Source organism: Phoxinus phoxinus (assembly GCF_949152265.1).
Source record: "Phoxinus phoxinus genome assembly, chromosome: 24".
Classification (NCBI taxonomy): domain Eukaryota; kingdom Metazoa; phylum Chordata; class Actinopteri; order Cypriniformes; family Leuciscidae; genus Phoxinus; species Phoxinus phoxinus.
In genome coordinates this window covers 24,293,599-24,365,687 of record NC_136899.1, presented here as the reverse complement: position 1 = coordinate 24,365,687, position 72,089 = coordinate 24,293,599, and the positions used below count along the sequence as shown (strand labels likewise).

General features: G+C 38.3%; 2 protein-coding genes across 3 annotated transcripts; both read right to left on the bottom strand.

The window, feature by feature from the left end:
• Positions 1 to 20,868: 20,868 nt before the first annotated feature.
• On the bottom strand, positions 20,869 to 39,572 carry dipk1c (divergent protein kinase domain 1C). 2 transcript variants are annotated; one of them, XR_013796261.1, is made up of 5 exons: positions 38,975 to 39,566; positions 28,401 to 29,135; positions 25,121 to 25,285; positions 21,736 to 23,213; positions 20,874 to 21,496 (listed from the first exon to the last, which is right to left on the bottom strand). XR_013796261.1 is itself a non-coding variant. In XM_079601081.1 (4 exons), the coding sequence occupies exons 1-4, from the start codon at positions 39,170 to 39,172 to the stop codon at positions 22,968 to 22,970; spliced, it is 1,344 nt and encodes a 447-aa protein (XP_079457207.1). In that variant the 5' UTR covers positions 39,173 to 39,572; the 3' UTR covers positions 20,869 to 22,967. The 2 variants fall into 2 exon arrangements, 1 of the variants encoding a protein (XP_079457207.1); XM_079601081.1 differs by having other exon boundaries at positions 20,869 to 23,213; positions 38,975 to 39,572.
• Positions 39,573 to 44,768: 5,196 nt separating this feature from the next.
• Positions 44,769 to 49,953, bottom strand: LOC306992752 (uncharacterized protein). Its single transcript, XM_079601908.1, has 13 exons — positions 49,827 to 49,953; positions 49,135 to 49,328; positions 48,872 to 49,012; positions 48,213 to 48,351; positions 47,871 to 48,063; positions 47,654 to 47,795; positions 47,163 to 47,306; positions 46,748 to 46,803; positions 46,453 to 46,634; positions 45,960 to 46,360; positions 45,639 to 45,735; positions 45,362 to 45,551; positions 44,769 to 45,276 (listed from the first exon to the last, which is right to left on the bottom strand). The coding sequence occupies exons 1-13, from the start codon at positions 49,944 to 49,946 to the stop codon at positions 45,131 to 45,133; spliced, it is 2,145 nt and encodes a 714-aa protein (XP_079458034.1). The 5' UTR covers positions 49,947 to 49,953; the 3' UTR covers positions 44,769 to 45,130.
• Between the last annotated feature and the right edge of the window lie 22,136 nt (positions 49,954 to 72,089).

Sequence of the window (72,089 nt, the reverse complement as noted above, 5' to 3'; positions counted from 1 at the left end):
TTGCTGCCAAGCAGAGAACGATCTCCGTGCTTAATGTGCCCTAATGTATGAAATGCCAGAGGGAGTCTCAGAGCTGAGCAGGTGGCAGCTGGTCGTCTTCACCCAGCTCGAAAACATCTACTCTTAACCCTTCACAGCTCCTGTGTAACATGAGGCACTGCAGCGTTGTGCTTCAGTGTGTATGCTCGGAAAATAATAACATGGCTTGAAAAGGAGGTTTATGAAAATGTTGGTCACATAGGTGTACAGCCTCTGGCACATTCCCATCTAAATAGTTTCACATGGTGCTCTGTGAATTTGAAATAATATGTACGTGTATGATACACAGGGTTTAAACACCTCAGGGAATTTGATAATTATAACAGTATAACTTTAAACTTAAGACAAATGATACTCAAAATATGCATATTTATTTAAATATAAAAAGTTATCCAAGTGCAAAAAAGTTTGCATATTTTAAAAAATCATTTAAGAAGAAAATTATACCAAAAATGTTAGATATAACAAATTAAATATTTTATTTTAAATGCACTCTAAAAAAAATGCTGTGTTGGTTTAACCCAATTTTGGATCTAATATGGACAAACCCAGCCATTGGGTTAAAATTATTTGATTACATTTTTAACCCAATGTTTGAGTTTGTCCATTTTTGACCCAGAATTGGGTTAAAACAACCCAGCATTCTTTAGAGTGTAATTAAATAAATAAGTTATATAAATAAGTTTTTAATTTCTTAAAATTTCCTGATAATAATATGATGTTCATGTCTTTCTTTCTTCAGTCGAAAATAAATAAATGTAAATAATTTTTGAGAAAAACATTCCAGGATTTATCTCCATATAGTGGACTTCTGCACAACGAGTTTGAAGGTTTTCAACCGATGTGCCAAGAATTACGTAGGGCATTTTAATTCTGAAGTGAACTAATCCTTTAAAATCTTGATCCATTATTCATGTACTCCTGGAAAAGTCATGAAACCCTGTACACAACAAGCTTGCGCATGCATCAGTACACACCACACAGCATGAGTATTGAGGAGTTAGCGGTCTTCAAGTCTCACCGAAGCATAAAGAGTAACTCCAGGCCTCCATGAAGGAATCGAGTGCATTGAGAAAGGTCCACAAAGCTCATTTCAAAACTGGCCATCTGGCATCACGGTTGCTTACAAAACTGAAAACACCTTTGCTTGAAAGAGCAATATGAAGCTTAAAGGCTCGGGGAGGCTTAGTTGCATTGTTTTAGTTTAGCTGCGGTGTTTCCACATTGTATTAGGAAGATATTGAGCAGAAGAGATTTGTTTTTATGTTTTACGTTGCATCTTAGCATGTTCAAATCTGTAACAAGTTCAATTGCTTTCACTGTTTGTTTGGTCTGTAAATCTGCCTCACAGATGGAATAACTAGAGTAAATGTAATGCATGTTAGCTCGGTAATTCCTAGATTAATGGTTTTCATTTTTGTTCTGATTTCAAGGATTAATGTTCGTGAAAGTCAGTCATAAGCTAATTACAGAGTTTGTGGTTTGAGGGTTCTTGCGTTTTCCCTCGAGGCATCTGCAGAATATCCCGGTGTCTGGTTTCCATTTGCACACAAGAATGCTGACAGCCCTTGCCTGAATTTTTGGAGGTTTTGGAGAAAAAAAAATCAGTGGAAGAAACTCTCATGCTTTCCATTATGTTCACTTTGCTCCTTCATATGAAATATCACAATGTCACTCTTTCAGTGTGGCTCTCACAGAGGAACTGGTTTATAGAGGTCAGTGTGTAAAAACGGTCCATTGTGTTTCTGAACTCGCTGAACTGTGCCACCGATGTAAGAATGGGTTCTGTTGAAGAAGACTGCCTCAAGAAAAAGAAATGTTTTCCGCAGGATTTCATGCCCATTAGTTTACAGCCACTGGGATTTATGGATGTGTGTTAACATTTTACTCCAGGATGTGCGAGACAAATTGAAAGAAATACTTTCAAATGTGTCAATTTTCAGATGTCAAAGTATTTCTGTGACGATTTGTAAGCCATTTGTAGGTTGACTTCCTGAAGAGTGTAAAAACTTCAACCTATCGACTTGAGTGGTGTTAGTTTGGGGCAGGACCTGTTTTGGCCGAGCAATGATTATTTGTCTGGTGTAGTCCCAACACGTGTGATGCAGAATGAAATGTATAGTCTTTTAAAAGATAGAAAAGTACACATTGAACAAAGACCACACCGAACCATGAACAGAAACAACTAAGGGCTTAAATACACAATCAGAGATGATTAACAGAATGAGAAACAGGTGCGCAACTCAATTAGAAACTATGACAACTATAGAAATGAGAAATCAGGAGACAGGAACAGGGAACACAGGAAAACTGAGCAGAAGTGTGAATACATTTGCTGTTTTGATATGCTATTTGGCTTGTAGAGGAGAAGTGTGTTAAAGGAGAACTCCGGTCAATTTTAACATTGAGCTCAATTTTTAGTAAATTTGGAGTGCTGTCAATACAGAGAACAACGACAAAAATCATCCTCTTTTTAAAATTCGCACCCTATTGACTTGAATGGGGTCTAATTTTAAACCTGCTTTTATTTCTCTTATCATCCTTGATGTGTCATTACAAGTGCCCAGCCATGTTGAGTGATTCCTTCAGAGTGAACACGAGTGAATCTGACTGCAGTAGATGTGAAAGATATTAATAAAAATGATGTTATATCAGCCAGCGCACAGACCTGTATTTAGTTCCTGTTTTCGGTCGAAGTCCAAAGTAGTCGATTGTCGAGTTCACGCGCGTGATCATAGGTTACTAAACCTATGCGCGTGAACTCGACAATCGACTACTTTGGACTTCGACCATTCAAGTCAATAGGGTGTGAATTTTAAAAGGAGGATAATACAGTGTAGGCAACACCGATTTTGTCGTTGTTCTCTGTATTGACAGCACTCCAAATTTACTAAAAATTGAGCTCAATGTTAAAATTAACCGGAGTTCTCCTTTAATGGCAGGAAATAAGAAGGGTGAAAAAAAAGTTCAGGTATTTTTGGAAATATTATATTTATGAGATGAACACCACCACAAAGTCGTAAATAACAGTGGAAAGCTCTGGGTTTTCTCTAATCCCCGATCTTTATGAGTTGGGGATGTGTCGGTGAGAAACATGGCAGAATACCACAATACCTGTAGGTACTGTATTTAACAGTGACATTGTCAGGCTTTTTTATTTACAACAAAATAAGCTAATTGCCAGCACAAAATATAATAAATGGACTGCATTGAAATATAATATAATATCATTGAAATATAACAATATAGTATATAACGATAACGTTTACAGTTGTTTAATACGCACAATCCTTGTTCTTTGTTTTCTATAAGTAGAAGGAAAAAACGTCCCTGTATTTTTGTGTAGTTAAAGGGTTAGTTCGCCCACAAATTAAATTTCTGTCATTAATTACTCGCTCTCATGTCGTTCCAAACTCGTTACAACTTCGTTCATCTTCGGAACACAAATGAAGATATTTTTTATAAAAGATCCAAGACGTTTTATAAAAGATCCAAGACGTCCTTACCAGCCATAGGCAGCAACGTCATTGCAACTGTAAAGGCCCAGAAAGGTAACGACTTTATTCAACAATTTCACTTGTTCTTCGTTTTCTATAAAAGTAAAAAACTTCCCTGTTTTATTCAACAATTTCACTGTTTACTACTGTACGTGATCAGCGTAGGAGACTCACACTGAAGATAATTCATTCTTTAATAATACACAAAGTATTCTCGCCGCTTCATAACATTAAGGTTGATCCACCGTAGTCACATGGACTATTCTAACTATGTCGTTTACTATCTTTCTGGGCCTTGAAAGTGGTAATAACGTTGCTATGAACCTACGTTGCTGGTTCGGAAAGCTCTCGGATTTCATCAAAAATATCTTAATTAGTGTCCCGAAGATGAACGAAGGTCTTACGGGTTTTGAACGACATGAGGGTGAGTAATTTCATTTCATTTTTGAGTGAACTAACCGCCATCTTGCTCCAACGAAAGTGACTTGAACGCACCTGACGTCGTAATAAAAAAAACACACTGCCAAAACACTTTAGATTCATGCGGAAACTTTTGCATGACCATGCAATCACTTTTCTCCAGGAAAATCTAAAAATAAATAAAAACAATAATTCCTTTGGTTACAGTTACTGTAATTGTTCATGTGTCTTTAATGCAACTGAATTTTATTATTAATAATGTCATGATTATGTTCTGTTTCGGTTTCATGGTTCTCTTCTACTTGATCTTAGAGATCCCCTCAAACTGTCGAGTATTAGATTGCGCATTATAGAGTACATATTGTTTCATAGTATCTTAACAGGGATGAAGCAGATTTTTTTATTTATTTAATGATGCAAACACAGTTGACTACTGCTGTAAAGCCACTCTAAAAAGAAAATAGTGTAATTTTTTATCTGAGGTCAGTTCAGTGTTAATTCAGTTCTATTCAATTACTGTAAAGATCATCAAAAATGAGTTCAATTAATCTACACTGTAAGCCCGTATAGGTTGATTGAACTTAAAAAATGTATGGAAACTCGTTACCCTAAAAAAGTCTTATTGAAAAAAACAATACATTTTAAGTTTAATGTACTTAAAATTTCAACAGCGTTTAATTAAAAACTTTTTAACAGTTTTAATGCAGCGCTATTGAAAGCTTAGTTTCCATAATTTTTTTTAAGTTCAATCAACCTGTATGCTAACAGTTAAAGCAGATATATTACTGAATATTAAGGCTACGTCTACATTAATCCAGAGACATTTGAAAACGGCGTTTTCGTTTATAAACGCTTCAGTCGTTTTCGGACGTTTCAGTGTGGATGAGAAACTTTTGGAAAACGCTAAATTCCCCTTTACTGCGCATGCGTAAAACCCCACAAAAGATAATAATGAAATTATCGCGCAATTCTTCTAACAGGATCATTTTATTTGCAAAATATCTCAGCATTCACTGATGCGTCCAGGTCACCGTATGTTTGGTCTGAAACACGACTGCTCTCCTGTATTGCCGCAGGACAGCAAATGTGATATGAAGAGTGTGCAAAGTAACATTTTAGCAACAGTGTAAAAGTGAATAGCACATAACAGGCACAATACCGGTAAACATGAATATCTATTGGTACAACATGGATCACATGAATAAACTTACATCATCGTTTTCTAATACCTCCGGCTTCACAGTCCACACTACAACGCGAAAACGGTGTTTTCAAATTTATCCGCTTTGGAGAGCGCTTTCCAAAAGCTACGTTTTCGTTGACTTAAAACGCCGTCTCAGTGTGGACAGAAGGCCAAACCGGAGAGAAAAATATACGTTTTCAAACGAAAACGTATTAGTGTGGACAAGGCCCAAGTGTCCCCAACTAAAGCAAGCCAAAAGGCGATATAGTGGCAAGAAACCCAAACTCCATCAGTGACAGAAATGGAGAAAAGAAACCTTGGATGAAACTTTACTCAGTCAGGGACCAGTCCTCGTCTCGCCAAACCAACCAACAAAGAATCAAAAGCCTTCGGTCCATCATAACACAGTTTCTCAATACAGATTTCTCCTTGAGGCGCATTTACTGCCTCTCAACACACTGAAGAGCCAAACACTTCACATCCAGAAATAAAACATGGCACACTGGGGAGGAGAGAGAAAGTTTGTGTGAAACGTATAGTCAGTATCATGGGGTGTGGATAGACTTCTCTTGAAGCAAACCAGACAGAGACTGTTTCTAGTGAAGTATGCTCATGTGGTGTGTTGTAGAATATCAGCTGTATAACCGAACATGTGGCTTCTGGTTTCTTCTTCTACTGTACATACAGGAGACAATGTTGCAGCATTTACAGGTGAACCTCGAAAAATTATAATATGGTGCAAAAGTTCATTTATTTCAGTAATTCAACTTAAAAGGTGAAACTAATATATTATATAGACTCATTACATGCAAAGTGAGATATTTCAAGCCTTTATTTGTTATAATTTCGATGATTATGGTTTACAGCTAACAAATAAAGGCTTGAAATATCTCACTTTGCATGTAATGAGTCTATATAATATATTAGTTTCACCTTTTAAGTTGAATTACTGAAATAAATTAACTTTTGCACAATTTTCTATATCATTATCTTTACATAACCTTAATGAAAAGACAAATCTGTTGAAATCCCTTTATAATATTCATTTGTTCTCATCAATACAGTCCATCCCCGTTCAGACTTTAATGTTGCAAGTCTGCATTCAGCTTCAGTAGATTTACTTCTTTCTCACTATATGTCCGTCCAGAATCAAAATGAACTGAAAAGATCCTCACTGCTCTTTTTTCCTTTGTTTTTCTAGCCAGACGTAGAGCTTTTCTCACAGGATATCTGCCATCTCTTCACTAAGCCAAGTAAACATTGCCCAGCATCATAGTTTATTTATGTCTTTTCTGTGTTTGTTGTTTTGTTTGCTGGACGTGCTTGTCATATTTTTTGTTTCCGAGCAACATCTCTGCCTCTTGTGGTTTCGGAAGTGAAAGATTATATTTATGCGAGTGATCAAGGACGATCTTTGTGTAGAGCAAAATTAATCTATTTCCTCCAAGAAAATAAATGGCTACACCTACTCCATTTGACCCGAGCGCTCCCTGTGTAGAGCTTACAAGATGAGGAGAATTCGAGATCGCAGCTGCTGGACTGCGGTCATAAGGACTGGGATGATTTCTATGCTTGTCCTTCAGACCTGCAGTACAAAGAGAAAAAAAGTATTCATCCATATTTAACACACAGACCAGAGGAAACTGGCAGCTCTTTTATATTTCTTAAAGAGATAGTTCCCTCCAAACTGAAAATTAATTCATGTTCCACAGAAGAAAGAAAATCATAGGGTACGACAGGACTTACTCCGCACCTTAAGAAAAATAAGCTTTTCACTTCTCCCATAGTGTATTATTGCAGAAAAATATGTATTGAAATGTATTGAACATTGGTGGAGCAACAGATTTTTTGTTAAAATAAATAATAAAAGTGGTTTGTTTCGTTTAAAAATCTTATACATGTATGAGGTGACAATTATTTATACTAATACTTTAGGTAAAATAATATGTTTTGAATAATGTCTAAGTTAATGCTTGATCAGAACATTCCCTTAGCAAAGTTTGTAGTATAATCTGTTTATTTTGATAATAACATTTATTTTTGTTCAATAAATATACTGTCATTAATAAAAAAAAGACTATTTAAAAAAGTATTTAAAATATATGTACTGTAGTAACAATAAACATTTGATATGATATGATTATTATCATATTTTAATGATGGTTTCATTATAAATATGGTGATTATCTCTTAAGATGGAGAACTTAATATATGATATTTACCAACCATGTCATGTCAACAAATGGAAAAGTCAGCGGTTTATGTTAATTATTGTATATTTTGCCCCAAATACCATACTTTTACATATTCAATATTTTTACATATTGAAAATCTGTTGCTTTAATTATGCTGAACAAAACTGAAAATCATTAAGACGACCTTTGTTTTAAAATATATTCAATAATTTTAGCGATTCTCATTTGCTACTTGATTAAATTAGCACAGAATCAACTTTGCACTGCTTTAGCCCCTTTGTACAGGTTTGAAACCACATGAGGGTTTTGAAGCCTGACAGTATTTTGTTCAAAATCTCCTCATATGAGTTTAAAACAATATGATGATGAGTAAATTATGACATTTTCAGCTCCATGGGAAATATTCTTTTAATTCCCATAACTTTGCTGCAACAACCATCGCCACAAGCATTTTAGAAACTCCCCGTGACATTGATGGAAACAGTTAACTGAAGTTCCCAATACAGTTATTACTCTGATCAAAACACAAAGCATGCTTTGTTCTGGTTTGACCTAGAATACAGAGACATTTAATTACATAAAAATCCTTGTAATCCACTGGCTGAATCTGAAAGAAACGTCTGTGCCAGTTGCAAGTTCCAAAGCTTAGTGATTTAGTTTATTATTACAAGGACAATGCATATTAACATGACAAGTCAAAATATGCCAGAGTTAGCCAAAAGGCTAGTTTTCATCTGCAGTCCTAGGCCAGATGTATAATAGGCAACCTAAAAATACAATGTCAATACAACAATTTAAGCAAAACATAGATTATACAGAAATACAACAAACCCTACAATTTCTAAAATCAGCAGAGAGAAGAAGAGAAAAAAAAGAAAGAGAGAAAAATCATTCAATGTTGACATATTTGCATACTAAAAAGCCAAATTTTAAAAGAAGAACGAAATCCATAACTATTTACTTCTCTAACTGACGTTGGGATGTCATTCCATTCTTTTGAGGCTTTAATGGAGAAAGCAGACTGACTAAAAGCAGTTTTCCTGAAATGAATCACACAGTCCCTTCTAAATGTACCTCTAGTGAGACGACTGTTCTCTGATCTTAGACTCAGAAACTCACTAAGAGGTGGTGGAGCCAGGCCATTGAGAATTTTATATGCTAAACAGCCATTTTTAAACTTAACAAAGTTTTCCCAACTCAAAAAATTATATTTTGATAAAATCTTACAATGATGAAAATGACGTGGTTTCTTATCAAAAATTTTTAGCGTTTGTTTATATATAGTCTGTATTGGGAGCAAGGCGGAGTGGTTGGCCTGAGACCAAGTAGTTAGACAATAATTCAAATGCGAAAATATCATAGAGTGCATAAACATTTTGGCCGCTTGGGTAGACATTGAATTCCTGATATAACGAAAATTAGATAAATTAAATTTTATTTTCTTAACAGTATTTGAAATATGAGAATTAAACTTATGTTGAGATATGTTCAAAGGGAAAGGCTTGAGTCGTGGAGATCTGGAGATCTGGAGATAGAGAGCAGGTGCAGGCAGGTATGACAGGTGAAATAATCCCTCATCTGAGCATTTTAGGGCAAGGCTCGACCTGCACCGGATTTTACAAGAGCTTCATGGATTCAAAGGTTTGGATTCAAGCTCCCGAATGAGAGCAGAGCTCATTCTAAAATATAATAAATGTATGAAACACTAAAACAACCATTATTCCAGCCTGTTCTCACGTAAATGCGTCTCTATAGCACGCAGTGTGTTTATTTATACGCGAAAATTGTTTTTTAAAGTCTGCATGAACCGGAAGTTGCAAACGACTTTTCTCAAGTGTTGTGACGCATTTCCGAGTGAAAGGCAATATTGAACAGAGGGCCGGGTTTTACTTCAGCGCTCCTCTTCTCCATCTCTCGCCCATAGCAGAGTAACGGTTTGAGTGATTAAGCGATTAGGCAACCCAAGCCGGCAAACCTACGTCATCAGAAAAATATCCATTCCAGACCCGGAACTACAGTAACTTTTCAGACTTTGATTAAAGAAACACTCCGACTTTTTGGGACTTTAGCCTATTCAACTTATCCCCCGGAGTTAGATAAATCCATACATACCTTTTTCATCTCCGTGCGTGCTATAAGTCTGTTTGACGCACCCACCGCTAGCCTAGCTTAGCACAAAGACTGGATGTAAATGGTTGCAGCTAGCATACTAATCCAAATAAGTGACAAAATAACGCAAACATTTTCCTATTTACATGTTGTGATTTGTATAGTCACAGAGTGTACAAAAAACAAAGTCACATGAGACACAGACATATTTTAACCGTATAAATACTGGGAACTATATTCTCTGAAGGCGAAGCACTGCTACTTGGGCGGAGTGATAACCGCAGCACCTGAGACGCGCCGTGGTGAGGAGCAGAGAGTTCGTTCAGAGCGCGTCTCAGGTGCTGCGGTTATCACTCCGCCCTATATTCAGGGGATATAGTTCCCAGTATTTATACGGTTAAAATATGTCTGTCTCATGTGACTTTGTTTTTTGTACACTCTGTGACTATACAAATCACAACATGTAAATAGGAAAATGTTTGCGTTATTTTGTCACTTATTTGGATTAGTATGCTAGCTGCAACCATTTACATCCAGTCTTTGTGCTAAGCTAGGCTAGCGGTGGGTGCGTCAAACAGACTTATAGCACGCACGGAGATGAAAAAGGTATGTATGGACTTATCTAACTCTGGGGGATAAGGTGAATAGGCTAAAGTCCCAAAAAGTCGGAGTGTTCCTTTAAAGATTACCACGGCAAACAATTTTGTTCTGTGTATTTTTAACTTGCACGGATTAATTGTTCACCACAAGACTAGTAATATCCGCTAACAAAGTAAATAGGGTCAATTTTGATTTCATGCCGACTTAAAGTGCATATGATACGCAGATTTCACGTGCATTTGATACGCACTTCATTGCGTGTAATACACACGCACCCCACACACCACTAATCCTACCCAAATCAAATGTATAATACACACGCACCCCACACCACTACTACACTTACCCTAACCCATGCGTATCCTATGCTAATTTTCTAAACTAATTTTCGCGTATAAATTGCACATTACCTTTAGATTGATGGATGGATGGATGGAAAACTTGATAGATTGCCGAAATATTTGTGAATTTCCTGAGTCTGTGTGTCTCTCAACAGTATTTTGCAGAGCGTCTCTACTAATAAAGCTGGTTTATTGATAAAGTTGCAGGGTAGTGCTGACAACAAAAAAATATTAATTAAACTCAACTGTTTGTTTCTGTTGAAGAACCAGGATTCACACAGTCGTGGGCTATGTTCAGACTGCCAGCAAAAAAATCAAATTTTTTTGCATATCCAGATCTTATCCAGATGGGGTTTTGAAAGTCTTGAGAGCAGAAGAGCATATTAAATCTTTTTTTCTTTTTTTTTCAACTGATTCAAAACACATTTGGAGGTGGATTGAAATGCGATTCCAATCAGATTTTTACAGATGCGTCTCAGTCTGGACACTGGCTGCTTAAATCATATTTCAAATGGTCTTCTGCGTCACTCTCAATGCAACACACATCAGTAACATCAAAACTATTGACGGACATGGTGTAAGTATTTATTCAGTGTTCAAACGGCATATCCAAAGATTTCGGCTGTGACTACAGCAAAGAACATCACAATATATTCCAGTTTCCTCTGCACCACGACTCGACAGATTGCTTAAAGCCTTGTCACACACATGAGTACGCCTATCGGTACCAAAGCAATCCGTTCAGATAGATTGGTTATGTCTGGACACAAAAAACGTATTTGATCGCTTGCAGTTAATAGATCAGACCGTCTGAAACGATCCTATTTCTGATCCTATAAAAATCTGATTTGCCTGCAGTCTGAACAGCATTGGAAAAGCTGGATGTGATGTAGACTCATTTTAAAAGTGTGATTTCTAGACCTGGAAAAGTAATATATATATTTAAAAAAAACGTTAAAAAACTATTATAGGTTTTGAAAACAAAACCAGGGCTAGGGGACTTTTGAATATTGTTGACAATGGGGGTCTTGGAGTGACATTTTCTTGAGAACCACTGATCTTGATCATCCGGATATTCCATGACGCCTGTGAAGAGACGACCCAATGCCTGTGAAGAGACGACCCAACGCCTGTGAAGAGACGACCCAACGCCTGTGAAGAGACGACCCAACGCCTGTGAAGAGACGACCCAACGCCTGTGAAGAGACGACCCAACGCCTGTGAAGAGACGACCCAACGCCTGTGAAGAGACGACCCAACGCCTGTGAAGAGACGACCCAACGCCTGTGAAGAGACGACCCAACGCCGGCGATATGTTATGCCCTAAATTTATACATGATTAACTAACTGTATTTTTGTATGTACATTTCTGAAATGCATTTTCTGTAAAGCTGTATTGTGAAAAGTGCTATACAAATAAATTTGAATTGAATGAAGAAAGAAAATTGACACTACATACTGCAGAGAAAGAAAAGCAGCATTCTGAATTCGCCTTTGGCTAAGCCACACCCTAGAATGTAGATTGACCAATCACAGCGCAGCCAAGAACGAGCTCCACAGCGGTCCGACACTTATTCACAGCGCTCCATTGACTTTAACACAGGCGTCTCATATATTTGGTCTCGGCAGGCTATTACCGTCGTAGCTTTATCAAAAATATGGTTAAACGTTGTTCCTGGGGCATTTGTAACACAGATACGTGTTTCCCAGAGAGGTTGGAGCGGGGGTCCGTTTTTTTCCCTTTCCAAAACTGAAGTAAAATCCTGACAAGTGTCGTCTTTGGATTAAACTGTGTGGACGTCCTCAGTCAGCGAAACCCCTCAAGATCAACAACACACTTTTGTGTTTTAACCTTACTGTGAAGTTACACTAGTTAGACAGTTTTATGCTGGTTTAGGTTATGATTTTGATTCTCTACCCTAATTGTTGATACGCTAGCACACGTTGCTAATAAATACAACTTTATACTCGCATAGTCCGTTTGCTTTGTAATAACGATTATAAAAGTGTATAGAGACCCAGCTCTGCATGAACAGTGTTGCTCCTGATATTGTTAGTCTCAGCCTCCGTCTCTATTAGGATATGCGGTGGTTCATTTTTTGACTGTGTCCATTATGCTTTTGCCTCTATTTGGATGCCTTGTAATGATGACCTGTATGTTTTGAATAAAGCCTTCGAACACATACTGCAGCCCCTTTTGCCTACTTCTATCCGACACTTTATTTGCTGCTTTATAAAAGTTTGATAAAATGTCAGCAGGAAGAGCCATCACAGCATCATAAGCCATGTTGATACCAAACCAGAGCCCAGATGAAGTTGTCGGAGGTAGCAACAGTAACTAAGGGGGGCGGGGCTTAGCCAAAGCTGAATTAAATCTCCAGTCAACTTTTCTTGATTCCCTCATTTTTTATGGATCATTCTGAACTTAAATTAGACACGTATATTTCTAAAGAACAATGCCATCCAGCTTAGAAGTATTGCAAAGCTGAAATAGAGATCTGAAGAGATGCTTTTATCTAAACCTGGGCATTAGTCAGTCTTCACTGCCTTGCCTACAGCGAGTTCTGTTGGGCTCTGTCTCGACAAACACCAGGGTTACGTTTCTGAACTCATTGACTTCCAACATACCTCAGAGGAGGCAAGCAAATAGATAATATCTATTGACTTTGACATACGGTAACTATTTGCACTGCAGAGCAAATGAAGAGTTCGGACAATTAAAGAGGACACCAACAAAAGTCCAGTGTGGGTCCGATCAATAGCGATGCTCTTGAAAGAACTGCAGTCTTGTAGCACTGCAGGTGCTCTCAAAATGCAGACGCTATTAGAAATCACAGAGGAAAGCTCTGAAAATCAAGAATGGATGCATTCATTGGTAAAGACGCTCCAGCTCACAAACACGGAGCAAACAGGGAATGTCCTGGAAAACCTGCTGAAGTGGAACACAAGAAATGTCCCCCAACATAAAGACGAGGCTGAAAGACTAAAAGCATTGTGCTGTTGCCAGTTCCTTTTGTCCACGGACTTTCTAGGTCATTCTTTTACTTTGGTTCGATTGTACTTTTGTCAAATCAAACAAGGATGAGTCAATATGTGATGCTCAACAAAACTCATCAAGTCCATAAATTAAATCAGTTTAGTCTTGAAGCTTCCCCGATCGGGCCAGTGCTGCATCACGAAAGTTTATCATTTGCTCCTGTTTTTAAAGGGGTGATGAACTGAGAAATAAAATTTTCCTCGAGCTTTTGACATATAAGAGGTCATCATACTATAAGATCCTGAAAGTTTCAGAACTGAAATGCTCTGAAAGTCCGAACCATACAGAAAATGCGTTCACACTAAACAAACCAAACCTTTGTTCAGTTTGATCCGGAACGAGACTACCTCTTTTCGTCGGACCAAATTTCATCTGCTTGGTCCGGACCGCAGTCCAGGGGAGATTTCACTCCTGTAATTTTGATTCGGATCAAACTGAAAAGTCTGAAAATCCGGACCAAACAAGGTAGGTGTGAATGGGCCCTTATTTATAAAGTTTGGGTCAAAACCAACGAAGACAATAACTAGGCCTATTTTGAAAATTTTGTCTGGGCGAGTAAACATTTTACCACTGGCCAGTAGAAAAAATTCCAAATTAAAAAAGAAAATGCTTACTAGACGGAATAAGATGTAAATTACCTAATTATGTAATGCCATGTGACATTACATGTATATTGCTGCATTATGAGTACTGTTTTTAGTATGTGAAGTATGTCATTGCAAATACACACATTAATTTCTCTTAATTTACCCATAATCCTCCCCAAGAGGACAAAAAAAGTATTTGCATGGAATAAAATACAGATAAAAATGGTTGCAAAAAATACACAACTCCATATCTTCATACCAGCATTGGATAAACCCTCCAAAAAGTTGTTTTGTTGGAGGTATTTGAGTTTGGCCTGAAGCAATATAATCCATTATGAGCTTAAAGAGAGCAGGTTTCCGATCACCTCAGGCATCAGCTCACACACAAAAGCCTAACTAGTCTCAGGTGTTGCTTCAGGGCTCAGTCTGTCTTCACATAGTTTGGCCAATACAAGCTATGCACTGTCGTTCTTCAGCATATCTGAATATTTTCCTCTGTTGCTTCAGGCGACTGTCAAATGGATTCTCTCCAGGCCAGAGACTCGGTACATGGTGCAGGTCAGAAAGCAGTAGTGAACGGAAACAGACACAGTTCTTTCATTCATTTACTGTCTTTTCCACTGCCTTTTTCCATGACCTAATATTCCTTTCACTTTCAGACCTGAAGTGAAGCAACTCCCAGTACGAGCTTTGATTCTGACCGTGGAGAAATAATGTGTTTCCTTTAGTATACCGTTTTTAACAACATCTTTAAATGGATAGTTCACCTAAAAAAATGAGAATTCTGTCATAATTAATGTTGTTCCAAACCTGTGAGAATTTCGTTCATCTTCGGAACAAGAATAAAAAAGCCTACACTCTAAAAAATGCTGGGTTGTTTCAACCCAATTTTGGGTAAAATATGGACAAACCCAGCCGTTGGGATAAATTTTTACATTACATTTTTAACCCAATGTTTGGGTTTGTCCATATTTTACCCAAAATTGGGTTGAAACAACCCAGCATTTTTTAGAGTGTACATTCAATATGTTCATAATTCATATGGATTAGTTTTATGATCTCTTTTTGAAGCAGTAGTTGTGTAGCTGTCAACGGAGGGAGAGAAAGCTCTCAGATTTCTTTAAAAAGATCTTCATTTGTGAAAAGATGAACGAAAGTCTTACAGGTTTAAGATTAATTAATTATTTGTTTTACATTTTTGGGCAAACTAACACTACAACGCTGAGATGTAACGGAAGTAACAGGTCTTCATAAAGATTGCAGATCTTTGATGGGAATCCTTCAGGCCAGAACATTTGCTGGATAAAACATGCTTTTCCCGTATACAGTGAGTCCTGTAGTTCCCTGGCTTGATAATGACTTCAAGATACACTTAGTGAGGCTTTTGTTTTCCATGTCAGACCTGGTAAATTGCATTGACCTTTGCGATAAACGTCCTACTAACAACGGCATTTGCTTTGTACAAGAGAATCTCTGTAATTTGAGGAACATCCCACAAAAAACAGCTGCAGTGTATTTTTCTTGGCGTTTTCCCAGGCAGCGCTTGTAGAGCTAATGCTAATTTATCACCAGCCCCGCCGGAGAAGACGGATGTTCGCTGTGTTCACTCTCCGCTCCCTTTGCATCACATTATTCTGTCTTGGCCTAATGTATAATAACTGGGCTGTTGACTGATAAGTTGTCCACATTGAATTACCAGATTTTAAGATGAATGCCAGATTTTTATTTTATTTGTTTTCATTCTTGCAGAAGAATGTGTATTTAATTGTTTGAGGGTTTAATCCAAACATCTTTGTTTTTCTTGAGGAGGAGCTGTTTCTGGCCATAAAGTAGCTCATATCACAGCAAGACACATCCATGTTCTGCCAGCAATGTTTTATAGTGAAGATTTCATGTGCAATGTGGATCATATGCGCAGTTATCAGCATGATATTTTATATATATTGTATATATATATATATATTTATAGAGAGAGAGAGAGAGATCGGGGTTTAAAGGAATACATCCAATAAAAAAATACAGTAAATCAAAATTTCCAAATTAATTTCACGAGGTTGAAACATTTTATAATTATCAACTTGGGAGTAGTCTGTGGATGACAATTACAGGTTAGCTGTTAAAGATTATAGGGCTCTGATTGGTTAGTTTATTCTTACAGAGGCTTGCAGATCATTCCAGGTTTACAGCGCTTTAATATTTTACAAAGCTTTGTCATTTTATTCATGTAATTTGATATTTAGAAGTCAAATAGGCTTTTCCACTTTTTAGTGGCATATGCAATGACTACCATACATTTGTTATATATCGACCATTACTACTATAGAAATATTTTTATACATAGTTTTCATATATAAATAATATTAATTAATATTCAAAACCAATGTTAATTCCACAGACATTATTTATTATTATTATTATTAAAGGGTAACTGTCACCAAAATTTAACCTAGGCTGGAATTGTGTCAGTCAAAAGAAGTCGATCTCCGAATCAAACATTAGTGTTTTAAAAATAGCGATTTTGATGCTACCATAGAAGTGCCGCTAGCACTCCCATTCAAAAGGCATTTTGAGCTAAAACGAAAATACGGTCAATCTTAAAAGTGGCGTTCCCATTCTAATTATGCTTTTACATGAAAGTTTGACACGGGTAGATGAACAGAAAGAGCCTATAGGTTCAATGTTGGCGACAGTTACCCTTTAAGTAAGGGATAATGTATAGCGAGGCGGTTGTTATAGCAAATACAACCCCGACAGGCTGATCAGGACCCCGACACGAAGCGGAGCCTGAAGGGGTTGTATTCGCTATAACAACCGCCTCGCTATACATTATCCCACTTATTACATGGCTACCTACCAAATAAATCAATAATTAGACAAAATATTGATTTAAAAAGGAGTTTATTAATTTGATTGTATTGCTTCCGTTAAAGAACACTGTGTCCATGGCAACGGTGTGTTATACTTAGCAGCGCTCTGTTATCAATAAATAACAGACCACATTCTACATTAAAATTGAACCAAGCCATGTAATAAGCATTGATATTGACACTTGATTTGCAACTTAGTCATTAAATTGTAATTTAGACATGAATGTTTATTAGCTAATCGTTAACCAAAGAAAGGACAGTGCTTTTGATATAATGTCCTCAAGTGTTTAAAGGTTTAGTGTGAATTCCGTTCATGTTGCGTCATTCGTTGATGGATGTAGTAACACAATCTCAGCAATTATTCAAACTTCTGACCCTTTAGTCCTGAAGGCGGTACAGTTACACTCGGCACGTCACGAGGCCTGTGTGTTTGCACAATAGCTCAGAGATGCTTGTCTACAAACAGCTAATTCCTTCCAGACCTCCGTGTCGAAAATGATCCTGATATTTGCTTTTCAGAAATTAAAGGATATCTGTGTTTCATTGTAATTCAGGGAGAACTGTCATTATACATCGTCACTCTTAACATGAAATATGCATCGCTTTACATTCCCTTTGACCTCTGCATCTGGGGCTTGATGACACGTAATGACTCTTGGTAGACCAAAAACCAAGAAAATATGGGACCAATTTTGCAATTTGGCATAAGAGTGCTATTCAGACCGCTATTCAGACCACTTTGATTTGTCGGTTCAGGGTAATTTTTGTGGAAAAATGCTGGGATATCAGATCTATTATTTTATCATGAAAGCAAGTTCAAGGAGCATGTTACTGTACATCTCAGAGAATGATATTTTTTTCGCCCAGTCTCTCGGTGAAGCTTTTGAAGCTTTCTTCATTTTAAGAAGAGCCAAAAATAAGCCGGACAGAACAAAATATAAAACGTTATAATTAAACCCTGAAAAAAAAAAAAAAAAAAGCAGACACCTATTGCATAACAAGGGGGAACATTGCACAAAGAAGATGATTTTAAGATTTATTAAGTCCCATTACAAAGCCGGGAAAAGCCAAGATATTACTCTGATTGTGTTCGGCTGAAAGAAGAAAGTCATATACAGCTAGGATGGCTTGAGTGTGAGTAAATTATGGGGTAATTGTCATTTTTGGGTGAACTATTACTTTAAATAAGTGATCATGATTCTGCACTCACAAATTGGCTTTTGCTCTTCAGAAAACACACCAGTCATTGGACATGGTTGTAAAGAGTTATACATTATAATGCGTTCCAGAGCTCTCAGTATGTCTTCAACATTTCCGAAAGCTTGAAGACCGAATTCTTCAGCACAAGTTAAACCACAGTGAAATGTGGCCAGTTGCAAAGCTTTGACTAATAAAACCTGCAGTTTGTTCCAGTCTTCTAAACACTGGAGCGGCGCTGTAAACAGTAGATAACTATACGCACTGGGCTTCATTATTTCACAGCTACGGTGCAATAATGAAAAATCCCTTGAAAAATGCAGGATTGGCTGCCAATCCCAAGTCAAGGTAAACAACTACATGATCTTAACAAAACCGCTCTTGATTCCGCACAATAGGTTTCAATGATTTTTCTGCTCTGTTTTGGTTTGATCATTGTTTAACACACTTTTTGAAGAAAAAGGGGGGGGGGGGGGGGGGGTACTGTATAATGCCCCTTTCACAAGATGTAAAATAAGTGTCTGATGTCCCCAGAGTGTGTATGTGAAGTTTTAGCTCAAAATACCCCACAGATATTTTTATATAGCATGTTAAAGTTGTCACTTTTTGAGGGTGAGCAAAAACACAACGTTTTTGTGTCTGTCCCTTTAAATGCAAATGAGCTGCTGCTCCCTGTAGAGAGGGCGGAGCTTCAAGAGCTCGTGTCCTTTTACCTCACACACACACACACACACACACACACACACACACATGCACTGAAAATTTCAAAAACTTTTAGCCTTTTATGTTCAAACCGAAGTCAGACAATGATGGAGAGACTCAAGAAGAAGTGACAACATGTAGATAACATTTCTGCATAGTTAGTTAATGAATTTATGAAGCTTATGTGTAGTTATCTTCTAGTCATTGATTAGCATATTCTGTCATGATAATCTATAAATCGTGTTTCCGGGGGCGGGTTTATGTACATTTTAGGGTTGGTGATGTCACTAACCCGGGAGGAATGTCATGTATTCTCTACCAGCCGTTTGTTGTAGTCCTTAAAAAGCGATTTCTTTAAAAGCAAATATCTCCCTTTGCTTTGAACTTTGAGCGTTGTAACTTTGCTCAAACAGCAACATTACACACTAACTAAAGCTAGAAAAGTGAAATCATATTCAACCACCCCTTTGAAGGGATTGTTCACCCAAAAATGAAAATGATATCATTTATTTACTCACCCTCAAGTTGTTCCAAACCTGTAGGAGTTTATTTCTTCTGCTGAACACAAAATCAATATTTTGAAGAATATCAGTAACCAAACAGTTGATGGACCCCATTGACTTCCATAGTAATTTTTTTCCATACTATTGAAGTCAATGAAGGGAAGTCATTTTTGGGTGAACCATCCCTTTAAGGGTTTTGTAGGCGCTTTATATAACATTAGGGGTTCACATCATGGGATCATTTTAGGGATTTAATTTTAATACATTTTTAAATTCATTTAAAATTCATTAAATTTTGGTATGTTTTTTAGCTTACCTGAAGTGCATCCAAGATGTAGGTGTCTTTGTCTCCGCAGTAGTTTCAATTTTGATATTTTTAGGTCAACCCGTTCTTGTCTGTCAGTCATATAATGCAGGTCTATAGGCACTGTCTCTAATAGCATGCAGAGAAAAGTCCAAATTAAACAATTCCCCATCGTAAGTGCACATTGATGGCCTAAGACACCAAACAAGCGGTTTGTGTGATAAAACGAACAGTATTTATATAGTTTTTACCTCTTGTACACAACCACGTCCAGGCGATCTGTTTACACCGGATTTCTTCCCCGGAAACTAATCTAACCGCCATCGATTGGACGTTGCATTTTTAAACTCAGCAGAAACGCGTGTGATTGGCTGTACGGCTCAACGTATGCCTTTGATTGGCCTGAACAATGAAGCGAGTCGTGTGTCAAGATAGAAGGCTTACAAATTGGGAATAAGTGAAAACTCAACACTCCCGGATGAGTTCGCGCGAGCTTAGGCCATCAATGTGCACTTACGATGGGGAATTTTTTAATTTGGACTTTTCTCTGCATGCTATTAGAGACAGTGCCTATATACCTGCATTATATGACTGACAGACAAGAACGGTTTGACCTAAAAATATAAAAATGGAAACTACTGCGGAGACAAAGACACCTACATCTTGGATGCACTTCAGGTAAGCTAAAACATACCAACATTTAATTTCAAAGTGAACTATCCCTTTAAGGCATTTCCCTTATATTAGAACATTTTTGATATAAAAGTGTCCTTTAAAATTTAGTACACTATTCTATATTGAACTGTATGCGCTTCAGCAAGCACACTATTCTGCCATCCTTACTGTTGAAGTCATTGCTGTCGTAAGTTACTTCTGAGCAAATCAAAAACAGACCCTGTCGTTGTCTTGGAGACGCATAATTTGATGACCGCTGCAAGCCAAGCTGGAAAACGTTTGCGGTCCAACCAAGACAGAACAACATAAATCAGTGAGGTTCACCAGCAGGTGATTTGTTCCTAGTCTTTCTCCCCCAACTATGCGACGTCTCATCCTCCCCTTGTGTTTAGTCTTTCTCACCCCCGTCTCCTGGAGGCAGACTGAAACCTGAAGCCCTGTGAAGACCACAACGATGAAGGAAGATCCAAACACATCTACCGAGTGTTCCTCTTCCGTCAACAGGAACCAAATGTTGTTTCGAGCTTTCTGTTCGATTATCTGCAAAGTGTTGATATAATGCAAATATAATGCGGCATTGTGGTTTAGTGTGGGTAAAAAAACAAACAAAATGGAAGGATTGTGCCTGAGCCATGGTTTATTTAAAATGCTTATTAAAAATCACAGACAATTTATCTTCAGGAAATAAAATGGATGCATTAGCTGAGATGATCCAGAGTTTCTAGGCAAAACCTTCTATTGTCAATAGTGTAGAGATGTAAGAGCAACCTATACGGGGAAATCTTATGCGAAATTCCTGATCATGTGACTGCACCGTTATTCTTACGTAACGGTGACCCGGCTGACAGGTAATGTTCTCAAAACTTTGGTTAACGTTCTGGGGAGGTTCATTCAATGTTATGAATAAACGTTTTTTCACTAATATTAATAGAATGTTTGTTCAAAGTTATCTGATTTTTAATTATGTTCTCAAAACGTTAGCACAAAAACATGATAAATGCATCGGTTTAAGGATTGCACAGACTAGTCGACTGTAATGCTCTGCCATGACACTTTAAGCTTGACGTCGACTGGTCGCTGATCGTGGCCTGTAGAGGGCGCAACAGGATAAGAAATCTTTGAAGGCCAATTTTACGCTCCGTTTCCATCGGTTACAATGTCATATTACAGGTGAAACTCGAAGAATTTGAATATAGTGCAAAAGTTAATTTATTTCAATAATTCACCTTAAAAGGTGAAACTAATATATTATATAGACTCATTACATGCAAAGTGAGATATTTCAAGCCTTTATTTGTTATAGTTGTGATGATTATGGCTTACAGTTTATGAAAAAAAAAAATCAAAATTAGATTATTGTGAAACGGTTTTCATAATCTGTAAGCCATAACCATCAAAATTATAACAAATAAAGGCTTGAAATATCTCACTTTGCATGTAATGAGTCTATATAATATATTAGTTTCACCATTTAATTACTAAAATAAATGAACTTTTGCACGATATTCAAATTTTTCGAGTTTCACCCGTAAATGCGCTCCACAAGATATGTTTGATTATATTATAGTATCTGGATGCTCAAAATTGATTGAGTGAATACACATTTTGAACAGCTTATTATACACACAAGTTAATCACCGTTCTGAACTAATGCGCTGCTGCATCGTAACACACACACATACAGACAGTAGCGCACACAGAAACATTCAGTAGCACAGGAATGTATTGTCAACACTGTTCTGTGATTTATCAATAAAAAAAAGCTTAAAAACTGAGAAGTTCTAGCATAGCCTATATTTCTTATTAGAAATGTGGGTTTTATAACTAAAACCAACAGCTTCACTATTAGTAGAGAGACGCTGAGACACACAGAATATTCAGAAACAACGTTTTCATTACTTTATGGGAACATTAGCAAAATGTTCTTACAACATAAATGTGTTAGCTGGGAAGAGGCAAAGCTACACCCTTAAAGGGATAGGTCACCCCAAAAATACAACCGGTCATCCCAAACCTATATGCATTTCTTTCTTCTATGGAAGTTTTTCTATGCAATGAAACTCAATGAAAACATGTTTTTGGATCATGGATCACTATGGATCACCAAACAGTTGAATCATTTCTCAAAATATCTTTTGTGTGTCACAGAAGGTTTGGACAGACACGAGAGTGAGAAAATAAATTTTTGAGTGAACTACAGTATCCATTTTTAAGTAAACAAACATGAATCTGGCTGTTGGAAAACCGCTGAACAGAGCGATCTCGACTGCTGGCCAGACCTCACCGACAGACGCCGCCCAACGGCAGCAGACACGTCATCGGGTTTCGTCAGATCAGTGTGTTACGCCGTTGGTCGGTGCTTGTGTTCACCAAGTAAACATGTTCGACGTTTGTCGGGTCGTGGAGTGTCTGAGAAGTGACACTATGTCACGACCACTTCGTACGATTGAGTAAAAGGGGACTGATTCGTACAACCTCACTCATACCAATTTGTACGATTTGTCTAAACCCTAGTGATGGTTGGGTTTAGGGGCGGAGTCAGGTGTTCATACGAATTTGCCAATAGCTGGTAAAATACGTACGAATTGCCGTGAGATCGAGTTGGAAGTGGCGTGTTGTAATCTGGTGATTGTGCGTGTTGGTCTTATAATAGTCATCTGAGATGTTCTCGAGAATTGCACATGACTGAATTTGCTCTTTCGAGAGTTTATTTAGAAATTAAGTGCCGTGTGGACACGTCCCATCTTGTGTTCCTGGCCGTCCCCCGGGTTCCCCGAGTCCTCCTGAACGAGCTCCACGAGCAGAGCCCGGAGCTGCTGTCTCACGGCCCGCCTGCCCTCGCCGATCTCCGCGCACTCCTGAACGGCTCTCTGCAGCGCCACCTGCAGGGGGAGACCCGCTTTAGCGCCCAGCAGCGTGGGAGAAAACCACGGCCTGAAGATCTTCTCACAGATCACCTGTGGAGAGACAGAAACAGAAGCATGACCTGCTGTGGATGAGGAGAGCAGCCATTAGCGCCATCCTGGTCTCGTTTCATCATCTCCGGAGCAATCATCAGCCATATTCGCTATGCGTGCCTTTTGAAAGGGACCGGAGAGCAAAATGCGATGGTCTCCTTGACCCAACAGCCTGAGCGTTACAAAGCCCTCATTGTTCTGAATGGCAGGCCATACAATGGGAAGGTAGAGGTCACCAAGGGTTGCGTTAAGTGATCGGGAACGGAGAGATGGGCTCTGTCTCAGCCACCTGTGGCCAGCTCGTCTGTTAGCTTGTTCTCCTTAAGGGGAGTTGGCACTGACAGCAGGTGTTGACTACCGACCAACCCAAACGAACAGATGAAAGACGTTGCGTGACTGTGGCAAAGTATCTAATGGAGAATTTAAACCTGCAATGGCGGCGGCATTCGGGAAAATAGTTACACCTGATTCCACTCGATTCATTGTCATCTCCTGTCAAGTATTTTTGTGACTTCCTTTGCTGGTGTAGGTTTGCCTTTTTGGTGAAATTGCATAAAAGAAAAGGAATAAGGAATCGTGCAAACGGGTTTTCCGAAAAAAATTTTTTTTAAATGTTATCACTCTGATCATAGACGATGTCGTAAAAGACTCATATCGGAAAAAAATCAGTGATTTTGTTTTTGAGTCATATATAATCTGTAATATAAATACATACACTCTAAAAAATGCTGGGTTGTTTCAACCCAATTTTGGGTAAAATATGGACAAACCCAGCCGTTGGGTTACATTTTTTAATTACATGCAACGTTTGGGTTTGTCCATATTTGACCCAGTATTGGGTTAAAACAACCCAGCATTTTTTATAGTGTATATATCCTATATTGTTCGTTTTGCAATGTAAATAGTTATGTTCGAAATATTGCACTTTTTATGTCAATTTAACAGTAACACTTTACAATAAGGTTTCATTAGTTAATGCATTAACTAACATGTACTGTACTAACAATGATACATAAATCTGTTACATGATTTACTAATCTTTGTTAATGATAATTAATAAAAAATGCAATTGTTTATTGTTAGTTCATGTCAGCTCAGGTCCTTTAAATAATATTAACAAGTACAACTTTTGATTTGAATAATATAGTAGTAAATGTAGAAATTAACATTAGTGTTTTTCATGTTTAGTTCATGATAACTAATGTAGATAACTAATTTTAACAAATGAAACCTTATTGTATTGTGCTCCCAATTTAACTAATGTTTGTAATAATTGGGACCAAATTTGCAGTGTCATTGAGTTTTGTTTAAAAAATATTTTTTTATGCTTTTTAAAGCAGAAATGACTCTAATAAACGAGTGTTGTCTCTGGTGAGCATTGGTGTTTTACACATACGGATCAGTTTAGGAGCATTTGAAACAATATGTACTATAAAAAGTAATGCGAACAACCTCACAAAAAGCGATGAGAGATGAGAGATTTTTAATGCAGATTTATATCTGATTTTTCAAATGTCATGTGTGTGTGGCGTTTAGCCGTAGCTCGCGACTGCTGAAGATGTTACTCTTCATGCTTATAATCAAAGGTGCTTCCTTAGTTCGGTCAGCGCTGTTAACCCCCATTGTGTTCTGGAGCCGTAATGATGGCGCTATCTGATCCCTTCAGCGTTATCATGAACCATTAACATTCCCAGCATTTTTCTTGGCAATGTTTACAGCTGAAGAATGATTGTCTCCTCCGGGCTATTTTTGTGGTATTCCTGTGTGACAGTTTTCAAAAACGATGTCGTTTTCTTTTCTCTTTCAGAACAAGTCAGCACCCTATCGCATATATAACTGCTAACCACATAACTCCAAAAGATTATTGAATGTGGAAATCTAGAATAATGACTAGAAAGCTCACCCACCTGAAGATTGCTGTTTTGGCGTTTTGACCCACATCTGTTTTTAGTTCTGTCACACTTGGAAATGCAGTCAAAGAAGTTGCAGTCATTGTCACTGGTGCAGTTCTGCTCAAGTATGTCTCTCATTTTGGGCTCGAAAAAAGCCATGTCCACATCTATTGCCACCACCTGACCAGCAAAAAACAACAATAATAGATATAAAGTATAGTATTTATATTTACAGCGGGGCCCAAAAATGGAAAACCAAAATAATCTGGTATTCAAAATCTAATTTAAACCTGGAAATGATTAAATGATTTAAAAAAAGAAACAATATTACAAAAACAAATATTTCATATTCTGCACTTGGACATTAATTAAATAAGTGAATTTTTTGTGACAAATTTGCAACATTAATCATCCAAACCCTTTTGTGCATTACGTCAGATGTTCTTGCATTCATTGGAATGATCAAATATTAAAACTAATAATAAAAAATAGTTTTAAAATAAAATAAAAAATAATCAAGATTACGATTTAAACTGAACTTTAAATTGAAATTGTATTGCAATCATTTGCAATAAAAAAAATCTAAATATAAGTTTTTCTCAGACTATTAAAATGATTTAAATGCTGTTTATTAATTAAAAATAGATTTTTAATTGCAGTTTATTTTACAGTATGTGCGCACTTACAGTGTAAGAAAGTACAGGGTAATAAACGGTAACTACATGGGTTAAGGTTAGATTTAGGGGTAGTTCAGGGTAAGTACCTAGTTATTACCCAGTTATTGCAATAACTATAATAAGTACATGATGTACATGCGGAACAAGACTGTAAAATAAAGTGCTACCAGACTTTTATAGACAGACAGACAGACAGACAGACAGACAGACAGACAGACAGACGTATATAACCTCTGCGGTCAGCTCTTAGACTACTAAGATTCGGCATTCTTTGACAAAGCTGTTTTTCTGTTGCCGCAAGCTGAACCCTGATTTATCAGAATATTAATGAGAATTTGTGCATGAAATTAACATAGTCGTTTACATAAACAGAAAAGGACAGTAAATGATATGTCCAAAAATGCAATGCAAACAGAGTCTTAAACACATACTGACTTTTGTAATGTTGTGTGTTTGAAAAGTGGCATATCGCTGATCTGACTTTGATTGATGGCTGTCATATCTGCATGATGTCATCAGCTGCTGTTTACAGTACGGCAGTGAAACCCGGTAAACCCTCAGAATGAGCAGCATTCATCTCAACCTCATCGCCTGCGCTGGAACACACATAATGTGTGCGTATAATGCCCAGCGTTTGCTATATAGTTCTACAGACGCTAAATATTGATTTTTCATCTGTTTTTGAATCATTTCATCATGAGATCTGAATAAATATTTTAGTTCACAGTATAATTCTCGTGTAACTGATATGCTAAAATAGATAGCTTATGTTTGAAGAACTCATTGTTGATGTAATATTTGGGCTCAAACTATAATTATTCATATTTATGATCACAATTATTTTAAATACTTGGAAAATCTGGACCATAGCAAGCCTCGGGCAGTGCAAGTTTATAAGGACATCTTTAGGAAATTTAATCAAGCAGAAAAACACTATCCTTCCTGTAGTTTACATCTCAGGTTTGCCAAGGATTATGTGCTCATGGATTTGATCTAATTATAATAACTCTTGCCTATAACATGCAGAATAATCAAATTACTAGAATTATAATCTAATCTAATATGAAAAGGAAACATTGTAAAATATTTACTCTTCGGATAAATATTTGATTTAGATTTGTGACTAAGTCCTGCCCACTACCACATTGTAAATGCTTGCATTTCTTCTTCTTCTGTTTAATAAGCTCATACTTCTCTGATTAAATAAAATTATTTGGAGGATCACTTGTAATGTTGGTGACAAGAAATGTGTCAATGCCACTTTATATTAAGTGTCTTTAACTACAATGTACTAACCTTCAAATTAATAATTTGACACAATGCACTTACTGTGTACATACATGTTTTTATACTTATACTTTAAAAAAAAACTGCATGTAATTTCAGCTGTAATTAATTTCTAAATACATCTATAATTACACAGTTAACCCAGCCTTAAATCTACCCATACCTCTAAACCTGTCCTGACCTTGAGCCCGGGACGCACCAAGCCTTCGAACTAGCGGTGACGAAAGCTGACGGTCTCGGACAAGCATCTGTGTGTAAGTAAATATCTGTGTATATCAGCAGGGATCAATAGTTTATATTTCTCAATCAAAAAAGGAAACCTAAACTAGGACTGCAGATATACAAACCATAAACTAAGCTGCGCTTGCTTACCATTCTGAATATCAATCACGCTGATCACTGAATGCTCAGCAAGATGGCGTAAAATTATTACAGTCTTCTGTCTGTACCGTCTTGACCTCTTCGCTCGCTTTCATCACTTTCGTGCACTGATCAGCCAATCAGAGTTCTCGCTCTCACCGATAGCGATTCAACCGTATCCGTTCAGCAATTCAACATCAGCGCAATAAGCACCTGATGATTTTTAATGCAAGTATAGATGCTAAAGACACCTAATAAAGTGTGACCAATGTGTATATCCACACTAAAACCCAAAATGTTGTGCGACATCGACATGCCTCAATAAGTGTAAATCAGTGTATACAGTCAAACCAAGATGTGTTCAGACACCTTCAACATTTCTCACAGTAATCACAGTTTATTCGCTATAGTTCAGAAAATGGTAATGAAATATAACCAGAACTCAGAGTTATGAACTCAGTTGATATTTCTCTGGTTTTGTCCATCCTTCTGTTAGACTGTCTTTATGTTGAATATCTGTCGGCTGTTAAATTTAACTACACAATTAGATAATACCAGTTTAGCTCAACCAGTTACAAAGCAATGCTTCGTTTTGTTCAGTCTGTGTGTAAAAAGAGCATTAGCAATTAAAGAAAAAACACTTCAGCAAAACATGGTCAGGTCAAAGTGTCGGAATAAGTTTTGGTCCCAAATTTGTATAAATTTTACTGGTAGTCGCTCTATGAAGATTTTTTGGGGTATAATATGTCACAGTTTACTTTATTTTTCTCTCCTCACTTACATAAATGAACTACTGTATAGTTAACTATAACTATGAACTAGTCCTGCACCCACTAGTAAGAGAAAAAAAATCACATTTATATCTGATGTCTGAATAATTTTTGGTTTATTTGATGTAAAATATTCACTGTGAAATTTTGTGCTTTCAATGATATGCTTCATATTTATGAGCCTGTTAAGCGTTTACTCACCGTCAGGTCCTTCCTGATGGCAAAGTTCTCCGGTTTGATATCACAGAGGTGTAAGCGGTGTGAAAAGTCATTCTCGAAATGCTCCACCATCTCCAGAAAGCTCAGAGCCACCCGGGGAACCATATCTCTGGCGGTGAGCGTCTTGTCCTGTCCGCGCGTGGGGCTTGGCGTCGGGCTCAGTGACAGTTCCTCCAGAGAGAATATGTGTTGGTCCCACGCGTGTCCAGCGGCCAAGAACTCCACGGCATAGAAGTGTCCACAGGAGCCCAGGATCTTGGCCACGTGGTGGGTCAAATCCTGCAGGACCCTGAGGAAGATGTACTCCTCCTGCTGAAGGAGAGCCCAGAGCGAGGCCAGCTCAGCTCGCGAGTACGTGCGCTCGCTCTCCTTCATCCGCTGACCCCACAATCGAGGCAACGTCAGGTTAGTTCCCGTCTCCAGGCCGAGCGAGTTCTTGATCTCCAGGGTGGCGTAGAAGACGACGTCCAGAGGCGAGAGCTCCTCCTCGCCCCCCGTTCCTCCTGCCCCGTCCTGGTACTCCAGCAGAGCTAAAGCCTCGTAGGAGGAGAAGTTCTCCAGCTTGGACTTGAGGACGACAGGCACCCCGCGCCAGCTGGCGGCCATCACCTTCTTGCCATTCTCGTAATAGAGGCAACGTTTGTATTCCACCCGACCGGCCACGCAGAGGTCATCACAGAGGTCACCGCTCAGAACGCCCTGCTGATACTCGTCACACTGAAACACACACACACACACACACACACACATTGATAATGTTTTCAACATTGATAATAATCAGAAATGTTTCTTCATTTTAGAATGATTTCTGAAGGATCATGTGACACTGAAGACTGGAGTAATGATGCTGAAAGTTCAGCTTTGATCACAGGAATACATTATAATGATCTATAAAAGTTCGATTAAACCAAATATGAGGGAAGAATATAAAGACTAAACTTAAGATATCTGACAAAATTATGTGGCAAATATGGTAAACTACAGCTACATATTATTGCTATGCAAAAATAAAATGTGCAGAAAAAAAAACTAAAAACTAAAATAAATTAATTGACTACAACAATCAATTATTAATATTTTGTTGGTTCTCTCTTGCTTTTGCATGTGTTTGTAATTTCTTTGTATTACAGCGTGGCCAGGAATTATGTCAGAACAATTTGTTTCATTGCATTGATTCTTAACACAATATTACTTAAAAAAATCTTAATTTCTTTTAATAATATTGGAATAAAGGGTGAATATGTCAATTTTCCTTGGCTGGACATTTTGGCCACTACTAATAAAAAATAAAATAAATATATATATCACTGTAAAAAATTATTCCGTAAAAAAACGGATAATGTACTGGCAGAAAATTACCAGGACATTTTCCGTTAAATTACGGACAGTTCCTTCACCTCTACTTTTCTGTACTATTAACGGATAATCCTTATACAGAAATTTCTATAGTTATAGAAATTTTATAGCATATATTTTGGTAGCAAATAATTTAAGAACCATATATACAAATTGAACATGGTTTATTTTTGTACAAATATTCATGTAAACATTCTTAAATGCATTCAATGAGTAAAGATATATAAATATATATGACAAATGAAACATGTACAAAGACCCATTAAAAAGTGCTTGTATTGTGGAATAAAATTAGACATTAAACAAACAAGAGACAGAATTAAAAAAGAAAACATGAGCATATATAATTCATAATTGTATATATTGTATTCCATAAGTTTCATAAAGTCTCATTATTATGATGTGTCTCATCAAACTAGTTTCCTTTGTGTTAAAGCAGTTTTTAATCAATGCAATCTTAATTCCATCTTATATCACACCTTTTAAATATATGCCTATGTTGAGATACTGTAGCATTGCCACCTGTCAGCATATTTTTCATGAAATGCACATATTTAATCTTGCAAAATGCATGGTTTTAAAACAGATCTGCTTTTGCTCTTGCATTTCCCTCTTTGACCCTCTTGTGAAAAATGAGCTAATTACTGGTTGTTGCTGCAGTCGGCACATATATATGTCGGTTCAGGGGCTTCGGGGCTTCGGATGATTTGTGTTCCTCTGAGATCACACTGCAAATCGTCCTCTGTCACCTTCCCAAAGTAAACAGCTGTTATCCGCTCACAGTCCGGCTCCTATCGGCAGTGGCTTTAGCGATATGTTTTCCTTATCATTATCCATCAGAATGGTTTGTGGGATGCTCTCCCTTGCTTGTCTTCTTGTATAAAATGTCCTCTGTGTTCCAAAAAAAGCCTGCTAGAGCATTTTACTCCATTTTCATAAAACTGAAGTTCACACATTTGTGCAACTAAACCTGCTCGGCTAAATTTGGCAATAATAACACTACATTTTTACATTCTCTGAAGACAATCCGAGTCATTAGAGTAATTGAGATTTGGTCAGAAAGTCTGAATTTTTGGCTTGAGACTATGACATTTTGAGTGTGTTTTAAAATCAAATTCTGGGCGTTCTGTTTAATATGAACCCTATACTTTGCAAAACGATTTACATATTCGTTTGCATGTGCATTACATCATTTGCATTACATCTATTCCCCAAAAAACATTGCCACGTTCAAAACCATAGAAAGCAACAATAATGGCAGCTACTTCATTCGTGGTATACTATTCAATAGTATTTAGTAATACAAATGCATCCGGATCAAACTCATGATTTTGGGCTGTCCCAGACGTAAGATGATCAACCACGGTGATTTCTGTGGTCGTGTCTCCTAAACGGTGGTCCTATAGACCTTCTGTAGCTCCGCCCCTTTTCAGCGCTGCTCATTGTCTTTTGTCTTCCGGTCTGTATTTTCACAGCGAACTTGCGTATTTATGAATCACCGGCTCGTTTTAAAATCTTCCCGGTCTACTGACATTTGTTAAGACATCTGCTTAAACATTACAATCCTCGAGATAACTTTCGTTAACTTTACATTAAGTAAATCCACTGCAAAAGCGAATTACTCCTGCACAGCGATGCCATAGAGATATACCGCAAAAACGCCCTCGTTTCTCTGGCACATGAGGTCTATACGTCGTACAGAGAGAGAGGTTCAAAGACGGCTGTAGTCACGGTCTTGAGACCTATAGCCTGCGATCATTTTCTGACAGAAATTTAGCTTGATCATCTCACAGTGTGTTTGCTACGACCTACGTCCACTGACTAGCCAATAAAAATGCAACATGAAATGGTGTATTGATCAACGTGACATGTGACAACGTGACATGTGACAACTTCAAGCTCCATTTGCAAAATTGACCTGCCATGACAGCGTCCCTATTCTCCTCTTTTGCTTCCTCCTCTTTTCTATTTATCTTGCTGCTATTTGTTCACACTAAATGCGTCTCTATAGCACGCAGTGTGTTTATCGTGCAATTTGTACGCGAAAATGAGTTTTTACGTGCATAGGATGCGCATGGGTAAGTTAGGGTAGGTTTAGTAGTGGTGTGGGGTGCGTGTGTATTACACTTTGGTTAGGATTAGTGGTGTGCGTGTGTATTTGCAATGAAGTGCGTATCAAATGCACGCGAAAACTGAGTATCATATGCACATAAAAGGTTTATTTTCCTATACTAACTTGCATTGTAGTCTATAAGCTACGTTTCCATCCACTTGTCAATCGAATTATCTGAAGTTCGGTTAAAAAACTCATGCGAATAAAGCTGGTGAAAGTGTGTTTCCATCCAACGACTTTAAAGCGAATAAAAACCTCTGCGTAATGACGTCACGTGCTGTTTTGCGATCAAATTGGTGTATCGAATTGATTTGAAACATTTTAAGGTGTTTCCATTCATTTTTGCACTGAATCGCACAACATTCAAGCCAACATTTGCGAACAAAGTTTTGCTAGACAAAATGGATTCATTATTTATTCGGCAAATAACGTTTCCATGGCATAAGCCGTATATCGATCAAGATACAATCCGATGAGACCGAACGCATTTCATTTGAGTCGATATTCATGAAATTCAATCGAATTTTACTGTTTCCATAAGGCATTTTTCATTCGATATCACTTAATTCGGATAAAAATGTGTGGATGGAAACATAGTTTATGATTCACTAGGTGTCATCATTATACAGTAACGTTACAATTACCTGAATTACTCCCAGTTGGTCACTTTGACAAGGCACTTGAATAACGCTCTGGGAATCTCAGATGTGTGTTATCAGCTCGGCTAAGAATAAGCATAAAGAGCTTGGACCCTGCAGACCCTCTCACGGGCCTCTCGTGGGGGTTGTGTGGGCCAGAGATCCCTGTTGTGGTCTGTGGTCACTACCGGGCGTTTGGTCTAGGTTGGTGTTTTTTTCAGCACTGTTCTCCACATATGTTTTAATTCCCAGACTTTGCTTCAGTTGGGACAACAGCTCCCGTTTGCATGTAAACTTTTCTCCTGTGAGGCCTGTACACGAGCGGCTGCTTCGAATCCAATGTATGTTTGTGTGTTTCGTATAGAAAGTGAACTCACTGTTTGGAGATTTATAAAATGAATGTGTGTAGGCATGGACAACTCTTGCTGATCCGTCGTTAGACTCGGAGAAAGTGACTCAAATGTTGTAAATCATGACTGTGTTTGTAAACTAGTGGTTGGGAGGACAGAAACACACTTTTCTTTGTTCAGTACAGCCCAGAACGAAGATGAAGCCCTGGATTTGACAGCATGTTGATCTGGCACATTATCTCTGACGCTTCTGATGCGAATAAATGAACTACACTGTAAAAAAATAATGTTGGTTTAATAAGCAAGTTACCTTGTTGCCTTAATATTTTGAGTTCGTTGTAATTAAAAATTTGAGTTAATACAATGAAGAAGAATGGTTTAATAAAAAGAAACTCAAAATAGTATGTTATCTTCACACATTAGTTATCGAAGTTGATTTGACAAAAGATAAAAAGTTGTGATAACAAATCATGAAAATATTTTTTTTTTACAGTCTACAGGCATACTCTAAATAGTAACGTATTTGAATTTGTTGTTGTCGTGGAAAAATCTACAGCCATGCAGTGTTATTATCAATACTAAACTAATATTACAAACATTTCAGTTCATTGAAATAAAGGTGAAATAAAATTATATGTAAATATTACATGCAAAGCTTTAAATGGGAATTAGAAATGTTGCCTTGGCAATAAACTGAAATAAGTTTAAGTTGAAATTATTAACTGGAAATAAATAAAAACTAAAACGATCTGAAACTAAAACTTAAATAAAAAATAAATTAAGCCTAAATAGCCATATTTAATAATAATAATAAAAAAGAAAAATGACTAAAACATGAAAACTAAAAATATTAAAATAATAGCTAATCCAAAATATTATTACAATCATAATGATACTAAAATAAAACTAAAATAACAAAAAAAATTTGATTCATGGCATCTGTACATTATGGCACTTTTAGTTCTAATCTGGACTCAACCTTCTCAGTGAAAATGTGCATTTATTTTGATCCAGTCAGGCTGTTGCTATAAAGCATAGTTTGCATCAAGCATCACTAAAACTACAGCTTACACACTTCGAGTTAGTGATTTGAACAAACCTCTGCTTAATCATTAAACATTAAACACTCATTCTGCACAGTCTGTCCTAGGGACTCAACCCAGCTTGTTGGGGAGAGCCGAGGTGTGCTGTTACTAAGCAATTGCACTTATATTTTTGGCCTGGGGAAACAACAGAAAACACACACACACACACACACACACACACACACACACACACACTAAAGGAGAGACCGTACTGAGAGATATCCAGGGAGCAGAAAACTAAAATGCAACTCCAGTGTTGAGTGACGACATGAAATAAGATGGAAACAATATTTTCTTTATGCTTCTGAGCATGTAAGGTAATGATTAAACATTAGACTCCAGAGAATAGCAGTCTATTTCTGTTGCCCACAGGCTGTATTGCCATCTGGCACTGAGCGCTGGCCAGTCCCGGCATGCCAAGAATGTCTGCGTACACGGCTCTGGGTCACTCCGTCATTTTTACTTTACAAGAAACTCACTAAAACTCTAATTCAAAACGGGAAAAGGGCCTAATGTGCCCCAATATACTCTTGTATGCCAATATACACACTAGAGCTGCACGATTAATCGTTAAAAGACCGCGATCTCGATTCAAACATGATCTTATTTCTAAACGTGTGTATTAAATCTTTGCCATGTCCATTCCCAGTGAACATTCAGATCTGCGTTGCCAGAGAGAGCAGTTTACTGTCTCGAATTCAACTTATCACAGAAGGGATAAAAGTGTATAGTTCAGATATAACACAGATGTGCATATCAAAATAGAGCAAATCACATTTATAAAATAACTTGGCGCTTCAAATAACGATTGTATCGATTACATCATTACACAGGTGGCGACAAGTGACTGTTTCAATCGTTCAATCGTTTATTCAAGATTTGTTTAAAAACGCTGATTCATCCAGTAACGAAACAATCTTTATGTGTGAATCATTGAATCATTCATTCAACCTGATTTTTTTTTATAACATGCAGTCATTAACATTTTGTCAGAACCTCTAGTAAATTGCAAATTAGTAAATTATCTTGTTTAGCTGTCTAATCAAAATTGAGAGAGAATAATTTTAAATTATTCCCAATTTATCCAGAATCATGCAGCTCTAATACAGTGGCCCCAAAGAGCCCTACATTTCAAAACATATGAATGCTTTTGTATTAAATAAAATATAAAAATCAACTGGCAAACACATGATTAATCTCTCTTGGAAAACGACATTTTTTCGGAGCCATTTATGTAATTTTTTTTAATAATTTGGTGTTCTGGTGATGTTTTTATTTAGCGGATGTATGAAGTCATGTTTTACTTAAAAAAAGAAAAGAAATTAATACTTTTATTCGGCAAGGATGCATTAAATTGATCAAAAGTAACAGTAAAGACATTTTAAAAATATATATATTTCAAATAAATGCTGTTCTTTTGAACTTTACATTTTCTAAAGGGAAAAAAGTATCACGGTTTCCACAAAAATATAATGATCTGAAGGATCATGTGACACTGAAGACTGGAGTAATGATGCTGAAAATTCATAAATAGGATAAAATAGGTTTTTAAATCATTTTCTAGTTTCTGTGCTAGCATCCTTTAAAATAAATGCTTGGTTTGATATTTGTATTTTGTTGCAATGACATTCATACATTTTTAAGTGTGGTTTTTGTGGCCACTGATATACTTGTACTTGATGTGCCGTATATTTGTCTCTCCAACATCTAACATCCATTCAAACTGTATCATATCTTGTTCAAATGATACATGTGAAGCATTAAACCTACAACAAAAACAATGATCTTAGCATGAAGGTCCATCAAGCCAGTGGGCCGTGTGCCCACCGCACGCAAGACCATCTGTGCTTAACCTTCACAAGAGTAAAACAAAGAGTGAACGTGTATGGAGAGCCTGCAGCAGAGCACCACTAAAACAACAGTTAGGTACGTTTCATAAACTCATGCCAACAGTTCTATTATAGGCTATAGGCCCGGTTGCACAGGTGACAGATGGCACCGCAGATTAAAAAAGGTCTCGTGTAGTTCAAAGTCTAATTGCCCAAAGATTCTCAACAAGCTGCCAGAAACTATAAACAGTTTATTGTGTGAACGTGCACCACTCGGAGTTGTTTATTGCGATGTTGAACCCCTTAGAAAAGCTAACTGTTTGGCAGATCATCAGAATGTTTTTACAATTCATCAACTGAGAAATAGGTTTCAGTGTTTTGGAGATATACTGTAACAAATAAGGCATGAATTGGAAGTTGCTTTATCCCGAAAACCTCCAGGAATGGATTTGGTCTCCATTAATGCGACCTGAGATCTGACTTAGGAATTTACACTCATTGTAAATAAACATCACTATTTTTTTTATTTTATTATGCTTTTAAGACAAAGTGTGTGGTGTGTTCAAGAAGAAAAAGCGCTGTGACAATTTATGGAAGGATTTGATTAGAAAGCATTTCCAAACAAGCATCTAATGTGGCGTATGAGCAAACGTCACAAAGCTTTTGAACTGCGCTGTAGGACAATTCAGTGGAAAATTAGACGGAGAACAGGACAAACAAATCAAAATTCAAAAGCGTGTGTAATTCTCATTTTGAAGTCGCTTTGGGTAAAAGCATTGCTAAATGAATAAATGTAAACACACTTTTGGCATCCTACATCTGAGAGTTAATCCACGGACATGAATACAGAACTAATGTGAGAGTGATTCAACTTTAAAAATCGGCAACACTTTATTTAGATTATCCCCTTTAGATATTCTACTCACTATAAGGATATTTCCAACTACATGTATGTCAACTTTAGCAGTCATTGGAGTATTAGACTGTCTGGGAAATATCTGATAACACTTTATTTTGATGCTCCCCGACAGACATTATACTGACAAGTAACTCTGGAACTACAAATTAACTCATCACCTGAACGCTAACCTAACAGCCTACTAGTGAAAGTTAGTTGACATACTTATAATTAGTAGAATGTCTAAAGTAGACTATCGTGTAACCCAAAAATAAAATGTTAATTAATGTATTTTTTTTGTTGCAATATTATTGAGTATTAAAAATAAACAGATTATGATATTATTTAAATGTCAATCATTTGTATGCATGTTTAAATTGTGACTGCATCTTGCACGCTTTGTAGCCAAAAGCTTCATTCACCGCAAAACTGTCCATGTGCCTTTCGGCTGTGCACACACTCAAAGGTTGGAAATGCGTCTGCAAAGAGCGGGTTAATAATCTATTTAAAGAGTACTACAAAACAAAATAATTTCATAATAAAATAGATGCTTTAGAATAATCCCATTGTCCAAAACTCCCAATCTAAAACCTTGCACTCTGGAACCTGAACCATAATACTCCTCACTATACATCCTTGGGAATTTCAAATTGACGAAGACCCAACAATTACATCAACTAGTCTGTTATTTTCACTTTATCCTCATTGCCAAAATGACAGATCCTTCACAGTTAGTGTCTCCACCCAGTCATCATTTGCACAATATTGGCACACGGCAGCATTTCACTTGCAGCTGTTGAACTCAGTGTGATATTTACCGTAGCCTGCCCAAATATTAAGAATTAGATGACTTTTGTGTTAGGCTTTTAGATATTGCAGGAGCAAAAATATCCTTCACTCAGTATATTTCACATTCATGTTCTAGTTCAAATGATTGCATGAGTCAGTGTTACTTCAAACGAAAAAAAAAAAACTTTAAATGTTTGATAATAATAATAATAATACATTAATTATTGATACATTAATTGACTTTGATATGTCTTTTTTGTACATACTTTACAGTTTGAAATTGAATTGCTAACATAATGATTATTATTATTATTATAAGCGGTTGTCCAATTTCAGTGATTAAAATTGAATCTGCATTCTGATCATTCAAATTATTGCATGCATTTTCAAAATAAAAACTTGCTCTGAATCTGCTCATGCTAATGAATTTAGTTTTAGTAATGATAGTTTGCGTGCAAAATATTTCCTACTAGTTGTTGCCAGTAATCATCTTCCAATCCCAGTTTGAAGGCCAACAGGATTTTGTGGTTCCCGATGTGGCAACAAACAAAATGTTCTTTCAGCACTCACTTGACATCACATAATCCAGCGGCTCTAAAAGAGCTTTAGGTTTCCCTCCGAGGAACACAGCGTAAGCCTTTAATGGAGGTCCGTTACTGCTGGTACCCATGATTCAATGCTTGACTGAGTAATCCTATGAAACGCTTTGTGTATCATTTGGTGGAAAATTCATCAAAATGCCCAGAGGTATCGCTGCAGCCTCAACACGACAACTAGTTTTGCTGACAGCCCTTTTCATCTTGTTTAAAAGTGTTTTCAAAAACTAGCTGATTACTCTGTTGTAAAAGTACGGTAGTGCATTTTACGTTTAAGGCAAAACCTTATATTCTTGCACTTTGGGCTATTTTGCGTAATGTCATCTTCAGACTAGTAGAAATAAAGTGCATTTAAGTGTTTATTTTATTGCACATTTTTTAAAATGACATATACATTTCAATGGCAATACATATCTTTATAGGCCATTCCAGCAGTACGGACATACACCAAACTTAACAGTTTTATTTATATCTATATTTTGAAGGTTTTCAAAAAAAAGGTTCTTAATTTGCCTGATTTTATAAAACAATTTTCTGATAAAAAGTGATAAAAATAGATATCCAAAATCCCAGCTCTAAAATACCACAAGTAAAACTTTTGAAACCGGCTTTATCCAATGTTCAGATGGAAATGTAAGCAAATTGGTGCATATTTACAGTAAGTGTCTCATTTGCAATTTTAACATAACTTTTCCGAAAACTCAACTTGATTAATCAACTGGGAAAGTATTGTGATATCCATAAGTTCAGAATTTTCACCTGTGTTATTTAGTCTACAAAGTTGTGCAAATCCTTTTTTTTTTTTTTTTTTGGCAAGTTTGGCAAGACTTGACTAGTTAGTGTGCAAACAGCTTAACAAGCTTTTTTGATCAAATAATGAAATGAGCGAAAGTTAGGCTTACCACCCTCTGCAGGATCTCTTTGCTCTTGTCGTCAGTGCAGAAGTCTGAGAACATGTTCCTGTGCACGAACACCAGGCCGTTGAGGAAGAGCCAGGAGGCCAGCCACACGAGGACGAGCAACAGCGCGCTCCTGCGACACACCTTCACCCCCAGCCACCTGAGGGCCGAGCCCAGGGCCCTGCGCAGGGACCGCCGCATCTGTCGGGACCCCCTGTGCCAGGAGCCCTCTGGTTTCCACTCAAGGGTGTGTGAGTCTGTGGCATCTGTGAGGATCTCTGCCTCGCTGCTCTGTGTTTGCGGTTAACCGTCTTCTCGGGGGACTCGCATGCTCTGTTGCTGCACTGCCTCCTGTTATGCGGATCACTCTCTCTCTCTCTCTCTCTCTCTCTCTCTCTCTCTCCTCCAGCTTCCTCTTCCTGCGTTTGTTTTGTGAATGAACGAGGCGAGCAGTGGTGTGTGAAGAACGCCTCAGACTTTCTCTGCCTCATTCACCTCTTCATTCCCACCCCCCAGATGTCTCTCACTTTGACTCTTTCTCTTGAATCCAGTGTGTTTTCACTCTGCCTCTTGCTCTCCATTCCCTCTCTCTCTCTCTCTCTCTCTCTCTCTCTCCATACAACACTCCACCTTTTTTCCCTCTGTTTCCCGCCCCCTTCTTGAGTGCTTTCCTCCTTTGGGTCGCCTTATTCTGTTTCCAAGGCAGCCAGGCCTTTTCCTGACGGCACACAGACCTTGGCGTGCCGGATCCGTCTCTTGTGCCAAGCACAGACCCTCAGATTACTCCGCTTGAAATCCTGCTTGCATTTTAAGCACCGCAAACAAAACAACACAGGCCGGCGTGTACCAGTATTACTGGTTATTTGATTAGAGACGGATTCTCCCACGGTGATAATGCCCACATATTTGATTTGCAGGAGCAGGTCGAGCGCTGAGCCTGCAGTTCTGCTGGGAATCTCAGCGGTCGTTTTTCCCTTCGATTGTGAGAGCCGCAGGTGAACAGAATCCCTAATCACTCGGCTCATAAAAGAAAGTGCTTACTTGCCAAGAGCAAGAATCCTTCATCTGTTTTATGTGTGTTCCTTTAAACCTCGACACGTTGGAGACGAGTGTGTCTCAGGTTGCTTTAATTGCCAATTAGATAGCCTTGTGCAGTCAGTGAGGGATTCTGTCTTCAAACGTATTAATGCTATCAGCAAATCGCAGATACTCTTGAGATCGCCTGTGCTTTCTCGTAGCCCGTGAACTGATGAATGAGCACATTGTTTAAATGGACATGGAGTTGTGCTTGTTTTCTCCTTGAGGGTCTTGCTTAAGGGGCTTGTATGAGGTCATTTAGAAATACAATAATTGGCTTATTAAATGTCAATGAAAATGATTATATATACACACTATCTTTCAAAAGTTTGAGGTTGGTAAGATTACTTGTATATTATATTGTATCTTTATATTATATTTTACAATATATTGTAATGTAATTTATTGAAAGCTGTATTTTCAGCATCATTTCTCCAGTCTTCAGTGTCACATGATCCTTCAGAAATCAGTATAATATGATGATTTGGTTCTCAAGAAACATTTCTGATTATTGTCAATGTTGAAAACAGTAGTGCTGCTTCATATTCATATTACAAATGTATTTACTGTCATGTTTTATCAATTAAATGTACCCTTGCTGTTTAAAAGTATTAATTTTGTAACATCTTACTAACCCTGCACTTTTGAATGGTAGTTTGTAAAGCGATAATTATGGTCTGAGCAATATATAAAGAACACCATTTAAAAGGTCATTCAAAACTAAATGTCACAGATAAAGCAGATTTCCACAAAGAAAGTGCAATCCTGCCATCTTGTGATCCCACAACACTGTTACAATATAAAAGAATGTTATTAATCTATCCCTAAGTATTAAATACAATATTCTGATGTACCGCAAAGCTTAAGAGGGTCTGCTAAAAGTAGATGTCATCTGTAGATTCCTCCTTTCAGAGATTGTATGGTTCTCAGATGGGCTTTAAAAGTAGCGCTGGTATTCTAATAATTTCTCCCTTTATCCCAAAGAGTAAAAATCTTGAGACAAAACAATGGCACTGACATATTTTAAGATATGTCAGTGCAAGTTGCTTTCAGTTAAACATACAGCTCAAACATGCATTTTAGTCTTGGACTACACATGCCTCGTCTGTGAAACTGGGGGGTTGACCTTCACGACCCAACTCCAGTGTGAACGCGGCTCAGTGGATGATATTTTCTCAGTCTTCGAACGCCACCTGGTGGAAAACACTAGTAATCTGTCCAGACTATATTAATAATCACAATCTGTCATCACTTGCTGTTCTCGTTGTTTTTGTAGTTGTCATTTTCAGGTCTTTGTTATGATTTTCCTAGATATTTCTTGATTGTTGCCATGTTTCTAGTTTGTTAATTGGTTTCTAGTGCCTCTTTAATTGGTTTCTAGTGCCTCTTGGTTTAAATGCCTCTTATTCTCCTATTTGTGTGTATGTTGGAGAGGAAAGAAGACTTCTAGGCTCTAGTTTTACTTGTGCGCAGTATACACCCCTGGGTTTCAGCCAGGACACAAAGAATGAGGAGAATGGTGCGTCTTTCCCAAGTGTATTCAATGTTAGTCTAAAAATAGTATAAATGTTTACATATTCACAGATGCATCAGTCACTTCTTAATTCAGAATACCAACATTCAGTATTAAATAATAGTTAAAGCTCTAAATACGCAGAGGATGGGCAAATGAAGACAATATAACTATTGGTCACATAAAAATTACTTTGGCATTAATATACTATTTTCATGATTCCAGATCCATTAACAAACAATCAAATTTTCCAAAATAGCATAATCAAAAGGAAATAATACTGGATAATCCTTATGCAGAACAATTAGTATATTTAGACATACAACATAAACAACACAAACATTTGACTGTATTTAGCAGAAATCACGTTACACATCTTGTTTATCCGTCAAGCGATCGCAAGTGAATCCATACATGCACATGGAAGTGCACAAAGCTCAATGATACACTTAAAACATGCTTAAAACATAGAGAAATCAAAGATAACTTACTTTATGGTCATGTACTAATACATTTAACCAGAGGTGGACAAAGTACATAACTTCCTTACTTGAGTGAAAGTACAGATCCTACTAGTCAAGTATTACCCCGTTACAGGTAAAAGTTGTAGACCGATTTTTTATTTAAGTAGAAGTACAGACGTACTCGTTTTTAAAAGTACTTAAGTATCAGAAGTAAAAAGTAAATGTCAATACATTTGTGGCGAGCAGGATGTGGTTGACGGCCGTATACGATACGAGACCTGTGCGTCGCGCAGGTGTTGCTCATTATCAATCAAAACAGAAAGACCTATTTGCTATGAATGCGTGCACTGCGCCGATTATCTGTCTTCATCCATTTTGCCATCAGTTGATTAGTATTCAAAGAAAATGATGGGAGCATAAGTGACACAGCATGGACTACATGTAGTGCCAAAGGGTAACACCTGCCATTCAAAGACTTTAGGAGGCTCATCCACTTTCAGTTCATGCCAAAGGGAACCACATTAGGGGGCAATCTTCTGGAAGGAGGCGGACCTGATGAAACATTGCCTTTATGTCACCACTTACTGCAACTGGATGCTCCCTAAATCTGATGAGTACACCTAGCAATGGTGCTCCAAGGGTAGGGCCAGGCAACATATACTGGTTAAGACTTTGCCCATGATATTAGTGGGAGCAGTTGAAAACAACATGGGATATCCCATTATGACTGACAAGATGATGGGGTATATACAAACATTCGTGTTTGCCTTGACACAGGTTACAGGGTTTCTTCAAGTCACACTGAGCAGCATGATGAGTCCTGGCACAGTGCCAACAACGATTATTTACTCAAATCCAGTCTTTGGCCCGGTAAGTGGTAAGTTTAGCAAACGCTTTGCATTGACTCAAATAATGCTCTGTATTATTACAGAAGGAACAGAACCGTTTCACTTCGACTGGCTTGGTCGGTGGAGTAATACCCTTCTGAGGGGACAGGGAAGTTTTTAGCCTCTCCAACCCCAAGAAGAATTGCTACAGTCTTTTTACTCTGTACAGATGTAGAAGTCTGTTGGTCTGGAACTCTTAATGAGGAAATCTCAACATCAAAGTCATGACACCAGGCTTCATATTGGAGCCAGTTTGAGAGATTGTATAAAGTAGGTACAGTTCCAGGTTGCCGAAACATGTGACGGCAGAACTCAGCTCGCTGCTCAGAAGGAAGTTTGCTCAAAAAACATGCAACATGTGACCCACAATTCAGTTCAATGTCACCTTCAGGTCATAAAGTCTTCAATAAACCCTCCAATGACTTTACATCAGGGGCTTCCAGGATACTGGCAATTTTCCTCAAAGAGAGTTGGTGGGGCTGACCAAACTTCTCATGGCGGGCCATCATGGTGTCAGTAAATGGGTGAGTTCAAAAAAGCATCGGCAGTCAGCTTAGCTTCATCCAACTTTAAGTGGTCCACAAGTATTTGATTTTTAAAGAGTTCAGTCCCATCTGGAGGAAGCACATTTTCCAAAGCTATTCAAGTCTGGCGAACTTGGATCTGGTCAGCTGAACTTGGGGATAGTAGGGGTAGGCTCTCTATACACATACTCAGACACTGATGTGTGGGTTAAGTGTGGCATGTCTAACTCTTCCTTAACCACATGTGCTAGACGACTCAACTGAGCTGGTACGGACCCAAGTTGGGGAGAAGAAACTGGAATTTGGGCTCGTAAAGGTTTCCGATATGAGATCTGTGCAGCTGAGGATAATAACACTCTGAGGTCTTAGGGTGTTGGAGGCGGTGGTAGCACATCTGGATTTTGAGATCAATACTGAGAATAGCGGTATGCTTGTGAAAGGTGAGCCTGTGAGACCCTTATTTCGAAGACTTTGGTACCTCTGGTTGGTATGTAGCTGTGTCAGGTTTTGTTCACTTTAAAGCCTCCATACCCCTTCTCAGTTCTCAGTCGGGTTCGGGCCAGGGTGGAAGCCCAGGCCACTCTTCATCATCAGCTGATGTGGCCAGCTCTGTCTGGTCTATACGACAGTAAGGACTGGATGGCAGTTAGGGTTCTGGTCGCACCGGAGGACGATCATGGCTTTTAGTTGTGCCGAGGTCTGCTCTAAGGGTTTGGGCAAATTTATCAGTTTTTTGAACTCATTATGAATTTCTTTCAACTCCATCAGGTCAGTATGAAAGGCTTGGTGTGATTGCAGGAGCTGTGCATTTTCTCTGCGAATGGCTTGGAGCTCATTATAATGTGTGTTTGTGTGTGTGTGTGTATGTGTGTGTGTGTGTGTGTGTGTGTGTGTGTGTGTGTGTGTGTGTGTGTGTGTGTGTGTGTGTGTGTGTGTGTGTGTGTGTGTGTGTGTGTGTAAATATATTTATGTGTACTTTTTTTCTGATAAACTACTTTTTTTTAACTTTTTTTTAATTAGCATTAAAAGTACACTTTGAAGGCTTTTCAATGTGCCACAAGTACAGTATTACTGTAATACCATGACTACTAGGCACTGCTTAAGTTCGTATCAGTAAAGGGAAAAAACCCAATATGAAAACTAACTATACATGTGAAAGTTGTGTGACGTAGTGCTAGTTTCAAATATTCCGAAAATGTTTAGCCCAAAGCTTTGCAACATGTAAATACCTTTTGCCGTGTAAGCAGTAGTCATGTTGGTTACTTGTATGCAATACTTTTAAGAGACAGGTACACTAAGGCCTATGTTTTAGGTCATAATACTTAGGCTGTGTAATTGTTATGGAGATTTAATTGTGAAAAGAAGAATACATGTAAATGACAAGCATTAGCTGACATGAAACATTTTAACAAACTTATACAGTGAAGTATTACAGTATAAAATCCCTCCTTCATCCACACTTTATATCTTAACAGTTCAGGAAAATTTATGTTGGGTTTCCATATTATTCTACAGTACACATGTGACTAGAAGTTACATTCATGCACACAGAACAGATGTTTTTGTTATAATATTACCAAACCAAACCAAACTAAACTAAAAAAAATATTTTGCAGAAACCACAGAAATACATGCCACCAAAATATGTTGATTAACTAGTTGCCAACATTTGATCGTAGTTCAAACTGATCCGATCAAATCTCATTTGTCTTCAAAAGTTGGTAGTTGATCTTTGATCCCCTGGATTTGTAGAACATTATTCCACACACCATGGCAACTACTGCTACGACACATCCAGCGACGAAAACAAGGTTCAGGTTCAAGCTTGGACTGATGGCCTCTGGAAACAAACAAGGGACATTTTAATTTACAATTCTACCTTTTGCACAATCTGCATAATCTACCATGGTAAAGTTAGGACGTACCAGTGAGTGATGCGCTCCTCTTCAGCCGCAGGGGTCCCTGGGAGATGAAGTGACTTCCGGTCTGGATGCCAGCTTCTCTTTTGTGAACGTGTGAGGATGATGCAATGACCGTGCCGTTGGTGCAGCCCTGAGCACAGCGCGTGTTGGGATTGTTGGCTTGACATATGATAATGGAGCAGCTGATGAACACCTAGAGGGAAATTCAAAAAATCACATTCATTATTACAGTACAATAGTCTGTCATTCTTCAGTGTTTTTTTTTTTTGTCCATCCTTACCTGGTCATATTGTCCAATAAACTTGAAGGCCTCCATACTGAACTTGACACTGGACTCGTGACTTGTGTAGATGTGAACGGTTTCATCAACCCCGCATCTGAAATACATTGACAAATTTGAATAATTTGTCGGAGAATGGCACTGCTGTCAAAGCATTTATTTTGGACACATATTTACATTACATGCTTAAAAATAATGATTCTTTTTTTGCCATTTGGGATACTCAACCATGTAGTATATGAATTTTAAAAAGTTATTTTGTCATTCAACATTGGAGTCTATTACTATAATAACACTATTGGAGTGTTTTTAGATTCTTACCCATTTGTGATGATGGGATAAGAGATGGGATAAGTGGGATTATCAGAGGGTGAAGCTACACAGGACTCGAGGAAGATCTCAGTGTTTTGCACGAAATTGACAGGTTCGATCTCCATGTAGATCGGCTGTCCCACGTTGTACTCCAGTGGGTAGGTGTTGGGAGATCTCATGTTGTTGAAACTGCCGGTCTGATAAAACTCAAACTGATAGCTGAATGAGCCGAAGCCTCTCTCAGTGAAGTTGACAGCTTGCCTGTGAGCATCAAACCTCGTGGTGATGCTGCTCTTTTTCTGGTACTTGCACATGACTTCAATTCCAATCTCATTTTTCCTGGTTATGATATGGTTTGGATTGTCGAAAGTCATAATTGTGTTCTTGAAGATGAGATGTTCCTCAGTCTCCTTCAAAGAAACAAGTATAAAAGTAGTTTAGATGCAGTGGGAAACTTTTTATTATTATTTCTATATCTATAGAAACTCATTGAACTCCTTACTTCGACTTGAGTACCGCATCCGGTAAGAGAGAACGTTGTAAACACATGCGTGCTATTGGAAGACACTAAACAGGAAGCATTATAGTTCAGCCGCAAGTGATCTCCGTGGATCCCTGAAATAGTGGCTCTTTCTATTGACACCGACATTGTGTCTCTAGAGCAAGTCACTTGAGCTCTTGGACCTTGAACAAATAAAGAACAATCGTGATAATGTAGATAAACTTCATTTTGACACACAAAGAATTCATACATCAAATCAAATGTCAAGAAGAATTTCAATAAATGCTGTAAATACCTTCAGCCTCGACCACGACAATAACACACCTCATCTCAGACTGATAGTTCCTTGACCTAAAATATTACGATTAATTAGCTTCATTTCATATGGCACATTTGGTAATACTTTACTTTACAGTGTCCTTGTTACACATGTTATATGTAGTTACAGTACTATATTAATATAAACAGAGCAATTCCAATAGGGTCCTCTCACCATCGGTGCTCGGGCCCTAATTAACTATATTATGAATAATTAGATGCAACTAACCCTAAACCGAACCCCCAACCTAACCCTAGAGTAAATACATGTTTTTAATAATTATTACACAGTACTTAAATGCATAACTACACTGTAACACGGACACCTTACAATAAAGTGTAATCGCACATTTTGATTTGAGTAATCTATTGAGTAATCTTTGTAGTCATACCCATTTAGGCCCTCTGCAATGAAGCAAATTGGATGGTGCTGGCCAAAGTTATCTGATGTTGGTGTCCAGTTGATCACATACTCTCCAGTGGTGGTGATCTCCTTTGTGCTGTTCAGAGGTCCACTAAAGACCACGTCAATGATGCTGGAAAATCATGGTAGAAAAGAAAATCAAACTAGATGCACATGTATCAGTTTAAAAAAATTACCCTGTTTTGGAAGTTACAGTGGTTTTAAACCTTTTTGACTCCATGGCCCTTTACTGTCAACAACAATATTCGCATTTACGGAAATTAGTTTTGTTCATATTTTTTGACAATATGTTTGAGATCGCGAATATGAGCCAGATGCTGAATGTACTGGGATGAGGACAGTGATAATGGTATAAAACATCTGCTCAAACTGAACCCTTCCAAGCTCCAAAGGGTAACAAAATGTGCATTATTTTATTCTTCTGTAATTGAGAATTTCATATTATCGTTTCCTTCATACCTTGAGTAGGTTGCCGTAGCTTTTACTCTGATCTCTAGCTCTTGATTGACACGAGCCTGTAGGTGTTCTCCGTGATGAGGTGTTGGGTGGATGAACCGAGGTAGATATTCACCCTCAGTGCAAGACGGTGCCGGAGCCTCCACTAAACACAAAACATAACATGAAGGTTGAGGCAGAGCATCACAATTAAAACCCTGCTTTCAGCACTGACTGGTACCTTCTAAAGCGAACTGAAGAGGTATTTTGCTCAGTGGTGGATTGGAGGATCCAGCGACAAACGGGGTTCTGACCACTCCGGCCATGGCAGTGTAGTTTAGATTGATGTTCTGGGTGGGATAGTCTTCCATCACCAACTCAAATATATAAACACCACCTACTGAAGAGTTGCCATATGACAGAGTACATGTGTTCTGGAAAGAAGAAAGATATGAACAGTGAATGATACACTCAGTAGCAACCAAGTCAGCCGAGAACACGTGGGAGAATGAAAGAAAACACTTCTTAATTTTGTATAATGATCAACATACATGATTGTACATTATTCCTGACATATTCTCACCTGGTTTAGAGTGAATCCGGCATGTTGGGTGCACATTCCACACTCATTTGCAGACAAAACTCCATATCTACACCTGACCTGATCATGATCTGGATCGCAGGACAACAGATTGTAGTTCCTGGGGCAGTTCTGAGGGACTCTAGAAACAATCCAAAAACAGTCATCTTGAAATGAGTTTGACATTTTTGTCATTTTGTACACAGGCTTGACACTGAAGACACATTTACACTAACCCTTTTCTAAAACGTTTTTGCAATTAATTTACAACAACGGTTCCCAAGGTGACTTTTACTGGATCATAATAAAAAAGAATAGGGTAAATCAGAAAATCGAATAATAAAATAAAATTATTACGAAATATACAAATAAAAACATCATCATTGTGATATGTTGGTTATTTTGAACACTGAACATTCTAATAGCGTATGTCAGAGAGATATCTTTTCAGATCAGATTTTTTATGATTCCTAAAAGCTAAAATACTAAAATTGATAGCACACCTAAGCTTTAGATTATTAAAAAAAAGTCTGAATGAAGGTTGTACATTTCCTCAAGAAGAAGACTGAAAATGAGAAGTTTCAGTAGTTCTGCATTTAATTAAAAATGGGGCCATTAAAAAGCTGGCAGACGCTATTTTGATGAAGACAAACTGACTATACCTGACAATGGGAAGTGTGGTGGCGACTGGAGATCTGTTGGGCTCAGAGGTGTCAGATCTCACTCCAAGGTCAATTTGTGTGAGAAGTTGCCAGTTTCCACCAGATGTGACTGTGTTATAGATCCAGCAGCAAGTACTTTGGCTGTTGACACATGCATAGACTTATTCTACATTGGTAATAAATGAATCGTATATTATCTTCAGTGCTATTACTGTAGATAATGGTGTATCAGATTAGTCTTATTCCTCTGAATAAGTGCTTACTGCAGCTGAAACGGGCTGTTGTTGGGGACGGTCCTCTTCATGACTGCCTCAGTCTGGCACCAGCTGCCACCATAGGAGCTGCTGTCTACACGACCACTCAGATAGTAACTTTTACTGCCACAGTTTCCAGACCCGCAACTCCAGTAATCATTTGTATCACAGCCATGAAAGGACTGCTTGAAGCGGATGTCCACCTGAAAGAATACATTTTTAATAACTTCTCAACATCCTTTGATTTTTCTAGAATAATATTATAATACACATTTTAGAATAAAAATTAGTCTTGCTTAGGCTAGTTTCATAATAACTTATGTATCCTAAGTCTAGCCTAATTGGACAAAATTACAGCCTGATTTTAAATGGCACACAATTAAAATATAATGTGACATTTTCCAAAGCAACCATATTATAAAGTTATCATTATATTATCGTAATATGATTATATTATCATTAAATTATCATTATATTATCATTCAATTAATGATAATGCTTTTCATATTTTAAGATTTGAAATCTAGGACAATGATAAAATAATAAAATCTAAAGACATTTGAAGAATTACCATTATTCTAAAAGGATTTGAACCTGAGATATTTTTTGTGACAGTTATATATTTATTTTAAAAAATGCATAAAAGTGCACCTAATTGGAAAAACACCTGTGAATAAAGCGGTTGTGAATAAAGGTCTCACCACGTAGGATCCATTAATACCCTTTCTTGAGCTGAAGGTCATTGATCCTCCTTGGAAGTGAGAGGCAGTGGCTGTGGATGCCAGCACCAGCAGAGCTGAGAGCAGAGAAGAGACACTCATGATGCTGATGGTCCTTGCCGATCACTGCGCTGTCCTTATAAAGGGCCTGATGGAGGAAGTCATCCAAAAATAATTACAAAAAAGTTGCCCCGTAAAGGAAAGGAAAACTACTCCTCCTCCCCAAAGAATGATTGGCATGCAATTGCTTTGTAGCTCTGATCAAGATATTTTGAGATCTTTTATAGTTTTATTAATTTTTATTTCCTCTTAGTGCTTCAACTTAACATTTCAGTTAACTGCCAAGTCAACATTAATAATTTTAATTTAGTTTAGTTTATGTTTTTCCTCTACTATTTATATTTTATTTAATTTCAGGTTTATTTCAATTAACAAAAACATATTTTTTTAATAGTTACCAGTAATAACCCTGCTACAGTGAATAAAAGCATTTCAATGTTCAATTGCTCTCCTCCGATGCAATCAGAATTAAGTAGAAGATGCCACAGTATGTTTATCTGGTAATCAAAAGTATAAATCATGTTTCATGCACTCGTGAATTATGTTGTTAAATCTTTAGTTGTCATGACACTAAGTGAGTGAACATGTTTCCTTTTTCTCTTTTTCCATTTTTCAATCCTAAAAGTATAAATGTTTATATTTAAAAATATTTCCAATGTGTTGCAAATTATTTTGCAAGTTACATATCAGTAGAACTTTAGTGCAATAAATCAGATTTTTTTTTCACACCTTTTTATATAACTGGTATCAATCACAGACAGGTTTGTTAACCAGGTCTTCTAAGGTAAAGGTAAAAACCTGCTTAAAGAGGTTGCTCCACATTATTAAACAAATTACATTTTGTTTGCAGCGTGGGGAGGAAGAAAGATCTTTATAAAAAAAAAGGATGAAATGGTGCCACATCTTACAAAAGGCATACAAACAAATACAATTTTGCAAAAACTTAATAGAGATTGTTGAATTGTGAACTGTCTGACTTTATCTAGTCAGATAAAGGCTTATTAAGGGGCGTTTCTGTCCAACAAATTATTTTTTATAAATTAAAAAAAGCAAAAAGGTATTTGAAGCTGATGGTGTCTCTGCAGTCTCAAGAACCTCTACATGCGGGCTGGCAGTTGTGTGTAAAGATGTATTTCAGCCACTCCTAACCAAAGCTCCCAAAGAGAAATGTTTGCAGTGGGTGTAGAAATCAATTTTCAAACAGTTTTATTGCTTTGGTGTTTTTTGCAGCACGGGATAGTGCGTTGTCCTGCATGAAAATCCTTTTATTTCAGAAGGTTCAATCCTTCTTTTTATACTGTAGCATTACAAGGTCAGTCATGAACTCCACATGTCTTGCAGAAGTCATGACACCCTCAGAGACCCTAGAGGGACCTTCCATCTCACTTCCCAATATTCCAGCCCAAATCATCACCCATCAGCTCCTTCCTGACGTCACAGTCTTGTTGAAACGGGGTGGCCATCCACCAACCATCCAGACCCATCTAGACCATCCGTTGTAGTACAGTATTTGTCAGTGAATAAAACCATTTAAAATGAGTCTTCATGTATTTCTACACCTACTGTAAATGTTTCTCTTTGTGAGCTTTGGTTAAGAGTGGCTGAAATGCAACTTTACACACAACTGCCAGCCCACCCGACACCAGCAGCTTCGAATCTTCTTGCTGCTCAACAGTGGCTTTTAAAAAAAAAAAAGCTTTTTTTTATAGCTGCCCTTTTAATACAATTAATTTGTTGGACATAAAATTTCTTTAATAAGCCTTTATCTGACCGGCTTCTTCTGTGCTCTTAATAACTCAGTTCAACAATATTAGTTGTTTTGACCATTTCATGCTTTTTATCTTCAGAAAGATCTTTCTTCTTCCCCATATTTCATAAACAATAGTTTAATGTTTTATAGAAATGTTTTAGTTTTAGTTGTTTAATAATGTGGAACAACATCTTTAAGTAGGTTTGTAATTTTCCTAAGATGACCTGGCAAACTACTTAACAAACCTGCCTGTGTAACGAATGAGAAGAGGAAGCAAGATGCAAGTATAAAGCTCTTTATTGTGTATATATTATAAAGAAGGACAAAGTCCAGAACAGACAGGCTAGCGCCGCAGGGACCCTGATGGCCAGATGAACCCGGTGAGTGGAAGTGTAGCAGTGCGGTGAGATGAATCCAGGGAAGAGAATTATCCAGAATAAATCCACAGGAACAGGAACAAGGAACAAGAAACAAGGAACAAGGCAAGGCAAGGCAAGGCAAGTTTATTTGTATAGCACATTTCATACACAGTGGTAATTCAAAGTGCTTTACATAGAAGAAATTAAAATAATAAAAGAAATAATAAAAGAAATAAGAATAATTAAAACAGTATAGAAAATAAAATACAGTGCAAACAGTCGGACGAACAGTGGCACAGTGCTCATTCAGTAAATGCAAAGCTAAGCAGTGGTAATTCAAAGTGCTTTACATAAAAGAAATTGAAATAATCAAAAGAAATAAGAATAAATAAAACCCTATGTAACCCAGATGGTTTTTGCCTTATTCTCCTATTCGCGGCTCCCTCTTGCGTTCGCGTTGGCGCGAGACTTCGTGAAGTAGCGCGAGACTTGAGACGGAGTGTTGCGTCACTTCCTTTAAATACGGCCGCGCGCTGTTGTTTTGGTATGTGTGTGCGCAAGCTGGTGTGTTGAGCTGCTGCAGATTGCCTCTACCTTTTGCAAATGACTGCTGTTGAGTGACTTAATGCTGTGGGAACTGGCCAGGTTCTGTGCATTGATGGCGAGCCACTAGGCCCAAACCTGATGCTTTGGAGTGCATGCATCTACCGGTGTGGTAGGAGGCGCTGCAGCTGCTAACTTTGCTACACCTGCGCACACACCCTCAGAGATATGTTCACACACCTTTGACACTACATACATCTACATATTGGTACTGATCTTATGAACTGTTCCATCGTGGACCCTTTGGACTCTGTCTGTCTCGAGGCTGTGTGTGGTGAACCACGGCGGCTGCAAGCAACCTTTTTATTGATTGAGTGAATTCTGAGATTGTTGTATGCTCATTAATAACTGAATACTTCCTATGTGCACGTGTAAATATTGTAAATACTTGTTGTCCTATATGTAATACAATTCACAATTGCACTGCAGCCGTGACTCTGTGTATCATTGAACTCTACCATTTCCTCCCTGAGCCAAACTAAGATCTTCTGATACTGGTCCACTATTTTATTTATAATTTCGGCACTTATTTATGCTACACCTATCTGAGATGGAAGTGATTGAGCAGGTTTGCAGTGCCACAGGACCTACAATCCAGGGACGTCCTCTGCTGGGGTGGTGTCCCCCACAGAGCACATTTCACTTTTGCTGTTTTAAACAAACAGCGAACCTCTATACTCTCTGTAGTATAGATAATCTTCACTCGCCTCGTCGGAGTGAAGCTCTCCCGTTCCCCTTCAAAATCTCTTCCAATCAGACAGCCCTAAAAATTAATAAAATCTTCCTGAATCACAGTTTGGAAAAATAAAATAATAAAATACAGTGCAAACAGTCGGACGTATTTCACATCAACCGGTAGCTATTATAGATCTTTCTTTTAAAAGGATCTTCTTATGACTTACATGTATCAACTTTCTTTTCTCTTTCAATCTTCTTACCATCTATCAACTTTCTTTTCTCTTTCAATCTTCTTACCATCTATCAACTTTCTTTTCTCTTTCAATCTTCTTACGACTTCCATCTATCAACTTTCTTTTCTCTTTCATTTACTTGCACATTCTTTTCACTTTCCTTAGCCCTGCATTCACATTCTTAGTTCTTTCTCAGACGAAAACTTTAATATCGTCATTCAAATACTGTTCTACAATGCTCATTCAGTAAATGCAAAGCTAAACAGATGTGTTTTGAGTCTGGATTTGAATGTGGCTACAGTAGGAACACACCTGATCTCTTCTGGAAGCTGGTTCCAGCTGCGGCTGGCATAATAGCTAAAAGCGGACTCTCCTTGCTTTGAGTGAACCCTTGGTATTTCTAGTTGATGTGATCCTAATGATCTGAGTGATCTGTTGGATTTATATTCAGTGAGCATATCTGCAATGTATTGAGGTCCTAGGCCATTAAATGATTTATTTACCAGTAATAATACTTTAAAATCAATCCTAAATGTGACTGGAAGCCAGTGTAAAGACCTGAGGACTGGTGTGATGTGTTCAAATTTTCTGGTTCTGCTCAGAATCCTGGCAGCAGCGTTCTGTACGAGCTGCAACTGTCTTATGGTCTTTTTGGGAAAGCCAGTGAGGAGTCCATTACAATAATCCACCCTGATGGTGATAAAAGCATGCACAAGTTTTTCTAAGTCCTGACTGGAAACAAAGCATCTAATTCTTGCAATATTTTTTAGATGATAGTATGCTGATTTAGTTATTGCTTTGACATCACTACTGAAACTAAGGTCTGACTCTAGAGACACACCAAGATTCCTGACTTTATTTTTAGTTGTTTGACCTCTAGAGTGAAGGTATGCATTCACCTTGAGAACTTCATCTTTGTTTCCAAACACAATGACTTCAGTTTTGTCTTTGTTTAACTGAAGAAAGTTTTGGCACATCCAACTGTTTACTTCATCAATGCCTGGAAGACCGCTGGGGAGTTGGAAAGGCCGAAAGGCATAACCAAATATTCAAAGTGCCCCCTGGGGGTGTTAAAAGCGGTCTTCCACTCATCCCCCTCCCTGATGCGGACCAAATGATAAGCATTTCGTAAATCCAATTTCGTGAAGATAGATGCTCCCTGCAACCTCTCGAAAGCTGAAGACATCAACGGCAAAGGATAAGTATTCTTTACCGTGATGCTGTTCAACCCCCGGTAATCAATACAAGGTCGCAATGATCCATCCTTCTTCCCCACAAAAAAGAACCCCGCCCCCGCTGGAGAAGAGGAAGGGCGGATGAACCCCGTTGCTAGAGAATCAGAAATGTATTTCTCCATGGCCTCCCTCTCTGGAACAGAGAGTGAATATAACTTGCCCTTAGGCGGAGACGTACCTGGCAATAACTCTATAGCACAGTCATAGGGACGATGCGGAGGAAGAGAAGCAGCCTGAGACTTACTGAACACCTCCTTCAGGTCCAGGTACTCCACGGGCACGTTAGATAAATCCACTGCCTCCTCCTGAAACACAGGGACAGAAACAGACGGACAGGCAGACACAAGACAAGACTTATGACAATAACTGCTCCAAGTCGACACAGATGCCGATTGCCAGTCCACTCTGGGGTTGTGACGGGTGAGCCATGGGTGACCAAGGACGATGGGTGCAAGAAGAGTGTCCAGAATGTAAAAGGAGATGGTTTCGCTTTGATTGCCTGAAGTGATGAGGGTTATGTCTTCGGTGGCCAGTGAAATGGTGGGGAGTTCTTGACCGTTGAGGGCGTGTACTGCAATCTGATGTGTGAGGGGTCTGAGGGGAACTTGAAATTTGCGTGCAAATGTGTGGTCCATGAAATTACCCTCAGCCCCTGAATCCAGAAGTGCTCGACAGTGGTGGAGGTGAGTTGACCATCGGAGTCTTACCGGAAGGAGAGTCGATGTGGATGAGGTCTTCTCGGCAGAGATCCCACCCGACAGTAGCCTCATACTTACTGTCGGGCTGGGCCTTTTAACTGACAGCTGTAAGCAAAATGTCCCGCTTCTCCACAGTACATACAAAAGCCCAGGGATCTCCGCCTCTCCTTCTCCTCCTGGGAAAGCCAGGCTCGACCCACCTGCATGGGCTCGTGATCGTTGACGGGGCTGACCGCGTCCCTGCCTCCGGAGCGTTGTCCCTCGATTCCTCCAAGAAAACGATTAGGTTAAAGTCGTCAGTCAGCTCGAGAAAGACGTGCGTCCACTCTCAGGGCCAGAGCTATGAGATCACTTAACTTGGTGGGAAGGTCCATGGCGTAGATTTCTCTTTGGACGTGGTCAGCCAGCCCATGCAGGAACATGTCCCACTGTGCCTCCTCGTTCCATTGGCTCCCTGCTGCAAGATTTCGGCATTCATTCGAAAAGTCAGATACGGACCTCTCTCCTTGTCGTAAATCCACCAATAATCTAGCAGCCTCTCTTCCAGCAACGGCGCGGTCGAACACTTGCCTCATTTCGCTGGAGAACTTCTGGAACGAGGAGCAGCATTCCTCCTGATTCTCCCACACCGCCGTTCCCCAAAGCGCCGCTCTCCCAGTCAGAAGCAACAAAACAAACGCGACCTTGGTTCGCTCATCGAAAACTGTCTTGGGTTGTAGAGTGAAGTGCATCGAGCACCTGCTTAGGAAAGATCGACAGTAATTTGGTTCACCTGAATAAGCCTCAGAAACAGGCAGGCGGGGCTCTGACTGGGATGGGTCCGTTGGTGGGGGAATCGGCGGTGCGGGTGGCGCAGTGGGAACTCAGGGCTGTTGGATCTGCTGGGTGAGCCTGGACACCTGCGCCACTAGAGCCTGAACAGCGCGAGCTGTCTCGTTGAGATTTCTCTCCTGATTGTCCATTCTTTGCATGCATTTATCCATAAATGCCTCCATTAAAGTTGTAGAGCCACTCGCTGCTTCCATGGTCTTGGTCAGATCGTTCTGTAACGAATGAGAAGAGGAAGCAAGATGCAAGTATAAAGCTCTTTATTGTGTATATATTATAAAGAAGGTCAAAGTCCAGAACAGACAGGCTAGCAGCGCACGGACCCTGATGGCCAGATGAACCCGGTGAGTGGAAGTGCAGCAGTGCGGTGAGATGAATCCAGGGAAGAGAATTATCCAGAATAAATCCACAGGAACAGGAACAGGAACAGGACTTGAGACGCAGACTGGAACGCTACCGGGACACCACAAACAACGATCTGACAAGGGAGATGAGATAGTGGTGAGCATATATAGGGTGATGAGATGAGCTGCAGCTGGTGACGGGAGTGATGAGCTTGATTGCTGATGAGTGCTAATGAGCCGGCATGCCCACACAATCAGTACACACACACATACAACAACAGAACATGAGACAAGAAAGAGACAAAGGCTGCGTTTACACTTGGCATTAACATGCGATCACCGTGATCCGATCGAGCAGATCGGATCATTAGCCAATCAGGACACCGTGCGTTTACATTTGTTCATATTAAGTAGCCTCTGTATCTGGATAACCGATCGGATTTCTGTTTCCTGCTTAATATTTAAATTAGGTCTGTAGCACGACACCAATAAGAGTAAAGAATATAAAAATGAAGCAATGTCCCAATTGCTTTCACTCACTCACTTTAGTTTCCTGTGCAATCTCCATCCTTAAATCAAATTAAGTTTTTTAAATGAAGGAATATTTCCAGAGTTGATCATACGGTCCCACTTTATATTAAGTGGCTTTAAGTACTATGTACTTACATTGAAATTACTAATTTGATACAACGGACTTATTGTGTAAATACATGTTTTTACATTGTACTTATATTTTTAAAATACCTGCATGTAATTACAGCTGTAATTAATGTATGTAATTACATTTGTAATTACACTGTTGATCTGTCCCTTACACCTTAACCCACCCTTAAACTTAACCATACCAGCACACCTGTCCCTAACCTTACCCGTATCACACCGCAATTATAGCAGCAAAAGTGTTTTACAATAAAATATTAACACAATAAGTACATTGTACTTATTTTTTGATGTAAGTACATAGTACTTAAAGCCACTTAATATAAAGTGGGACAATAAACATGCTGAAACAATAAAAAACATTCAACATTTAAAACATAATTTTTAAAAAGTTTATTCCCATTATTCCTTTGGCAAAGCAGCGCACGCTCTTCATTAAGATCTCATGCCTCACAGTGATTGTACAGGCGATCGCCTCTTCAGATAATGTTGCACAATTAAAATGAAAAATGACACACACAGTGTCATGTAAGTCTAAATAAACTGTTTTAAATATTGACGTTTATTGTAAGGTTCAAATAAAATGTATTTATTGTCTAAACTGCGCCTGGCCATTATTTTCTGACAGCCACGTGGGGAGACTGGGCGGGGATTTAAATGACGTCCACCTGTGAATGCAGACACGATGGCTGGATTGCGTTTACATTACACTGAGATCCGATCACAATGCGTCCTCGACTACCTCGGAAACTGGACACGCTGATCGGATAACATTCCGATCAGAAGCGCGTTTACACTCGTCTTTTCAATGTGTATGTGGACAACATCCAGATACAGGTCGCATGTTAATGCCAAGTGTAAACGCAGCCAAAGAAAAGGGTTGTTGAATATAGATGACAGAGCACAGGTTAGAATATTGATAACTTTTTTTAAGGGAAACGGGTTTATTTGATAGGTTATAAGAATAGAGATAGATATGGAAAAGTGAGTTGGGTAATGATTGACTGTGTGTGTGATTAGAATTATTATATTTTTTTTTTGGGACCTAGATTGTAAACCTATCGTCTGAGTCACACTCCGGAGCAGAAGGTGGCGGTAATGCACCGGAATCTGGTTGCCAACCGCCGTTAAAAACAAAAAAGAAGAAGAAGAAGAAAGAGACAAAGAATTTATATACCGTGACAGTCTGTGATTGATGCCAGTTATCTAAAACGATAACAATTTCTTTGAAAAACTAAATCTGAATGTTTATTGTACTGAAATTGTACATTTGGAAAATGTAATGAGGATGTTAGGGTACTTTTGTGAGAGTATACTATTACTCTCAATTAGGTTGTCATTTAGCTGAAACTTCCATCCAAACTTAGTGTAATTGTTACATGTGAGAGTCAGACGAGACGGCGTGAAGTTTAAACCATGATCTGGCACTTCTTCTAACTCGAATAAGGGTGGAACACAAACACTGAAGATAAAATGTTAAATGACAACACAGATTTACCACAGACTTTCAAGCATCAACTCAGAAAAGATAACCTATTCAAGATAAAACTGGTTAAGAGCTATCAAGATCTGTAACCATATAGTGCATCATTCCATCATCTACTGTTACAGAAGTATAAAACCTCACAGAAGGATAAATGATAGTAGCATTGTGTTTATCTGTCAAAAGAAGAAACTGATATTGTAATTTAGAGCATAAGCTCATAAAGCAATTTAAATGGTTCTTATCACTCTTTAGACATTTAAATGTATCTGTTCCATGTTTTACTATATGCTTATTCAGTAGTCATTTTATGTAACACATTTATGCTTAAAAGATCAAATTAATTAAATTATATTTTAAATTATTATTTAAATATAGAAGTTATCAAATAAATAAAATAGCATTTTAGAACAGTTTGTATACAAAAACAAATTTAAATTCAAATGAGTTTCCACACTGCGTATAGCTACACAATACGATGTGACCTCTCTCGAAAGGGAACTGGCTAAACAAGTAGAAGAAGATGGGGGCAGGAACATCATTTACAGGAACATCACAGCAAAACATTTTTGCTTTCTTTTGTAAAGGAAAGCTACATGTCAAAAAATCCTAGAGGCTCCATTCATAATAAAAGTTAAACACTGGCTTTCATGTTTGTAATTAGCAAGCAGGGGGAAACATTAATAAAAATGTATTCATATAAAATAAAAATAGACAAGAGATAATTATGTCACTCTTAAAGATGCGTGAATGTTCATGTAATGTATATGCAGATTCCAGTCTTGCTGTCATGGCTGGTTTCCAAGGAAGGAGATTTAAGGCGAGGACCTAAGCGGAAACCTGTACTTTAATAACCCAAACAAAAGACTTAAAAATACAGACAAGGGCAAAATTTAAAAAAAGAAAGAAAAATAACCTGGTACTGTCAAGAAAAACAAATCCAATGTTGGGGGGCTTTAAAGAATCAGTAGACTACCATGGAAGAGTTGGTGGAGGGGATAACCACAGTGGAGCAAAAGACCACATCTGAGCCAGATGAACCTATGAGGGAGCCAGTTGAGGAAGAGACCACGGTGAAACCTGCAGATTATATAACCATGGCAAGGCCAGAGGGATGGAGATCATGGTGGAGCTTGGTGGACCGCTGACCATGGCAGAGCCGGTGAATTGGAAGCCCGAGGCAGAGCCAGAGGAAGTGGAGAAAATGGTGGAGCTAGAGGAATGGAGGACCAGGTTGAAGCTGGAGGGTCAGAAGGCTGATGTGTAGCTCGGGCTCGGGTGGAGGAGAAAGGATGAGGTAACAGGACGGAACCAGGTAAGCATCCATGCTGGATGGGACCAGAGGAAAAGGAAGGTCTAGGGCCATGGATGGAACCAGCAGAGCAGGAAGAGGTTTGACGGAGGGCACAAGAGTGGGGACTGGCTTCGTGGCAGTCAGGTCAATCAGCCATCCCTGGATGGACTGTGCATTGTATGCTAGCCCCAGAACGAACCATGACTCAGGCTGAGAGTCTGTGATGGCCGTGGGCGCTGGCTTGGGGTCAGGATCTTCCTGCTCTACTGTGAAGGGGGATCACATAAGCCAGGTCTAAAAACTCACATGTGTCGTCTTTGAGGGAATGGTGGCCTTGAGCGAGGAGGAGGAGTTGTTTCCTGCGAGGAGTTGTCTGTGTGGATTCTGTAGCCATTTTCTACTGTCTGCAGGTCCCATTGAGATACGTTTGGCAGAAGCTACCATGCTGATAGATCAGGGATGGCAAACCTGTTCAGCATAATGAGCCAAAACAAAACCCTCATCACTGAAAAGAGCCACACAACAGATGTGTCTCACAATTACTTATTACTATTACAATTTATTACTTATTACAATTCACAGATGTAAGTTGACCCAAACATTGACAATAGTTGGAGTGCGGCCTGTATTACATTGGGATATCTCTCAATCGGCACAATCTTCCAAAACTTCACGGTTCTTTCCCTCAGAACACTTTCAAGTCTGTCATCCACAGAAAGTTCAATAATTTCAAGCTGAGATGCTGCTTAATCTTCCATGATGAGAAATGTAATCTGTGGTCTTTTTTTGGCGTAGGCTGGAAAACCTGTTCTCAAAACTCGTTTTTCAAGCAGTGTTGCATACCGTACATTACGTTTACAACCTCCGCTGCTTGTTCACTTGCCTTCAAAAAGGATGGAAAATGTGTTTACGCTCTCTTTTGTAGATGGGTCTAGAACAGTTTGAGTTCGTTGACAAAATGGGAAAACAGTTCATGCACCATCTTACCATTCATGCACCATCTTACCATGCACCATTTAACTTCTCTTGCAGATCCACATTCAGGCCATTCAGATAATGCAGTTTGTCGACCAAACAAAAAGCAAAATCCGAAATCCACAGGGGATAATGTAGCTCAGGATAGTCTTTATGTTTCTCTGTGAGGAACAGCTTCACTGGATTTAAAATTTTGGCTTTAAAAGCTAAAAAAAAAAAAATTACCTCTTGAAAGCCATCTCACAGCGCAGTAAAGAAACAGATCAGATGAAAGTTCTTCATCAAGCTCAGAACATAGATTTTTGAACTGCCTGTGATTGAGAGCATGTGTTTGTATAAAATGTACAATTTCCAGCACTGGTTTCATGATGGGATCCAAGTTCAGCTTTTTAGACACCAAGTGCTCTTGATGGATAATAAAGTGAAATGTCCAAAATTCAGGAAAACGCTCATCAGCTTCACACAGCCCTACAAGGCCTTTCCCAGATCCCAACATGGCTGGAGCTCAGTCCATGTTGATTGCTGTTAGTTTTGATAACTGCAGATCTGCTTTGTCAACAACAGTCATCAGGGTCTCTTTCAGATCGATGCCACTGGTTCTGTCTTTCAGTGGCACAATGTCAAGCAGCTCTTCCTTAATTTTGCAGTCTTCTGACACAAATCGTACAAATGTTGCCACCTGTGTCTTATCTTGAAGCAGTGCTGAAATACCGGCACTTCTGAAGATCTATGATATAAATGCGTTTCAACTGATTTGTTAATGTGCCATATTCTCTCATCAATGGTGTGCAGTAACAGCTAAAGGTCCTTTACTGAACGTTTCAAATATTCATTTTCAGGACAAAGAATATCAGCAACATCACTAAGGGACTTTTGAACAAACTCCCCTTGACGGTATATACACTCACCTAAAGGATTATTAGGAACACCATACTAATACTGTGTTTGACTCCCTTTCACCTTCAGAACTGCCTTAATTCTACGTGGCATTGATTCAACAAGGTGCTGAATGCATTCTTTAGAAATGATGGCCCATATTGATTGGATAGCATCTTGCAGTTGATGGAGATTTGTGGGATGCACATCCAGGGCACGAAGCTCCCGTTCCACCACATCCCAAAGATGCTCTATTGGGTTGAGATCTGGTGACTGTGGGGGCCATTTTAGTCCAGTGAACTCATTGTCATGTTCAAGAAACCATTTTGAAATGATTCGAGCTTTGCGACATGGTAGATTATCCTGCTGGAAGTAGCCATCAGAGGATGGGTACATGGTGGTCATAAAGGGATGGACATGGTCAGAAACAATGCTCAGGTAGGCCGTGGCATTTAAACGATGCCCAATTGGCACTAAGGCGCCTAAAGTGTGCCAAGAAAACATCCCCCACACCATTACACCATTACCAGCAGCCTGCACAGTGGTGACAAGGCACGATGGATCCATGTTCTCATTCTGTTTACACCAAATTCTGACTCTACCATCTGAATGTCTCAACAGAAATCGAGACTCCTCAGACCAGGCAACATTTTTCCAGTCTTCAACTGTCCAATTTTGGTGAGCTTGTGCAAATTGTAGCCTCTTTTTCCTATTTGTAGTGGAGATGAGTGGTACCCGGTGGGGTCTTCTGCTGTTGTAGCCCATCCGCCTCAAGGTTGTGCGTGTTGTGGCTTCACAAATGCTTTGCTGCATACCTCGGTTGTAATGAGTGGTTATTTCAGTCAAAGTTGCTCTTCTATCAACTTGAATCAGTCGGCCCATTCTCCTCTGACCTCTAGCATCAACAAGGCATTTCCGCCCACAGGACTGCCACATACTGGATGTTTTTCCCTTTTCACACCATTCTTTGTAAACCCTAGAAATGGTTGTGCGTGAAAATCCCAGTAACTGAGCAGATTGTGAAATACTCAGACCGGCCCGTCTGGCACCAACAACCATGCCACGCTCAAAATTGCTTAAATCACCTTTCTTTCCCATTCTGACATTCAGTTTGGAGTTCAGGAGATTGTCTTGACCAGGACCACACTACTAAATGCATTGAAGCAACTGTCATGTGATTGGTTGATTAGATAATTGCATTAATGAGAAATTGAACAGGTGTTCCTAATAATCCTTTAGGTGAGTGTATATATATATATATATATATATATATATATATTTTTTTTTTTTTTTTGCATGAGCAATGTTCCTTGCTAGCTGATGTGACTCTAATGTCCCTGACTCTGAATGCCTGGTAAATGTGACTTTACTACTCTGAGGGTTTGTGAAATTGTTTTAAATCAAGTCTTTAATCTAGTGAAGACCCTGTGGAAGAGTTGTATTTTGAAACCTTGGCATGGATAAGAGATCATTTTTGCTTCTCTGTCATCACAGATGTTTAGCTTGTTTACTCATATAATATTACCTTGACTGAGTTTGCAAAGTCTGTCACATGGGTTGGGGAATGTAATGAGGATGTTAGAGTACTTTTGTGAGAGTATACTATTACTCTCAATTAGGCTGTCATTTAGCTGATACTTTCATCCAAACTTACATGAGATTTAAACGAGATCATGTGAAGTTTGAACCTTAATCTGGCACTTCTTCTAATTCAAACAAGGGTAAAACACAAACATTGAAGATAAAATGTTAAATGACAACACAGATTCACCACAGACTTTCAAGCATAAACTTAAAATATTTAAGATAACACTTTGGTTAACCTTATCAGTGCATAATTCCATCTTCTGTTACTGAAGTATAAAACTTAACAGAAGGATAGATGTCTTTACAGTGGCATTGTGACAGGAAAACTCATGTTGTAATTTAGAGCGGCAACTCATGTTTCTATTATAATGAAGTACTTATGAACTAAATTTATATGGTTCTTGTGCTTTAGACCAGGGGGTCTCCAACACGTCGCTCTCGAGCTAGTAGCTCGTGGCCTGATTGGAGGTAGCTCACCAAGACGTACTTTTCATCCAATCAGAGTGAGGCAATATAGACATGTGTCCCACCCCTTTAGTGCACATTAAGTTTTTATTTGACGTATTGGCTAAGGTTATTTTTATTTATTTATGAACATACATATGTTATTATCTAACTAAATATATAATCCATTATATAACAATCACAACCAACAATATAAAAAAAAAAAAACATCTATGTATACAACGTCAATGTTTCCATCAAGCATGGTGTAACGCTTACAAGACAGTATCAGCTTGAAAATGTTGCATCAGAATGAGTAAAGACAGTGGGCAAGCCAAGAAAAAAAAACGTACTATTTTCATGAAGAATGGGAAAGTGAGTTTTTCTTTATGAATGTGGGTGAAAGATATGTGTGCCTAATTTGCAGCTCTAGCGTTGCTGTGGGTAAAAAGTGTAACATTGAGCGCTATTTCACTCAAGTTCACGGGAACTTTGCATGACACTTTCCTGCGGGTAGTGGGCTAAGGACTGAAAGGGTAAAACAGCTGAAAGCAACACTACAAAAAGAGCAATCTTTAATCACCAAAAATTATAAAAAGAGGACATGCTATTACGGAGGAGTCATTTAAACAGGCGCGCATCTTGACAAAACACCGAAGGTGCCATGGTGAAGGAAGAGATGACAGTGGTGGCTAAAACTTTATTCAAAGAACACAAAAGCAAAATGGAAATTATGTCTGCTATCGCTGGTGTCTAGCTCAATGCCAACACCATGGCAAGGAGAGTTTCCTTGCTGGCTTCAGGTGCGATGGGACAATTAGCACAAGGCATGGAAAGGTGTACATGATTTTCACTTCAGTGAGATGAATCCGTGAACTTGAGTGAGACATCTCAGTTGGCTGCTTCCATTCGGATGGTTTTTTATGATTTTTCCACCAAAGAGGAGTTTTTGACATTGTTTCCTCTAAAAACTACGACCAGAGGAGTCGACATCTACAGCATTTTTAAGAAGTACTGCGTGCATGGAAAAACGATGGCCCCTTGAACACTCTGGATTTATTTATTGCACATTGCAAGAACGACCCAGATTTACCTGCATTTCTGAACTATCATTGCATCATTCATCAGCAGGCAATCTGCAGTAAGGTTATGCACTTTGATCACGTCATTGCACTGGATGTTCAGATTAACAACTAAATTTGCGCATACAGTAGTCAAAACAACACAGATGCTTTAAACTGTTTCTTGATGAGCTTTCAGCAGAGTATAGTGATCTCTTTCTTCACACAAAGTCAGATTGTTGAGTAGAAGACAGTATAATTTGCAAAGTACTGTTTTCCAAGAACTGTGTAATCTGATTTTGTTTTTCCCCCTCTGACATTAAAGGGTGGTGTGGGTATAAAAACTTTTTTCAACTGTATAACAGTTAGGATTATTGTTAATTTGAGAGTTATTATTTAATAGACTAGGGCCGCGGATGGAACCAGGGAATCTAGGCAGCCAGATGGGACTGGCAGAGCAGGGAGAAGTTTGACGGTGAGAACAAAGGTGGGGACTAGCTTTTGGTGCATCCCAATTCACATACTATCCTTCCTAAATATTCGAAAATATAATTAGTACATCCCAAATCGTAGTGTGTTCCAAAGTGTTCCAAAGATATCAGGATGGTCTACTATTTCTGGTCAGAATCTGAAGTGCAGATTGATGTGCACTCTAACGGCTAATATTGCCCACAACCCATCACGAGTTGGGCAAGGATTCAGTTAAAACTACAAACACAAGTGAAAGTGTTAAAAAACTACTTTTTTAAGAGCCACATAACAAAGCACTTACTTTTAGTCACCCTGTTGTGTGCATGTCTCTCCTCTTCTTACAGTTTCAGCATTTTCATCTTGTGAATGTTCTGGGAACTGAAGCTTATTTGGGAACTGAAGCTTATTTGGGAACTGAATGTCACTTCCGACTTATGAACTATATACAGTCAAATATTTTTTTTTATATAATAAATAATAAATTCCCGCAGCTCGCATGCACGAGAAACTGCACGTGCTAACGGTGCAGTCTGTGGGGCATTCTTCGCGATTATGTGATCGCGTGCATTTTTATGCTTCTTACTGTCCCCGTGTTTTCTCACAGTCTCTTTGTAATGAACTCCGTTTTCCCCGCTATTTCTTTGCCCGCTCTTGAACAAAAGTCACAAAACATTTTTTGTGTCTCGTGATCATACCTCAGCCAAGAAACCCCCTGAATCCAGGACGTTTTGAAATGTCTTTCGACACCGTGTTCATTGACTGAGGCGGAAATATGAATCCCTGTGTCTCTGGCATTCTCTAGCGCGCTCGTGCTGGCACAGCTGCTGGAGCCTGCTTTTTTGTTAGCAGGTGTGTCATCCGTGCTGGTGATTGACAGAGATGAGGATTGCTTGAAGTCCGATATTTTTCACTTTGACTTTTTTTCTGGTGCGGAAAGGTGACATTCGCTTTACCCGTTCATATTTTGGCGCTTTCACTCAGTTCACACAAAGCGTCTCATTTCATGACGTTAACAAAACAAATGAAGCGATAGGCTACTGGTTATAAAACATGCATGTATGATGCAGATTTTACAATCAAAGGGAGTAAATTTGTATTGTCGCCAATGGCGACCTTGGCAGAAATTTCACTCGCAAGTCGCAAATAAATATATTTGGTAGCAAAAAAAATAAAAATAAAAAAAAATCAATCGAGCTCTGTCTCCATGAAACGCGAAACACCTCTAGTTTTGTTTTCTTCCAGTTGTGCTCCATTTTTCTGGCTGCTCTCAAGGGCCTGAATGTGCTCGTTGTGCCACGGCGTTGGACTATTTCCTTTAATCTTCTTTAAGCGCAACGGAGCAACTGTGTCTAAAGTGCTGGAAAAGAGAGAGTTAAAAGTTTCTGTTACAATATCAAGTTCTTCTAAGCTATCCGGGATGCTGAGATGATGAAACTGATTAGGTAGATTATTAATAAAGCTATCTTTAGTGGCAGAAGTGATGGGTCTAACATATTTATAACACGGAGTCAGCTTTGCAGCCTTGGCTAAATGTAATTTACACGAGACTAGATAATGATCTGAGATGTCATCGCTCTGCTGCAGTATTTCAACGGCATCAACATCTATTCCATGTGATAGTATTAGATCTAGAGTATGATTACGGCAATGAGTAGGTCCTGTGCCGTAATCATACTCTAGATCAATTGGAGTGTTGTCTAACTCCAATTGAGTTTATAATATCTTCTTTGATGAAGTCTGTATGGTACCGCCTGTATACAATAGCCAGTACAAATCTCAAAAATGATTTATCATTTACACTAGATATTGTTATATTAAGCACCAACACTTCAAAATAATTATATTTTAAACTAGACTTCTTAGTAATTCTGAAAATATTACTATAAATTACAGCAGCACCTCCCCCTTTGCCTTTCAGACGAGGTTCATGTTTATAACCGTAATCTTGAGGGGTGAACTCATTTAAAGTAATGTAATTGTTTGGTTTTAGCCAGGTTTCTGTCAAACACATAGCTCTTCTAGGTTATGGTCTGTAATCATATCATTAACAATAAGTGCTTTTCAAATATTGAAATCAAATATTGAGATCAAATATTCAGCAACCCGAGTTTTATAATTTATTCATTTGTATTTTTACCTGTTTTTTATTTGTTGAACATCAATTACATTTTTACCGTTAGATGGGTTTGGAAATGTTTTGTATTTCCTAATTCAAGGAACAGACACAGTCTCTATATGATGATATCTAGGTGAAAGAGTCTCTATGTGATGGGATTTATCTGACTTGGTGACGTGAGGCCACTAGCAGACGGTCGTTTAAGCCAGTCTGTCTGCTTCCTGACCTGAGCCCCAGATTGTCATGTTTTATCTCTAAGTCATATAGGCTTGGAACAACATGAGTGTAAATGGTGACAACTAACGCTTTAATAGCTGTACATTTACTAGATCCTAGTTTAAAATCAGTGTTTCACAGTCAAATGTGCATTTTAATGTAACAAAAAATTGCAATATTAATTTTAACAGCATAGTAATTAATATATATATATATTTATTTATTTATTTCTGACCTATTATTTGTTTAATCAAATTTAAGGCTCCAACCCCAGCAAAACATTCCCAGAAGAATTCATTGGCCAGATTGGCTGGTTTTGTCCAGGGCTGAATTTTAGCCCCAGTCCAGCTTTGACTTTATTTAATAGGTGCACAAACACAGATGACACTTACATACTAAAAGCTTGCCTTTGCCTGCGGTCTGTGCTGTTTCACTCCAGACCCATATCACCCGCTGTGAAAAAGTAAATCTACTATCTGTTTGAAAATGTAATTTTATACAACCCTTCCTCATCTCTGTGAAGGGTTCTTGGCTCTTTAACTCTGACAGACTGGCTGGTCAAGTACAGTATGACCTGTTCTTCAAGTCATGCCACATTACTGTTTTTGACACCAAGGTGTCTGATTTCACAAAAAGGGATCAATCCAAAAGTCGGTATGTAAATCATTTTTGATTACTGACAAGAACTATACTGTAAATGTTCACACATTTTGTTTAAATTGGCCATTATTATTTATTTATATAAATTAGGGCTTGCACAATGTAGCAAATTAATCCAGAAGGGAAATATGTTAAATTAATTATGATCAATAGAAGTATTTGCATAAAGTAACTGATTTGGGGGATTCCTGATGGTACAGTAGCTGTGATCGGCATGATTTGGGACTCAATTATGAGTAAAACAACAAACAACCTCAAATGTGTTACAAACTGATATACTTTGTTGAGGTTTTGTTGATCTTGGCTGAAGTTGAAATGATGAGAGAGAGCCATGTAGATGCAGAAAGTCTTTGATGGCTGCAGCCAGGCACAGACTTTCCTTCAAAAACCTTTGCAAAGGACAGCTTGGTAAAAGGCAGGACACACCTTGGAAATGCCAGGCATGTAATGTTCAGTTGTGTCTTCAGTTGAACATTTAGTTACTCCACATACAGGAGTAACTTCTTTGTTTAGGCTTGATGGGCCATAGGGGGAGTGTCTGTCACACCCCGGTAGAGTGCGGATCGGGCCGAATTTTTCAGTCCGAGCCCGGCCCGCGTCCGACAGAGCAGTAACCGAACCCGACCCGAGCCCGACAGGCATAAAGATATTTATGTTCGAGCCCGACCCGAGACCGGCAGTTAAAATCCCATTTTTTTCTCATACTAATGACAATTGTACGTTTGTTTGTGTGGAAAGCCCGCTTTATTAAGCAACTGTAGGAAGGCAATCGGAAATGTCAACTGGACAAGCGCATCAGCGCGCGGAGCAACAAGCGCTCTGGCGCGCGCACATTATGCACGCGTTTCGTTGTCACGGCTACATAAACAAATGTCCGCACACAGGAAGACAGATGTTATGGTAATATTTTACATGTATTTTAATCACAAAAACGAACGTTTGCATCAAGTGAAAGCATCAGGCACATCGGCTACCTACATAATAAGCTGTTTTAAATTTAAAATGTTCAATGCCTTATCGCGCTGATGTGACCGAGCCCGACCCGAACCCGAACATCATTTCTAAATATCTGTCCGAACCCGGCCCGGCCCGTCGGGTACCGGCGGGTCCCGTCGGGCTCGGTTCGGGTATCCATCCTCTAGTCTGAATCTCATTAATATTGATAGGCCATTACCACTCCCACGCATAAACCTCTTCTGACCAAAAAAAACCGGTCTTACAAAGTTTAAATCAATGTAGGCTATTGTTTTATGTGAACGATTAGGCAGGATGTTTTTACATCATTTTGAAGCCAGAACCCGAAGCGACAACATCCATTAGTCAAAAGTCTTGGGAAAACATATTTAGTACGTGTTTTGTAGTCTTATTTCAGCAACTTTCATTTTATTTTTTTTCAATAACCACGCATAAACATTATTCTCTTAAAAATCCAAACATGTACATACATGTTGCTCACATATTATGGTAGCCCCGTTTGTGCTATATAGAGTGAATTTACACCTTTGCCATTAACATGTGTATAAATAACTGGAAAAAGCACAAATGTCAGGGCATTTCAAAACATCCCAAGGGGGTATTATTACATTCTCTGACTTTTCTCTCCCCTTCTTGTTGCAAACTAACGAATATGGTGCTTCTTTTTTAGTACTGACAAATATTAATAAAAAATAAATAAATGTGCGCACATCCTAAAAACGTTTGGCAGGCGCTCAATCGAATGAAGCATCAAATTCAAAATAAACAAGAATCTGCACACTGAGGCCCCGTTTACACGATGGGAAAACGCAGATATTTCTCTGCGTTTTGGCCTGTCATTTACACGAAAACGCCGTTTTTATCCCAGAAAACGATTATTTCTAAAAACTCCGGCCAAAGTGGAGATTTCTGAAAACGCCGGTTATGTGTTGTCGTGTCAACTGCGAGAAACGGGGTTTTAGGTTCTCTCTTGTCGATTCTGAGGATTCTGATTGGCTTGCATGGCTTTATCCTTCTCCCTACACTGCCGCCCATAGGTTTGGCATAGTTATGATGGCGCTCGACGGCGTATTTATGCGGGTTGTGTGCACAATGTTATTATTGAAAACGGAGGGGGGGAAATATTTGTTTCTCTAAATACCCGGCTATGTGTAAATGTGGCCTGACACTTCTGCTCGAAGTCCCTTTGGGTCGAAACGTTGTTCCTTTTGATAAATCCTTGGGAGCAGAAGTACTGACAAATAGTCCTCTAATGAAACATGCCCTTTCACTTGTGTGTACTTGCTTTTACTGAGCTTATTTTTATTTTGCGTCTCTATCTTAGCAACATGCTAATGCCATCCAAATTTAATTACTTTGTAACACGCCACATGTCAGTTATTGTTGTCTCCTCAGCCATCATGACAAGTGTGAAACGTATGCTATGAGGATGTTATACTTATTGACATAGATACACAATTATTTAAAGTTTAAAGAATGTGACTGTTTCCAGTCCAGCAACTACTGCAGCATTGTTGCAGCTTCAATTCATACACCAGGAAGATTTCCCGTTCTCACAATTATTGCAAATTGTTCTCTATCAGCACATTAATCACCAAAAACAATTAAGATATTGTTTTTCGATAATTCATATTTAGTACCCTTAAGAAAAAGAAGTCTATTCAAGTATGCTATTAGCATAGGCTACTTATTTTAAACTAAAAATAAGAAAGTATACTTTCAGTCTATACTTTTTATGTACTTCTAATAAATATACTTTATGTACTTCTCAGAAATATACTTAAATTTGCTCTAAAGTATACTTGGCTTGTACTGACAGAAAAGTCTAAGTATATTTTGCCTATACTTGTGCTCAATCTTTTGATCAAGATATACTTAAAAGTATAATTAAGTAATCAAAGTATAGGCCCTACGTGGCTTGTAGTTGTGTTTACTATTTTGATTGAACAGCATATTAAATGTTTTTCTTTTACATAGTTTTACATTCTGTCATAAACTTTTTTTTCTTTTTCTTTTTTTATATTGATTTATAAAGAACACAGATGTTCCTATTTCTGAGTATCTGGATTTGTGTGTTGGCTAGTCCACTGGTAGTGTAGGAATTTACTTCAAATCTACTTTTCCCCCACCATTGACAGAATTTTCCGGCTATATGTTTTAACTGTTGCACGTAGGGGGCGCTTTTACGCATCTTCTTAAAGAGTACAGAATCTCCGGATCAAAACACAGGTAAAGAAGAAGCAGAAACAAGTGATAGAAGATTGCTCATGCAAATGTAAAATAACGCGATCACCAAACATTAAACAGCATATAAATCAAAACTGTGAAGCTTTGGGTGTGATGGACTCAATCGACTCCATTTGTTTAAAATTGTGCTTTTTTTATTATTATTATTAAAGTTGCCCATAAAAATGGGTAAAAAAAAAACAGGATGCCTGAAGGTAGAATAAAATGTTTTTAAAATAGAAAGAGTTAAAGTACAGTTAAAGGTAGCCTATATTTCAAGTATAAAAACACAATAACCAAATAGGAACATAGTAGTATACTTTGTGGCAGCATCAATTCATACACCAGGAAGATTTCCCGTTCTCATAAGTGTTGCAAATTGTTTAGAAATGAGAAAGAACCAAACTGTTTAC

Coding starts and splice junctions, on each gene's coding strand:
- dipk1c (XM_079601081.1), bottom strand. CDS start 39,172: ATGCGGCGGTCCCTGCGCAGGGCCCTGGGCTCGGCCCTCAGGTGGCTG. Junction 29,136..38,974: donor AAGAGATCCTGCAGAGGGTG/GTAAGCCTAACT, acceptor TGTGTGTTTCAG/TGTGACGAGTATCAGCAGGG. Junction 23,214..25,120: donor GCCAAAACAGCAATCTTCAG/GTGGGTGAGCTT, acceptor GTCTCTCCACAG/GTGATCTGTGAGAAGATCTT.
- LOC306992752 (XM_079601908.1), bottom strand. CDS start 49,946: ATGAGTGTCTCTTCTCTGCTCTCAGCTCTGCTGGTGCTGGCATCCACA. Junction 49,329..49,826: donor GTATTAATGGATCCTACGTG/GTGAGACCTTTA, acceptor GTATTCTTTCAG/GTGGACATCCGCTTCAAGCA. Junction 48,352..48,871: donor ACCACACTTCCCATTGTCAG/GTATAGTCAGTT, acceptor GATTGTTTCTAG/AGTCCCTCAGAACTGCCCCA.